General features: G+C 39.0%; 1 protein-coding gene across 1 annotated transcript; it reads left to right on the top strand.

Annotated features, from left to right (window-relative positions):
• Nucleotides 1–2,525: 2,525 nt before the first annotated feature.
• Nucleotides 2,526–39,728, top strand: GABRB3 (gamma-aminobutyric acid type A receptor subunit beta3). Its single transcript, XM_039714536.1, has 6 exons — nucleotides 2,526–2,741; nucleotides 8,316–8,398; nucleotides 9,446–9,583; nucleotides 17,996–18,148; nucleotides 23,910–24,154; nucleotides 35,767–39,728. Exons 1-6 carry the CDS (start codon nucleotides 2,536–2,538, stop codon nucleotides 36,115–36,117), a joined length of 1,176 nt encoding a protein of 391 aa, XP_039570470.1. The 5' UTR covers nucleotides 2,526–2,535; the 3' UTR covers nucleotides 36,118–39,728.
• Nucleotides 39,729–61,034: the final 21,306 nt, after the last annotated feature.

The following is a 61,034-nucleotide window of genomic DNA, read 5'->3' as shown; positions in this document are numbered from 1 at the left end:
CTTCGAGACCCTTTACTAATCCTGGAATGCATCTTTACAAATAACCAACCGACAAAGACAATTACCACCTTCCAAGAAATAATGGCACATTTAATAAAAAAGGCTAGAACTTGCCTCCGCGCCCTTGCAGGGTGTGAGTTCACATGCATATATTTGCCAATGACCACTGGGGACCTGGAACATTTGCTCCAGACCAATGAGAGTGTCCAGTATGCCTTAGATAGCTATACAGGCCAAATTTCAGTACATATCCCAAAACATAAGCTTTTTAATCGTGATGTAACATTTCATCTGACCCCAAAATTAGTCCAAAGTAGGACACCTCTCAAAGCTCTAACCATCTTTACAGATGGCTCAGGGTCATCCCGCAAGTTGGTAATGACATGGAGAGACCCTAAGACCCAAAATTGGAAATATGACATAAAAATAGTGGAGGGATCTCCACAGATTGTGGAGTTAGCAGCTGTTGTCAGAGCCTTTGAGAAATTCAAAGATGAACCTTTTAATCTAGTCACAGATTCAGCTTATGTTGCTGGCATAGCTATGAGAGCAGAACATGCTCTTCTCAAAGAGGTTTCCAATCCAAAGTTATACCAATTGATTTCCACATTAACACGCTTAATTTCCCACAGAAAACAACCTTACTATATAATGCATGTGAGGTCACACACTGACCTCCCAGGTCTCATTACAGAAGGGAACAGGAAAGCAGACACATTAGCCATGGCAATAGAGACTGCTAATGTCCCTGCCCCTCTCTTCCGTCTTTCGGACCCTGCTTATCTCCCTGTAAATCCATAGGTCACTTTCCCCTGACCCTTACTATTGGACAGTTTTCAAAACCCCTGTAGGGTATAAAAACCCCTAATTCTGCCCGGTTCGGCGGAAGAGCTGTCACTGGACCCTTCGGGAACACCCGAATAAAAGAATCCTGCGGAACCCATACAGCGCTTCTCATATCTCTCTCCCCTGCGTCTGCTGCGGCACCTAGCAAGCTAAAAGAGCTGAAATCACTAAGAGCTGACTATCACTAAGAGCTGCAAATCACTATAGCTTGCCTAGGTTGCCTGAGCCGCCCGCTGAGCTATCCTGGCCGGCCGGCATTCCCTGCTGGGCTCTTGCCCTGAGGGTAATGGCCTGACCATAGTTTTTCCTTGATATCTATAATGATTTATTTTTCTAAGCAATTAAATTTGATTTCTTTAAAGCATAGCAGCTCCCTCATTAAAGAGAATGAATCACTGAATCAAAAATGCAAAGTCTCTGAGTGTGAAAGGCAGGCTCAAGTTTCATATGATTTCAAGGAAAGACCAGAGGGCTTAAGGGAAACAGGGCAGGAGCAGTGCCTGGAATTGGATTGTGTCCACATGAAACCCATTACAAGAATGGACCATTCCCAACAGCCATGCTTGGAAATCTTGAGCATCCTTTTCCCAAACAAGCGGCAAGCCTAAGGAGTTTTGCATCACCAGCTTGTAGAACTAGATGCAAATGCAGGTATCCTGTGGCTTGCACACCTGCTGCTAAATATTTAAATGAGTTTAGAGATCACATAAATTTCTCAGTATTTTGTGAAGAATCTCATTAAGTGTTTTATTGTTTAGAGCACTTCTGTAATTTGAAAATCAGAGTTTTAATGGCCTGTACTTAAGATCTCATTTATTTTGTGTGATTTATTTTTTCAGTTTTGCTGGTACATAACTTTAAAATGTTCACAGGCATTTTTTAATGTTTTATAATACCATGAAGCTAATGAATGGGGCCTACCGGCTAAGCTTTTCAAAGCATTTCAATATAGCATTATTATAATACGAAGAAGTCAGGTTAGCAAATTCTGAAATGAAATAAAGAATTTTTGAATTGTTGTCTTAAGCTTCTCTATCCATGTTTAGGCTTTTACATTAATGATCACAGCTTGTAGTAGACACCATAAACCTTAAAACTGCCAAAATTATGAAAACCAAACATTGATATTTGTGGGACTTTAATACAATTTACTGTTATTCAAAGTATCAGTGTAGTTTGTTGATGAGAAAATATTTGTGTTACTGCAAAATGCAGCCTCACACAAATGTACATGTATAATCAACATACCTCCATCTTATTTTTCAGGCAGAAATTTTCATACTGCTTCAAAATACTTTAAATGTTTTTCCATTTATCTGTCATTTTTAAAAATGGGGAAGGTGGCAGTATTTACCCATTGTGTCATTTATCATTCCACAAATATGATAATTTTGGGCAGTTGTCAGTGGAACTACATGAAAGAAATGCAGGAGCATGACAAATGATACTGATACCTACTGAATTTCATAGGAGTTGAAAAGCCCCCTTAGTGTAGAGTGATACTTGGATGATATGAAGTATTGAGTGATACAAATATTTAATTTTTATTAAACATTTAAAAATATCAAATTTAAGTTTAATAAACAGGAGAATAAGCTATCAAAAGGGAAATTATTCTCCTAGTTACACAAAGTGTGGTTGACTGTTGTACTTCTCTTTTTTTTTCCTCACCAGGATTACACTTTGACTATGTATTTTCAACAGTACTGGAGAGATAAGAGGCTGGCTTATGCTGGCATACCTCTCAACCTCACGCTTGACAACCGAGTGGCAGATCAGCTTTGGGTGCCTGACACTTACTTCTTGAACGACAAGAAATCCTTTGTGCACGGCGTTACTGTGAAGAATCGAATGATTCGCCTCCACCCGGACGGAACGGTGCTCTACGGCCTCAGGTCTGTGCTTCCACCATGAAGGTTTCATCACTGCTGCTATGTGCTGTTAATGTTTGATTCCTGGTACAAGGTTATTACAAACATTGGCTAGCTTATTATGTAACCTTCCCTGTAACTCTAAGAGATGCCAGTAGAAAACAAATGACACACTCGATGTTTCTTAATTTTGCCAGAAGCGCCTTCAGTCAGGTTTTATCTGTTTCTGTACAGTCACCATATCTGGAAAGCCCACTGGCTGTAGGAAGCAGAAAGGCACATATTAATTGTAAACCTGAAAATCTCATTCAAAATACAGGCAGTAAGATTGAATGTGGGTGCTTATGTTGTCTCTTGATTTGTTCATAGTGTATAAAAAAAAAGCCAGAAGTAGCCCTGGCTGGGGAGAGTCAGCCACAGCTAAGATCATGACCCAGTACTTTCAGTGGTTTCTTCAAGCAGGAATCAGCACTGTAATTTCTACATTTCAAACCATAGGTACAAACTGACCTTACATTCTCTTACTTTCTACCTATTTTAGGTTTGACTTGTGTTTTCTTTCTTTTCTGCCATAACTTTTATGGTTAAAAATGCTGAAGTATCCTTCCCTTAATAAACTTAACTACACCAGCAAAAATCCTTATGGAAAACCCAGTAGTATCAAACTTATTCTTTGAACAGGTTACTTCATTTGCTCCAGTGGTTTAAAACATCAAAACAAGTCTTTGCCAGTGAAAGCTGTTTTTCCATAGTTGGAAGTTTCTTGTATATTTTAGCAGAGATAATACTCAAGATTGGTGCACATTGGTAGTGAAGGATAAAAAGTCCCTAATGTAGAAATGGATCAGAAAAGTGATGCACATGTGTTACATATCCAGTGTCAGTATTTTACCTGCTTCCCTTTTTTATCAACAATAGATCTTTTTACTTGACTTGGGTCTTGGCCCTCACCTTTTTAACTCGTCTTGCATTATAGAGAATTGTTTGAATCTTTTTAGACAAAATAGAGATAGACTTGGCCTAATATGAAACCTCAAAGAAGTTTGGAATATTTTCTCTGTAATTAATCAGTTTTAGCAAAAGGAGGCTTTTGTTTTGCAAGGTATTGAACCAGTATGGAATACTGCAGGTTTAAGATGCTTTTCTCAAGTGGTTACATGTGAGAAAAAATTATCTGAGATTTATTTGGTTTTCTTCATGTCAAGAAATATCCCCACAGCAATATAATAAAAAAGTAGAGGAGATTAGAATTATTGTGAACCTAGTAGTAGGTGGAAGTCTTTCTGTTGCACTCTAAAAACATTTGGACCCATTCAGATAAGGATTATCTGTCATAGAGTAGTGTACTTGAATAAGTTGGCTTCCTCTTCTGCAAAATACAAGTGTCCACAGCAGATGCATTTCACATAATAGGATTTGCTCAGCTGGATTTTCACCAGTGGCTCATGTATACAACACTTCTTCACTTTCCTTTTCTCTGAAAGCATGTAATATCCAGGGTGAGATATCCATGATAGGAAGTAGCTAAGTTACATTGAAGAATGTGAAGAATGACTATCTTAAATTAAATTGCAGCAAAATATAAACATTGATCAAAAGGAAGAAAATATCTGAGCCTTATCTCCACGGATTTAAAGATCTGTGCTTTGTGTTCTTCCATCACTACTCTACTTCCTCTTTTACGGTTTCAGAGTGTCCCAATGGCATTGAGCTCAAGCTGCAGTCCAGGGGCAATGTGGGTTGAGGCCAGAACTTGGAGTTTTATGTTCCAAAAAGCACAGGGTCACTCAGAATAATAGGTGAAATTTTGGAGGGTTGCAACCAATTACAGAACATCCACAGAACAAAGCAGTTCCTCAACACATATACAATTGAAAGTGATCCCAAGGCCACACTGGATGTGTGTTCTCTTCTGAACAATGTAGGATTTATCACAGTTTTGAAGGACTTGACTTTCAGTCCTCCAAGGTTCCTCTCTGCTTTAGAGAAAGCACTTTGCTACTGCAGCAGAAATCAGTGATAGTGAGGGAATGGAACAGTAGCTTTTTGAAGTTCAGCCCATTTCTGGGGAATTTTTTTCTTTGGCTGACACATTGAATTTTTTCTACCTTCTTCAGAACAATCTACAAGGAAAATGATGATAAAACAGCTTTTTTTTCATAACAGACTACGGAGGAAATAACTATTTTATATTCTGGGGATCAAAAATAGAGTCTGCTTGTGTGTTTCTCCTGCATAAACCTCTTGTTTTTAGGCAGTACAGTGTTAAACATTAGAAGTACGTGGAGCTGAAGAATATATGTATTTTATCAGAAAGCACTCACATAATTATTACCCATATTTGAAACATGCTAGATGATAGATAGATAGATAGATAGATAGATAGATAGATAGATAGATAGGGTGAAAAGGTTAGTTGTGATCAGTCAGACAAGGCAACCACGCTTACTTCTTTTTGGATGAATGTATTTCTGTGTCAAGAAAGTAAACAGTTAGGACTGTGACCTAATCACATATGAAGTATCTGTGTTGCCTAGACTGCTTCATACTGTAAAAGTTTTGGGGACATAAAACATCGTTCTCTCGGTTGTGTATGCAGCACCTCACAGCCCATCACAGATTGGGTTCCTGTACAATATAGCAGTATAATCAAAGGCAGTGAGCCCAGGAATATAGTACCAGAAAAGGATAAGAGAATCTATATCCCGAGGAAAGAAAACCAGAGTAGGAAATTATAAAAAGTTAAAAGCATTTATTTTGTGTTTTCCTTTAACCCAAATTGCATGCATGTCTGTGTCTGTGTCCCGCTTCATCTTTGTCTGGCTCGTAATCATTCCTCTGTCACTGCCATGATTATGAGCTCTTGAAACCTTGTTGTCTTGTGTCAGGCACCATCCTGTCCCATAAAAAGTAAACATGCCCTTCCTGGAGCATGCACAAGCCTGAGCCACTCATATTTGCTTTTGGTGTGCATTTGGGCAAGTTACATTTGATTGCTTGAATGTTCATTCAGGAGGGACCTCTTGAGTACTAAACTTACTTTGAAAAAATTAGATAAATTTGTTTCTGTCTATTTCTGGCTGTATCTTCTTTTCTAGTTAATTTTTCTGTAGTGTAAAAAAGTTTCTTGAGTAAGAATGTGCAATTTCTGGTACTGAAACTTGTGGTGCAAACCCACTAGAGTATGTGAACAGACCAAAATAAAAATACATTCCTTAAAAGTCATAACACAATGATTAAGTTGAATATAAATTTGCCAGCTGTATAATTTTTTACAATATTGTAAAATTAATAATTTGTGTTCTGTAAGGCTGGCATTTATAGCTAGTTATACAACATAATAGTTAAGAGTCTGCTAGCACATTCCCTTTTGTATCAACTTAGCTCATGTGGATTCTGGTGCAGGATCCCACATGAGACCTAGGTTAGTGTAGGCGAATCTTCTAAAGCATGGGAGAGAACCTTCATATCAACAATTTCCAAGCATGCCTACTTGTTTTACTTTGAACACAGTTATTATTTGACTCAGGAGCAAGATCCTTTCATTGCAGAACAGTATGGCTTTGTTAAGGTCATCATAGCTTGCTTATTAATAATCACAGATTTAAGAATAAGTTTTCTCCTCTAAGACTGTATGTTAGTCCTTGTTTTTTTTATATGCTTAGCTGGAGCTGCTCTTAGTAATTGTACTGAGGAGACATATAAAGAATCAAAGAAAGCTTTGGGTTGGGAAGGACCTTAAGATCATCCTGCCATGGGCAGGGACATCTTTGATTAGATGAGGTTGCTCAAAGCCCTGTGTAGGCTTCAACACTGACAGGGATGGTGAATCCAGAACTTCTCTGGGCAACTTGTTCCAATGCCTCACCACCCTCAAATTCAAAATTTCTTCCTAAAATCTCATCTAAATCTACCACCTTTCAGTTTAAAGCCATTCCTCCTTGTCCTACACATCCTTCTAAAAAGTCCTAGTTCAGCTCTCTTTTGGTACTGGAAAGCTGCTCTAAGATCCCCCTGGAACCTTCTCTTCTCCAGGCTAAACAACCCAGATGATTAATCATCTGCATAGTTAACAGTCCCATGTCTTACCACCCTGCCTGAGGTCCAGAAGGGCATTTGCAAATGTTGGTTGCAGAGAAGACGTTTCCCTAAACTGCTGGTTGTACACAGCTCCAGCCCACTGGAATTTGTGTTAACAGAGGAACCAGAGCAATTTCGACATGCAGCTTGGAGCAAGGCTGACCTAAGTATCCTCTTGTGATACAATACTTAGTACCAGAAATTCTGTGGGACTAGCATAAGAGTATTCAGAGGACAGTCAGATCCTATATACTAAGCATTCTTTCCTTCCTTTTCTTTGAGATTGGATAGAACATTCATAATAAAACATAGGGTTTTTTTTACTGTGAAAGATGTGAAGAAAGGCACCTAACTACTTTTTTCTCTTGAAACATTGCCCTGGAATATTAGTTTACCAGATTAGAAGACTGTATTTTGAGAAGGTTAATGGGTAGAAGAAAGAACTTCAGAGAAAATGCATGAAAAAAAAACCATTAATATTGAGGGTTCCAGCTTTTAGAGGTACATTTAAGGCATTTTCCCATCTTGTATTTATTAGCATAAATTATCACTAGAATATTATTTGTTTAGGAACAAACTGTGCAATGTCTATGTCTTGTTTATATCAAAAAGGATCAGTAAGGAATGGAGCTAGTCAGATTCAGAAGATAATTTATATGAAGCCATTATAAAAACAATGATGCATAATAATGTGCATACCCTTGTTGAAGGCTGTGATTCAGAAAAACATCAAAATATGCTGCAGATTAATTATGAGCACATGGTTATATCTGTCTAAAGTTAGAACAAATATATAAATCCATTAACTACAAAATGAACTGGCAGTGCTGTGTGAAGCTGTTAAGACAGTTGTTCTGGTTGCACATGGTTGTTGTTGACTCTCCTGATATACAAGAGGTTGATGAATAATGCTGATTCATCAATAGTGAAATGTTTTGCAAAACTGTCCGTAGGGTGCTAAATGGTTAAATAGGCAGACAAGTGAACGTGTTTTGTTATTTGAGGAGAAAACTTAAAATTCAATATGGTGCTTCACAACAAAATCCTCTTTCAATTTGAAAACCAGGAAAGTAAGATTTAAAACAAAGAATTTTGCTGGACTTAAAACTTTTTTTCAACATTTCAGGGATCTTTTTCCTAGACCTGCCACAAAACCAAGAAATCAGTTATTCATGCAGCTGCAATCATTTTGACATTTGTAGCAGACTATTTTCACTTCATGGTTTCTGTTATAAAGTCATATATTTTAATCTCAGCAAATGTTCATGTAATATTTGCATATGAGGATAGGTCCATTGAACCCCAAAGGGGCTGGTTGTATAAGGGTAATTCACACCCAGTTGTTCCACTGTAATTGCTGCTCTATTAGGCTGCTGCTCAATGTAAAAATATGGACCAGATTCTCAGTTATTGCAAACTATTCTTCACAGGGTCTTCACTTTGGAAGATAAACAATCCCATCACCCAAAACCTGTATTACTGGCTGTATGGTAAAACTCATTGATGCTTGTATTTCAGAATCACAACAACTGCAGCATGTATGATGGACTTGAGAAGATACCCATTGGATGAACAAAACTGTACTCTGGAAATAGAAAGCTGTATGTACCTAAGAAAATGCATGTGAAATCTAGTTTGGATCTAGTTGTTGGGGTTTTTTTTGTTTTATAGAACTGTGTAATATTTACACATGTGTCTATAAACACTATTTGAATCATGTAATTATCATCATTTGGATTTTTTGTTTGTCTGTTATTTGAATTATTAAAAGATATAAGGAGTCATCCATTTCTAGATAGATGAATACATCCTAGAAAAATGAGGTGAGTACAGAATGAAGTAATTTAGTATTCCTGCCTGACTTGGCAGAGGTAGTGACTGGATGCTTATCATCAACACGAGAGATGAATATTTGTATTTTTATCAGATTTATTTTCAAGAGAGCAAACACTGTGATACACTTTCCTTTCAGTATGCTTTATTATGTATGGATTATCTTGGTGAAGAACCTACCATGGGATTTCAGACTGATCCCATTTGTGATTTGAAATTGTGTTACAAAAAGAACAGCATTCTCTTTTTCACCTAGTCATGTCCTAGGATTGCAATATTTGCACTTCAGAAGTACTTGCTCCATTTCTGCTAGTGGCTGGAAAATGTGGGCCATATACAAAAAATACTAATATACATTCCATATTCAGCTTTATTCCTTCACTAGTGGAAGCTAGTGGAAATGATGCAACTCACAGTTTACTGTGAGTGGAAAAGGTCTGCCCCAGTTATGTTTCTCTGTGTTCACTGAATAATCAACCTTCTTCTGGTGGTTATCAATGTAAACATACATTTGGTTTCAGTGCTAAATGCATTTGATATCTTAAATCTTGGATAGTGTTTTCTTCTCGCTGTGACTATTAGTGAATGATACATGAGGGATAAAAAAAAAATAAAATAAAAAGAAAGCTGAGTATTTTGCCTAAAATTCCCAGGCAGACTGTAATGGTGTAGCAATTTGGGAGACCTTCCCACAGGCAAAATACCATACAGCTCTCCAGCTGTACCAATTCTTTTTGTTGTCACAAATGACAAGCTGCATGTTTGAAGCTACGTTTGAGTCTGCTGTTATTTCTGACTCTCTTGCTTTCCTGCAGATGGCTACACAACTGATGACATAGAGTTCTACTGGAGAGGTGGAGATAACGCCGTCACTGGCGTGGAGAGGATTGAACTTCCTCAGTTCTCTATCGTGGAATACAGACTGGTGTCAAAGAATGTTGTCTTTGCCACAGGCAAGTATTGCCATTTGCCCATTTAGTGTTTAATTTTCTTGTGCATGAAAATTACTGTTTTATTAATAATAGTTAACTATTATTACCAATCACAATATGTAGCCTGTGTTGCCTGTTTGGATAAAGAAATTACTTGACAAAGCCTAGAGCCCATGAAAATTCCAGACTTGCATTCAGTACTGCATTCAGCTCTGGGGCCTCCAACATGAGAAGGACATGGACCTGTTGGAACAAGTCTGGAGGAGGGCCACAAAGATGATCAGGGGGCTGGAGCACCTCTCTGATGAAAACAGGCTGAGAGAGTTTGGGTTAAGCTTGGAGAAGAGAACCTTCTAGCAACCTTCCAGCATTTAATAGGGCCAACAAGAGAGGTAGGGAGGGACTTTTTACAAAAATATTTACAAAAACTTTTCATGTGGTGATAGCACAAGGGCAAATGGTTTCATACTGACAGTATATTTAGAATAGATATAGGAAGAAATTCTTTACTGTAACAGTGGTGAGGCAGTAGGTTGCTCAGGGAAGTTGTATATGCTCCATCCCTGGAAGTGTTGAAGGCCAGGTTAGATGGGGCTTTGAGGAGCCTGGTCTAGTCAAAGGTGTCCCTGCCCATTGCAGTGGGGTTGCAACTATGTAGTCTTTAAGATCCCTTCCAATCCAAACCATTTTGTGATTCTTTGTCTTCTTGTTTATTTTTTTTGTGTATGTATGTGATACTTAACTAGACACCTAAATATTTATGGTCTAAGTATTAAGTCATTCACCTCTGAATCATGAGTTTAAATGTAACCTACAGGGTATGTAACTGATCGTAAATATGTTTTGGCATGCTAGGTCAAAAAGCCACCAATTTTATAATCACCTCCTTGCAACTTTTCAGTGCATGTTTGTTTTGTTGTTATATAGTGAAAGTAATGTCTTTTGTCTCTTGATTTGCACTGATAGATATACAACACTATCCAGTGCCTTTGTAGTCATTGTTAAAGTGTTAAAATTAAATCCCTGCTTGTTTCCTTGAAGATGGAATTAAAGTTAGTAGCAACTCACAGTACTGGATGTCTTTAGATTACAAAGTACAAGGTTGATTTACATATTTGTTGTTAGACACCAAAATAGGAATATGTGTGACAAAACCAAAGCAATACAGAAAGCCATCAGCACATGTGGGACCATTACTTGGTTCATTATTGGGGCCTTCAGATTTTCAGTGCTGTTCAGACCACAGGAGTGTGCTGTTCCATCTGTCTCAGCACACCAGAACAAATGAAGCACAGCTGAATCATGTTTGTAAGCATCACTTCACCCACTCTTTGGACACAGCATCTGTTTCAAAGTACACAGAAACACAAGTTGTATTTCAGAACAAAATGTAAATATTGCTGGGATTGAAATTAGTATGAGGGAGTGTGCCAGCTGCTGCTGTTACCAGTTACCATTGTGAATGGAAGATTTTTGATAGAGAGAATCAGTTGCTCTAATCCTATATCCTTCTGTCCTGCAGCTACTGTCACCTTTGGCAGCCAGGGTTTACCTGCCCCTCCACAGGACTGGATATGCTTTTGTAGGAAGGCTGTTTTAGACAACAATGAGAACACAGACAACTTATTTATGGAGTGACTTTTATGACAGTCCAAGGCCACTTTTTAGTTCAGTATGAAATACTTCACTAGATGCATGACTTGGTAATGTAGAGATGAGAGATTTGTAAAAATCAGGAAAACAAGAAATCCAAAGAGAGATGTGACAAATACAAGAGAGACTAAAAAACTAGGAGCACATATTTCTGTGACTGACCAAATGTTCAGAATATTAATGGTTCTTTCTTAAAAATACTAGTGAAAGGAATAAAAAAGGCTCATGCTTCATTGTTTAAGACAGCTTGGCATTAGGGAGTCACAGAGAACAGCATGTTTCTTGTGCAGCTTTCTGAAACATTTAATTTTTTTCACTGATGAGACACAATACTGAATTTACTATTGCTTTGATAAAGGACATTATAAAAATGCTTGATTCATGATGACATTTTATAACAAGACAGGAAAACATCACATTTGTTTCTCAAAACCACATGTTTAAATCTAAATCTGAAGCATTCCAGCAGATCGAATACATAAAGTCAGCAGACACTTTGCAAGTTCCTTCTCAAGAGTTTTTTACAGTCCTAGTAATTAGGGCCAGTTTCTACATTTTTTTTGGAAAACAAGTTAGGCATGTTTTTGGCTTTGAGGTTATTGAAGTCTCAGGGGGAGATATTAGTTCTTTGAGCTCAATATCTCAGGGAACATTTCAGAGATTTCAGTCCTAGTGTGCTTTGATTGAGTAAAACTAAAAGAAGACTTCAGAGTCATGCCATAAACAGCTTTTTGGATTAGTTTTTTCTCCTATCCTTCAAGAGAAACTGTGCTGTATAATCTTGTGGAACTTAGGCAAAGGAAAAAATCTGTTCCCATAGTTACTACTGAGAAGCAATGATAAGCATGGGAAAACCCCCATCAATAATCTGGGTGGAGCTGCAAGAATGCTGGAGGAACTGCATGCATGTTGAAGTATAGAATGGAAGTCAAAATTTGACTGGCCAAATTAGCAAAATGTGTCTGGAAAAAGGATAAAATTCAGTATGGACAAGTTCAAGATACTGCATCTGTGCAACTAAATATTCCTTTCAAAATTAAGGATAGAGAATGCTGGGTTGTGCCAAGGTTCTGTGTATAGAAATATAGGGGTTGTTGTTGGTCTCAAACTGAACATGAGCCAATAAGATCTTTTTGGGGAGAAAAAGAAAAGAAACAAACAAAACCACAAATCTCATCATAAAAAGAAGTCTGATTTACATTGATAATGCTTAAGCTTTGTATTTTTGGTCAAGGGTAGCACTCTTGAAGGCAGTAATGGAGCAGTAGAAGAGGGTTTATGGAAAATAAGCAAGTATAAGTGAAAAAATAGAAAATGGCATAACTGAGATTAGTGGAGAAACAAGTATGGTCATGTAGTTTAAAAGAAGAGAACACTTGATTGGGAATTAAATAAAACCTTCAGGTGTCTAGAAGTTATCTACAAAGCCATGTACAATAGTCTGTTCCCTTTATTCATGATTTTTAAATTGCTGTGAAGAAGAAATATCTGGTTTGACTATCCTTCTCACACCAACTGAAGGCCATACAGGGTGCCATAATGTGCCATAAGGTATTTAAATGCTCATGTGCCAGTAACTGAATTAAGCCCACAGTCAAATGCTATCCAGTCAGTGCCGTCAGTGAAGCCTGAAGAGCGATTCAGCTCTTGAATACTTCTGTTTTCTCAAATGAATATTTTAAGACACTCTTCAGTTGCCTAAACATAACAATCTTCTGCCTCTTGAACTGCTGTAGAAGATCCTGGTTAGCAGTTAGGCTGCTGTTCTGGCATCTTACAGCCTTGTGTTCTATGTTCACCATCTATCTACTGCTTCAGTATTGATTACTTTGGAGTTCTGTTCTGCTCTTCTTTAGCCTATCACATCTCAAATGGCTTTAGACACCTCAGTATAGACAGTTAAATCACATCCTTAGAATCAGCTGGCTCTAAGTCTAGATCTCCATGGTTTCCACTAACACCTCATGCTCCTTGCATGAGCAAATACCTGCATTCAAACACCTGAAATGTAGTGCTAATTCTGTTACCTGAATCTACCTCCTAAATGTTTGTTATCTCAAAATGCTTGGATAGTGAACAGGAATGGGGATATGTAAAACACCACCTAAAAGCTTCAAGTCACATAGCAGTCAAAGCCATATTAGCAACCTGTTGGTAAGAAGAGGGTAGTCTTAAAAGATCTGAAAATGAAATATTTGCTGTATTCTGAAAGATCAGTATGTAAAGTACACTTCCAATTAGCCAAAGAACCTTCCCAAAAGAACATAGTAAAATAAGAATTCTGTAACTGACCAACTCTGTTATCATGTTTTATACTTGGATAAAACAGCAAGAGACTAATTTAGCCTTGAAGCCAGATATTTCAGCTTGCAACTTTTAATGAAATTGGAACAGAAACAAGTAATCTCTTTTTATCAAGTGCCCAAAAATATGAAAAGGAATATTTGGGGCTCAAGTATTGATTAACTTTTTATTTTCATACTTTCATTCCCAATATTGTTAGATTGAAATACTTCTGGCAAAATTCTGTTATTCCTGTATTATTTAAATTAGCCCATATACATCAACATGTTATATGAGATGGGAGGAAGGATAACAAGGCAAAACAAGGTTAAAAGGTATAAACCAGATTTTTTTATGGAAACTTAAGTAAAATTTTCTGGCAAGTAATTTCTAAATGTACTGAGCCTTAATTGACAAATCATTATGCAATCATAATCGGACAAATAACATTGTAATTGTTGAGCTTACCCAGAAGTCAACTTATATTAAATAAGTAATCCACAGAATGGATCTTTCTAGATAAATAAATATCTGGACTTACAGTCCTTGCTCCATGAAGGTTAGGACCCATCCTTTTCAGAGAGCTTTAACCATACAGACAAAGAGGGGGAATTAACTACAGGAGATAAGGAGGAGTCCTTCTTTTAATTGTTTTTTTCCACAGATTCCTGTGGCTCGTTGGCTGGATGTGAGATACTGCAGCAGAGATGGCAAGCTGGATGCAGGGTCAATAGATAATTTTTGAAGACATAAAAGCAATTCAGTTGAAAGTAATATAAAGTCTCACAGTCTCAGGGAGAGGTATCTAAAGGAGAGCCCTGGCTATGCAGTATGATAAAAAATGATGCTAGCAGTTCATGTTTCAATTTCAACCTGACCTTAACAAAGTCTATACTCTACTATGTATGCATCATGTCATATATGTCAGCTGCAGTAAGCAGCTGCTGTAAGCAGCTGTAATGCCAGCAAAACTTTTGTTTTTATTGCCAAGGAACCTCACACCATCAAAATCTACCCTGAGGCTTGCAGGGTCTGGATTAATCTTGTTCTGATTGATGGTGAATATAATTTGAGTGTCTATATTTGAGCTAGGTGTCTGAGATAGTCAGAATAGAGTTCTTGCAGTTGATGGAGGCTGCAGACAAATCCAGTACACCTACAGGAGTCCATTTTAGGAGGTGGTGGGTAATTCTCTAGGTTTCATTTGCTGAATTGACTGGATGAACTGGAGCTTAGACGCCAGGCTCATGTGTAAGCATTTCAAGTGCATTGCTTACTCAAGTGCTATTTGAGAGGATACAAGGGAGTCTCTGCAGTAGCCACACGCTGATCAAAAAGATGTAGAGGGGAAAATCATGTCCATCAGCTGTGTGCTGATGTCTGAGAGATGTCACAGGTCATCTCAAAATGATTAGCAACTGAATCTCTGTTACAGTCAACTCCAACTCTAGGGCAGGAAGACAGAAGGCAATTACAGCCCTGGCACTAGACATGATTCTTGGGGTACTAACTTCAGAGGAAAGAACCTGGTGCGTCAAGCATGTTTAGGTTGGTGTCTCTGGCCTTGAGGACAGCTCTCGGGGGAGTCAGCCTTTAAGGCCACATCTCATTAGTTTCAGTAATGAAACTAGGGCTCGGGCTGGTTCCAGGGCAAAAGCTGTGAAGGAAGGCATGTTGTGGCAGTTTTGTGTTGCCCTTGGCATGCCCTTTGCAGCTGCAGTGTACCTGGAGCCCTGGGCTTTGTGATTTTCAAAACCCTAACCCTAACCCTAGGCAGGAAATCAGCCTAGGATTAGGGCTGGTTCCAGGGCAAAAGCTGTGAAGGAAGGCATGTTGTGGCAGTTTTGTGTTGCCCTTGGCATGCCCTTTGCAGCTGCAGTGTACCTGGAGCCCTGGGCTTTGTGATTTTCAAAACCCTAACCCTAACCCTAGGCAGGAAATCAGCCTAGGATTAGGGCTGGTTCCAGGGCAAAAGCTGTGAAGGAAGGCATGTTGTGGCAGTTTTGTGTTGCCCTTGGCATGCCCTTTGCAGCTGCAGTGTACCTGGAGCCCTGGGCTTTGTGATTTTCAAAACCCTAACCCTAACCCTAGGCAGGAAATAAACCTAGGGCTAGGGCTGGTTCCAGGGAAAAAGCTGTGAAGGAAAGCATGTTGTGGCAGTTTTGTGTTCCCCTTGGGATGCCCTTACCTAATTAGACAGACATGGTGCTGAGGTAATGGTTCATGGTCACAGGTGGAGCATTGAAGATAAATGTCTTGATAAAGCTTTCTCTGTTACATGGTTTCTCAGTGATTTTGGATTTCATTACTGAACATTACCATCGTATGGGACACATTTTTCTCTCCTCTGTTGATACACACCTCCTTCACCCACACTATTTTCTCTGCTTTATTGGTAGTGAGGTTCTCCTTTCTTCTCTGAATGTCCCTTATGCATTCAGGGTCCTTGGCTCTGGAGAAAACCAAGAATTTACTTTATTTAGTTCTACTGAACTTTCTTGAATTAATCCTTCATACTATTTAATCAAAGAATGAGTATTTCAGTTGTCACGTCTATCAATAATATTCCACAGATATCCAGACCTGGACAGGACTTTTGAAAACTTTTGTACACATTTATAGAGTATTCTTTGAGTGGGTAGTGTATTATATGAAATAATTTTTCTCAACAGAGCTTTATAAAGATTTCTGTCTGATGCTCTGCTCTTATTGCAGAAATGTGATCAGGTCTGCTGCATTTTTAATGTATTCCGTGATAGCAGAGTTTATATATTTCATTATGGTCTTCTGTTTTATTTATATAATCTGCAGCCACAAGGCCACAGAAACATTTTCATAAGAATCCAAATGAAAATGTTAAGCTTTGCAAAAAAAAAGTAGGGCTGGTTTCGATGAGAAAACTTGTCTTTTGAAATGAAACATTGTTTATCTGAAAATGAAGATGTTAAGCAAGCTGCAGTGTAGATGTTTGCTTGCTGAAAATTGTGTCTACTGCTCCAAACAGCAGAAAACCTTGGTATAATCAGGATGAAATACATCCTTCTGATTCTAGCAATATACTTCTATTGGTGAAGCTAAAAGGCATTTCATTCTGGAAAAAATGCTACTGATTGAAGTAATCACAGCACCAGATACATGTACTAGATATTTCTTTTCCCGGTGATAGTTGTTCTGAGATTGTTTGATACAACAGTTAAGGATATTTGCACAAGTTTGATATTACCTTGGTGCTCCTGCTGCCTGGAAATGGTGTGGCATTTTTCTGTCGTATGAGTCAAAGTGTAACAAACTATCAGGAATGTGATCGAGAGAAATCTTCATTTTCCATTCCTTCTTTCCCTTTCTTTCTTAGGAAATCCATTATTCATATCTATATGGACAAATGTAATTTCTTAAGCTCATATGCAAACACATGAATATAATTTAAAGGGAAGTTTGTAAGTTTTCATTTTTTCTCTAGATGTAATCTTTCATAGTTTTTACATATTTGCACTAGAATGGGCGAGAAGTGTTCTAATATCTGTTTGGGTTCTTGGTATGCGCTGAAATTTTTTTAGGGTGTTGACTAACTGGATCTTTTCAATGAGCTGTTAGAAGTATATCTAAGACTGCTAGTGTGAACACTGAAATCATAGAGCTAATGTGTGAAGGACCACCTTTTTTTATACAGCTGTACTAAGATTTACTCATCTTTGCATTTGGTGAAAAAAGTCACAATTATTTTTAACAATTTGAGATTTCTAAATATATTCATCTGAATATATATATACATATATATATGTCTATATGTCTAAAATGTATTCAGTAAGATGAACACCAATTCAGTAATATATACACCAATTTGAAATTAAGTTGGTATTGAGGATATTAATTCTTTCTCTTGTTAATTTTTAATGTTTGTAACTGTTCATGAACTATATATATGCACACAAAAATCAATTTTTTTTTGTTTAAAATATGTTTGGAAGAAAAATTTGGGCTGGTTATAATTGATGTTTAGGGGATCTAGTCTGAAGGTTTTTCCTTTAATGAAATTCATTACAATTTATTTTTGAAACCATGGCCCATGTTTCTTATAGTTCAGATGTAATTAAGAAGTTTCATATCTTGAACAGCTCCTCATTGTAAAGGAAAAAACTATGCACATTACTTATTCTCTCAATATAAATTCTATACAGAAAACTGTGTACTTGGATAAGCATCTTACCTGGACACCTAAGCAATTGTTTTTAAAAACTAACTGGTGCACACCTATCTGTTCAATAGTCTAAAGTAATTTACTGTCTCTCTTTTTCTACCCAAATACAAATTCCTTGGCTATCACTGTATTCACTGCAGGGTTTCTTTTAATACAAACGAGTAATACAGTGAAGGTGTCATCCCTACTGTTCTGCAGATCTCATGCTATGCCACAAAATGTGCAGAAACTGAAGGCAGCTATCTACAAGTGTCTTTCCTTCAGTATAAATGACACTGTTTTCCTCTCTCTTTTCTCAGGTGCCTATCCAAGACTTTCACTGAGCTTCAGGCTGAAGAGAAATATTGGCTACTTTATTCTTCAAACCTATATGCCCTCCATACTGATTACCATTTTATCATGGGTGTCATTCTGGATCAATTATGATGCATCAGCAGCAAGAGTTGCCCTTGGTATGTGCTAAAATGAGTGGGACATTAAAATGTCAGATTTAATGTAGCCTTCAGAGGTTGTTAAAAACTACGACATGATGTCAGTGTTTTGAAATTCCGAAATAATTTGCGTCAAAATCATGTCATCCAGTATTGCCTCAAAAGTGATGTTTTCCCCTTCATGCAAGAGTGTAGCTACCACTGAACCTCTGACATGAGCTGCTCATACAGGTCCCAGACTTGTTTTCACCAAAGCTAATGCTGTTGTCAGTAAGTTCATCTAGGACACAAGCTTCACAATCATACTTGAGCATGGGCTTTAGTCCAGCTCAGTGTGGGAGGACAAATGTGGCTCCAAGCCTCCTCCTGAGGTCCTGAGTGCTTTAACTGACACTGGCAGGAGTAGACTTCAAGAACCATTGCTGGTTCAGCACACATCAGCTATAGACCATACTATGCCACCTAACCCTCAGAGTACATGGTGTGTTAAGTGCATGTTCATGACAGCTTAAAGTGTCCTTTACCTCATGACAGAAAAACTTGGATTTGGCACAGGTATGTGATTCCTGCCCAAGGACTTTTCAGGTCAAGGTATCCTTTAAATAAGGGAAGGTCACTAGAAGATTGTGCAGTTGACACATCGGAGGGAAGGGATCCATCCAGAAAAGCCTTGACAAGCTTGAGAGGTGTACCTGCATGAACCACATGAAGTTCAACAAGGCCAAGTGCAAGATCTTGCATGTGGGTCAGGCAATCCCAAGCACAAGTGCAGGCTGGGTTGAGAATGGATTGAGAAACAGCCCTGAGGAGAAGAACTTGGGGTGTGTTGGTTGCCAAAGAGCTCAACATGACTCAGCAATGTGCACTTGCAGTCCAGAAAACCAACTGTGTCAGGGCTGCACCAAAACCAGTGTGGCCAGCAGGGTGAGGGAGAGGATTCTTCTCCTTGACTGCTCTCATGACACCCCAGCTGGAATGCTGGATCCAGGTTTGGGGTCTTCAACATAATAAGTCATGGACCTGTTGGAGTGAGTCCAGAGAAGGGCCACAAAGGTGATCAGGGACTCTGCCCCTGTCAAGGCAGGCAGAGAGACTTGGTTTTGTTCAGCTTAAAGAGAAGGCTCTAGGGTAACCTTACAGCACCTTCCAGTACCCAAAGGGGGCCTACAGAAGCGCTGGAAAGGGACTTCATACAAGGACATGTAGTGGCAGGACAAGGAGGAATGGCTTCAAAATGACAGAGAATAGATTTAGATTAAGAAGAGATTCTTGATTGTAATGATGGTGAGGCAGTGGAACAGATTGTCCACAGGAGTTTTGGATTCCCAATCCCTTGAAGTGTTGAAGGACAAGTTAGATGTGTCTTCAAGCAACTTGAACTGCACATGGCAGCAAATTTAGATGGTGTTTAAGGTCCCTTCCAAGCCAAACCAAACCATTCTGTGTTTCTGTCATAGTTTAGGAATAGTGTTCTCCAATTTAGTGGTCCTAAAAACCACCCTGCTGCTTGCTTCCGCCGTCCCCTTCCCCCTGCGGGTGGCTGGAGAGAATTGGAGACACAAAAGATAAAGATCCTAGGCTGAGGTAAGAACAATTTACTGGAAACAGCAATGAGACACGAAAAAGAACAGCAAACTGTACAAAAGAGAGAGTGATTCATACGCAAAAATGCTCATTGTGCAACTCGTGACTCAGTGGCGGCCACACTTGCCCCAACCTGATGGGAAACCTTCCTCCCAGAAAAGACTCCCTTCCCACAACCTCTGGCAATGAAGTGAGGTGATATAGAATAACCTTTGGGTCCTAGCCATGCCCCCTGCTGGCTACTGCAAAAATTAAGCCTGTCCTGGCCAGAACCAGGACAGATTCTATGAGAATGTCTCACAGCAAATATTTTATCATTTACAGAAGCAGGAATAGCTATACCTAACGAAGATTAAATGGATCTATAAATCCTTATAAATATTTCTGCCTCTCATCTTGTCCCAAATTCTATCTTCAACCCTGTGCTTCTCAATGACACATACCTTGTCACTTCCCCATTACCCAAAACTTGTCACCGTGTCTGTGCTATCTTCCTGCTGTATTCTCTTATTTTCTTAAAACAGGAACATACTCCCTAGTTCCCTTATTTTTCTATAATGTACCACAGCAAACCCAGACTCCAACCCGTGTCCTTGTGATTCTCTTTTTTCTTACCCCAAGTCTCTCAAGGTCCCACATACCAAGGCAGGCAGGGTAGCCACCTTTGTGCAACATATTATCCAGCATCTGAATTTGGGTAGCTGGAGATGCTGTACATTAACTGCAGTTACTGTGCAGTAATTCTGCACATACTGTGGGTTAGCTGGCATGACACAGTCTGGCATTACCACTCAGCGGCCAGGGTTTGTTTAGCAGCTTCAAGCTAAGTAGCAGCTTAATAGGAAGCGGGGCATAGAGTTCAGGCACCCCTGATGTGTTCATAAATGAGCTGCTGGATAGCAGAGATCCACCCAGGTGAACCAAGTGAAGGTACTTCAAACACAACCATCACCATGTAGATACATACTGGCCAGGACTGCAGAGAACAGATGGTTAGACAGAAGTTACCATACCCAATGACATTTCATGCCCTTTTTTTACAGGTTAATGAGATTATTCCTTGTTTAAGGAGAAAGACTGTCCCATGTCACCCATTTCTGTGTAGCACAAGTTCATCAAGTACTGTAAAACAAATATTAGAACAAAAATCAGAGAGTACAAGGCAAGCTCAGGAGACCAGATGTTCTATTTCCAGTTGGTAGAAAGTCCTTTTTTTGTCCTTTTGAGAGGACAAAAATCCATCTAGTAGTTTCTTCTCAGAAAACAATTAGTGCCTTGGTGATTATGTCTGTGGCATTGTATAATAGAGTTCAGTATCACGGGTCTAATCCTATCTTCCTTTGTATACCACCTCTTACTAGTCTTAAGCTGGTATCACAGAATCACAGAAAATGGTGAGTTGGAAGGGATCCACAAGGGATCCACAGGAGTTCAACTCCTGTCCCTGCACAGGATCATCTGCAAGAGTCACACCATGGACTCAAAAGGATTGTGCAAATGTTTCTTGAACTCTGTCAGGCTGGTGCTGTGACCACTGCCCTGGGGAGCCTGTTCCAATGCCCAACCATTATTTGGGTGAACAGTATTTTTCTAATATCCAGCCTAAACCTCTCCTGACACAACTTCAGGCCATTCCCTCAGGTCCTGTCCCTGGCCACCACAGAGAAGAGATCAGTCCCTGTCCCTCCTCTTCCCCTCATGAAGAAGCTGAAGAATGAAGAACTCATGAAGAATGAAGAATGAGTTCTCCAGGCTGAACAGACAAAGTGACTTAACTTGCTGCTCATACGGCTTCCCCTCACAACCTTTCACTTTCCTCGTTGCCCTCCATTGGACACTTTCTAATAGTTCAATATCTTTTTTATAGTGCAGTGGTCAAAATTGCTGACAATATTCAAGGTGAGGCTGCCCCAGTGCAGAGCAGAGCGGGACAGTCCCCTCCCTCGCCCAGCTGGCCATGCTGTGTCTGATGCACCCCAGGACATGGCTGGCTGTCCTGGCTGCCAGGGCACTGCTGGCTCATGTTCAAGTTGCCATCCACCAGCACCCCCAGCACTTTCTGCAGCACTGCTCTCCAACCTTTTGTTCCCCAGTCTGTCTGTAAGTCTGTCTGTACATTGAGGTTTGCCCATCCCAGGTGCAGAATCTGGCACTTCTCCTCATTGAAGTTCACATGGTTGGTGATTGCCTGCCCAGTCCTCTAATTTGTCGAGGTCTCTCTGCAGATCCTTCAGGCCTCCAGGGGAGGCAACAGCTGCTCCCTGTTCTGTAGTGTCTGTGAATTTACATGGCATCCTAATGTGAACCAGTATAAAAGCTTAAAGGCAATATAACACCTTTGGACATATATCATTGGCTCTGAAAAGCACACTACAGAGAAGGTATACCTGATTTCCTAAGTATTTGTTCGAGGAAGCATTCCTTGTGCAATTCTTGGGACACAAACTTTTACTCAACCCCTGCAAGAAGTATTCTCCGCAAGAGCCTGATTCTATTAATTTACTTCCACGTTTTGCCCCTGTGCCTGATCCCTTGTTGCACTGAACCAAATAGTTGCTTCCAGGGTGAAGCCAAGGTGCAGAGCAAAGGCCAGCTCATTCCATAGACTATGTGCTATGGACACTGCAAACAGATGGTGATAGAGTGCTGATCTTAAGAGAAATACTCAAACCTATCAATTCTACTCTCAACCTTTTGCTAGCTAGCCCTAGAAGTTCCTAAATTCAGTTCTTTGAGTGAGGAGAATAATCTCTGGAGTCCTCTCTTGTGTGAAGGACTATAATCACAAGATTATTTTATATTTTTGTCTTAGGGGAGTGTCAGCTTCTTCTCCTCCAGCTGTGCTTTAAAATAAATTACTGAGCTTCAGAAGGACATTTGGCCACAGGATTTTAGGATCTCCTAGGGAAGGTATTTCCCTTTGGTTAATGATAGCTACCTTTTTGTTCAGTGTGCCTAATCTTCCAGATCACCAGACATCTGACAGCAATACACATTTGTTTCACAGTTTAGAGGAAAAACACTGAAAACCGCATGACACTAACCCACTAAATATCCAAAATATCTGTTACACGATCTCATAGGGTGTTACTAGAGTTCCCTGGAGTGGCACTGCTTACACTGACAGCTTGGTTTTGAGTTATACTGTCTTTATTTTTGTCTCTTCAGGTAAAAGAAGCTGTGCTTTATTATATGGCAGCAATTTTATTTTATCCTTTATTTTTGTTCTGCCTGTATTTTAGTGACTACATGTAAACTGATGGTATAATTATGGAATCAAAGAAAATAGTAATGGAGGAGAACTAATAGAATGACTTGCTGACTTGCCTTGAAATGAGACTTATTCCACAAATGAGTGTTTTCATCAACCTGTGATTTGCAATTCCCATAGAATTTCCAGTGGAGATACAGATCCTGCAGTTTATAGTGAATTCAGGCAGACTGACAATAAATTTGCTTTTCTTTCCAGATTTTCAGGTGCTATGTCCAACCTTAGATAAATAGCTTGACGTAAGGTTGATATAGATATTTTGTAGATATTTTATTAGTGTCCAGTTTGTTGCTATAAAAATACTGCTCTCCCTCCTTCTTTCTTCCAAAAATTCACATCCCTGTCTGTCTCTCATTGCTCACCTCACTTGTTTCTATGTAACTGGCTTACAGCAGTAGGCTTCACCAAATTAGTCATGTCAAATTCCACTTATACATTGTCCTTTCCTGAAATAGGTATCTAAACTAGATGAGATGAACTGCTCTAGAAAGGTACCTGTCTCTCCCTATCTACCTCAGGGAGACCCTACAGGACTGACATCAACCATCTGCCTAACTCTTGGAAATTTAAAACTGGGAGAAGACTTTCATCATCTGTGTGAGCACTGTTCTTGTTGCACATCAGTTTGGTCCCCATGGAAGAGATTTTCAATACAGCTACACAGGCTTCCATGAAGTTGCATTAACTCATGGCAGTGGTGCCAGATTCCATTGTTAGCAGTTCCCCCACTCATAGGAAGGAAATTATTGTAACAGAATAATAATGCATCAAGTTTTAATTTTGCTCTTTTTTTGCAGTGATGTCACCTGCAAGACATCTTTTACAAATTTTTAAGCTTTTTCCCACTGACAAGGCATATTTGCCAAGAAGGAAAATAAAACTGAAAGCTTGGAGTTGTAAGATATGTGATCTTTTTTCTTTGTGTAGGAATTACGACTGTGCTGACTATGACAACAATCAACACTCACCTGCGAGAGACTTTGCCTAAAATTCCATATGTTAAAGCCATTGACATGTATCTCATGGGCTGCTTTGTGTTTGTCTTCTTGGCCTTACTTGAATACGCCTTTGTCAACTACATTTTCTTTGGAAAAGGCCCTCAAAGGCAGAAGAAACTTGCAGAAAAAACAACAAAGGCAAACAATGATCGCTCAAGGTTTGAAGGCAGTCGGGTAGGTTTCTTTAATTTACATATATTCTATTTTTACATTGCAAAGACTATCAGTGTGAAAGAAACCAAAAAGAAACCATTTGGTGACAACCAACCACATCTTTTTGTGGACAAACTTGGCCATTTGAATTTTCAGAAGACTATATGTAGGCATACAGATGTGAAAGTGAGTATGATCTGTATGACAAGTAAGTGTAAGAAGAAGATAGTGGGAGGGAAGCTAGCTTGAAAACAAAGGCTCAGATCTACAAAGGTGTTTATTTGTCTAAATCAAACATAATCTAACTGTGATTTTAAGTACCTATGTACATTTCCATTTCTGTATAAGTGAATTCAGGATCTGAGCTCACCTTTCCTCACTTCACTTAGAGGAGGTGTATTTACCATGGGAGAAAACAGATAAAGAAGTATTAGTTCTGCCATGCTAATTAACTGGCCAGCATAGTTCAGTGCTGTGTGTGGCGTTGTCATCTGCTGCTGTTAAAAACCAGCAGGAAAGTGTAAGTCCTAGAGAAACTTTCAGACTGATTTCTCAAGCATGGTATTGGCAAGGTCTATGCTGATTATACTCCAGCCTATTTCATTGCCTGGAGTATTACTTTATCCAGTGAATACATCCTTTTTTAATCTTTGGAAGAAAAATTCAAGGTATTCAGCAGTATCTGACATAAACAAGCCATGTCAGTTTGAATAGAACATCTTTCTTTTTTTTTACTAAAATGCCCCCAATGAGGCTTTTCCATTCAGTTCTGTTGAGTAAGACTGTTTTTTCTTCTATCAGCTGTAAATTGGAAGAATTCACAGTGACAAAACTACTACCTGTTTATCCAAACCAAAAGTAATTTCAAGCTATATTTGTTTATCCTACTGATTTTGTCTACTTTAGTAAATGTAATACAGAACTACACCTAATTATCAGCACTCCTCTATGTGAAACAATTCTGAACCAGTAAACACATTTTTTTCCACTGTATTATGAAACCAGATTCTCATCACAGTTGGCAGCTCTACTTAGAACTAATATATCAGAACAAAGGAATTCCCTTTACTGGAAAAATAAATAGTCATAATAATAAAAAAATACAGATGGGGAAATAAAAGGGTCTCTGAATTGAAAGCTGTGGAGAAGATTGTAACTGCAAGCAGGTAATGCAGATGTATGCACTAAGGTTTAATTCTCCTGCTGGAAACCATCTGGTGTATCTCATCCATTTAAATGATTTACATAATTCAATACAAGACTTGTTAATGGGTCCAATACTACCCCATGCCTGACAGTTCTTCTATCTTGAGATCAATTTATCTACATTTTCAAAATATTCATAAGTACCTTAACTAATGAAAATGTGTATTTTTATACCCAGTTCATGCCATTTTTATATCCTGAAACTGCTCATACCATATAGCAATCTTTTTTTTTCCCCCTGGCTTTTGACTTACAATCTTTTCTTTTGTTTCTGAAGCATCCCAAGCAAATACAATGAACTGTTCTGCTTTTTCTGCTGGTTTAATATCAACCGTGCATGAATGAAAAATTTCTTCACAGCAAGGGTTGTCAAACATTGGAACAGGCTGCCCAGGGAAGTGGTTGAATCACTATCCCTGGAGATATTTAAAAGATGTTCAGATGTGGCACTTGGAGACATGGTTGTAGCGCGGTGGGGGTTGGTCTCTTCCCCCACGTAGCAAGCGACAGGATGAGAGGAAGTGGCCTCAAGTTGCACTAGGGGAGGATTAGATTCTATATTAGGAAACATTTATTCACAGAAAAGGAAGTCAGGCATTGGAATCACCATCACTGGAAGACTTCAAAAGTCATGTGAATGTGGCATGTGGGGACATGCTTCATTGGTGAACATGGTGCTGGGTTAACAGATGCACTCAGTGACCTTAGGGGACTTCTTAACCTAAGAAATTCTATGATTCTGTCAAATAAGGATACAAATTCAGCGTACCAGAGTTTAAAGGAGAGTGTGTTACTTTGTCCCTTGGAGTCCCAGGTGTGTAAGGGAACTCGGTATGCATTGTAGAATCATACATACTCATATTTACTATGAATATTTGCTGTTCAAATAACACGGGATAAATAATATTGTATGGTCTCTTTCTGTGTAGAAAACATTTTGTCCCCAGGCCTCAGCTGGGGAATTCAGCAGAGCTTTTTTTCCAGTTTCTGGATTCAGGGCCTTCAGAGAAGCTGTGCCAGCATGCAACAGACACAGGCAGAAACATTAGGTAGAGCTAATTGGAAATCTTCCTTTGAAACAAAACATGGATAGGAGATTCATTGCATGTAGGATGTCAGATTTCTCATTTGAGAAACACTGGCAAGTGTGAAGCATAGGAAGTGGATCAGAACAGGCAAGAGGTCTCATGGATTTCAAGATGCATCTCAGGAAAAATACATCTAACAGATCTACTTTGGACAAAGTTTCCATGGCTTCGAGATACCACAGCCTTGAAGCAGGAAAATGTCATATCTTCTGGATCATGTCCACCATTTAACATGATATACAGATATCCATGGATGCAGCAGGACTGGAGTCTTGCAAGAGTTTTTAGCATACTTTCTATGGAAGACAGTACCTGAAAGCTCTGCAACCTTGGTTCTGACCACTTCAGGGATAGTAAAGGGTGGTTAACTTCTAATCTCTCCTTTGGTGGCTCTTGAAAATCATTGAATCTGATGGAAATAACAGTTACTTGCTTCTTGCTTTAGAGTTGGGACTCTGGTGCTGGATGATCTGGGACAGGCTCACACAGTGTACCCCACTACTGCACAAGTAAGGGAGGCTCAGAGACACATATGGAGACTATTTTGTGCAAGTTCAATGAAATTAATAGTTTTGTGGTTTTGTGGAGGCTTCTGTCTTCCATGGAATGTAATTCCATTCAGAAAGGGAAGGTTTCTAATCCTGGAAAATACTTCCAATCTTATGTGTTTTGGGGATGAGCGACATTTTTAAAGAAAGGGAGAATGCCAAAAGCAGGCAGCCCACTTTATCACCACTATTTCATGACTGTCAAATGTAAGCTGTGCTGGATAGGAGATTAAAAAATGTTCAAATATAAAACTGGAAGAAGGTGTTGTTATTAGTTTACTTCTGACTACTATTTTGGGTCGCTCTGTTGCTGTTTTGTTTTAGTAATTGAATTTTCTTGTTTATGAACCATGTGCATGAGCTCCCTGCCACTGATTAAGAATACTAGCTCAGGGCACTAGGAAAACAAAACAAAACAAATCAAAAAACCGAACTGAGCCAAATGAAAAAATAAACATTATTCAATTTATTGTCCACATCAGATGCTGTAGCTTATGGGTGTAGTGACAGAACAAATTAGTGCTGTATCAGGTCTAGTCAGAGGAGGGGCTGGTGGTGTGGTGGAAATCCCTTGTGTTGGGAGGCAGCACTAGCAGAGAAGGGGCAGCTCAATACATTGCCTGGTGCTCAGGCCCTGAGTTCAAGCTTTTGTTTTATGGTTCCAAAGATTGGCTGTGCTGCTGAGACAGTGTCTTTCTCTCAGGCAAAGGGAACAAAAGAAGGCAGTGGGAAAATGGCATGTTGTTTCCACTCAGAAGTGTATTAGCCCATGAAAACCAGTAGAACCAGCATGGATACTACTATTGTAGTCTATTTTTTACACGTCAGAGAACTGAAATCTGGAGTGCAAGCTAGCAGGCTTGGTTAAAAACACACCTCTTACAGTAGCAAAAGGGCTTTTCCTGCTTTTCCTATTGGACTGTAGAGCAAGGGAGGTTTTTAGTAAAAAAAAAATGTTCTAGACTACAAAATGCACAGATGTGGGTGTGTTGGTGTTGTATTTGATAATTGCTTTGCAAAGCAGTAACTTCATGCTCAGTAAGTCATTTTCATAATGAAAGCACTTGCATTGTCAGAATTTATGGGTTTGGAAAGCCAAAACTGGCACAGCCACCTCCATTTTGGTGCTGCTGCTCTGGATGTGCCTCTCCAGTGCCAGGCCTTTAGGTACTTCTCTCTGAGTTATTCCTGGTATGCTACCACTAAGGCTTGCTGTGTTCAGGAGGGCTCCACCAGCTGCTGCTGCTGAGCTGTCTGTTGGCTTCAGTGCTCCCATTATGGCTTGCTGTCCAGCTCTGTCCATGTGTTGAAACCAGCGAGACAACAGCTCCAGGTGTAAGGCAAAGAAGAGCTGTTGCAGATGGAATTGGCACAGCCAGTGTCCTCACGTTGCAGAGGTGACAAAGAAAAGCAGTGGGGAGAGAAACTCTGCGCTGTATTCTGCTGTGCAGCACTGCTGAAGGTGGCATGATGGCTGAAGCACGTCTGACTAAATTCAATCTCTGGAAAAGGTTTCAGAAGATTCAGAGCTGGTGATGAGATGAAACCTGAGTGATCCTTTCTGAGTGACTCATCTGTGGATCAGCGGCTGACTACAGAGGAAATTTCACACTTAGCTGTCTCTTCTTTTGACTGCTTTTGCATCACATTTTATTTCAGATAATGCACCGTAAATAGTATTCCTCACTGAATTGTTCCAGCCTTCACAGTAAACCATAGTTACTGAGACAAACACAGGATGCCGGGGGGTTTTTTTTGTGTATAACCAATTTTCATACACATACTCATTTGGGATTGAAAACTCTCTTTTGAAAGCCTTGGTGCTCTACGTCGTATATGAGGGGAAGCTCTAGGATCAAGGAAGAAATTTATATTTATTTTTCATGAAATATTACTTCTGATATGGTATTGATGCTTAAATTAAAGTCCTCTGATTGTAGAAAAACTGTCAGAAAATAATAGGTCTCTAAAAATGTTTCCTTTGAAAATTGATTGCTATTGTTATGAATCAATTCCATTTATCCTGTTTGTGTTGGCAGACTGAGGCTTCATTTGTAGCTCTCAAAGCTTTCAGTTTTGCTACATAAGTTGTTAATTTTTAAATAGGGCTCAGATAAAGCCTAATTTATGGCTAAATCAGCGTGAGAGAGCTTTAAGGCAATCCTGTTGTCACTTGTTCGCTCTTGTGGTAGAGACTACTTGTATAATCAGATGGTGAGCGTGTGTTTTGGACATTGCTCCCTCTGGGCCAATCAACACAGTTTATGTGATATATGTTTAAGTCCCCTGCTGAAAACATTGCTTTTTGGTTCAAATTGTGGCAATTTATGTTTTTAGTTTGGTGGGACCAAAAGGTCAGCCCCAGAGTACCAATCAGGACGGTAATTATCACACAAGCTCATTCAAGCTTCAAACCCCCAATGGCAGTCAGACATGTGGGAAGAGCTTCCTCTGAAACAAGAATAATGCAATAACCCTTTGTAAAAAGGCCCTTCTCATCAGGCAGTGTCTGCATGTATTTTTAGCTCTGGAGATTCCTGGCTCCAACCCCCGCTGTTGGCCAAGGCAGCAGCTTCCCACCAGGCATTGCTGAGAATAGAGGCTCAGGCCACTTACATCTACTTAGCAGTTGTGTTAATTGTAGCAACCCTTCTCATAAGTGGGATTTCATTGTGAAAATTAATATCTTGACTTCTGTGGAAGAATTATCACTCAGTTTAAATTGGGAAGTACGAGAATAGCAAAACTGGCAGTATTCTCCTGTGTATCTTCATCTTTCCTGGGTACTTTTTTCAGTGCTTTTTTTAACAGTGGGAGATTTTTATATCACCACTGTGATGAGTAGGTACCAAATTTTTAAATATATCTGTCAAGGGGGATAAGCACAGTTCTTGTGGGAAGAACACTCATCCTGTAGCTCATGGTGGGGACATTCATTGTGCACTGAGACACATGCACGTACTAGTTTTGTTTTGCAGCCACTTTGCACAAGTATGAATCGTGCAAATCCTGAGATGGTAAGAAGGATTGTATGTACAATTCATGGGACATACATGAATCTCAGAGGTTGTAATAATCCAGACAATGTGAAATAGAGGGTAAAGGAGGACTATGCATTTGTTTTCTTTTCTTCCTCCATTGAAATATATCAAGGTTAATTGTAAAACTTCATTATTACTTAATAGACAGTGAAAATAATATGGAAGCTCCTAATTAGTTTGCTTCTTTATACTTCCCCTGTTTTGCAAGGTCTTTCTATCTTCCCAGTTCTGCTGGTTATCCTGGGCTCATCTACTAAGCTGATATAACATAATTACCTCTTCCATTTTTTGATGCTTATTAATTAATATAAATATATTTAAATGGCAGTGAGAGAAGTATCAACTTTTGGACTCAGGGAGAACACTCAACACTATAATTTTTGTTTTGTCTGCAGTTTTAAGTTATTTTTAAATATCCAAGTTATAATGTGGTCAATGTACTCAGCACTTAGTACTTTAAGCACAGATAAAACTTAAGGCCTGATTGCATATTTTTCTACATCTTGGAAAGCCATTTATGCATAAGTCAAGAAGGTGAAAGAGGCAGACACTGATCTCTCTGGTGACCAGTGACAGGACTCAAGGGAACGGCCTGAAGTTGTGTCAGAAGAGGTTCAGGCTGGATATTAGAAGAAAGTTCTCTTCCTAGAGTGTGGTTGGGCACTGGAACAGCTCCCCAGGGAAGTGGTTACAATGCCAGCCTGACAGAGTTCAAGGAATGTTTGGACAACACTCAGGCACATGGTGTGACTCTTGGGGATGGTGGTGTGCAGGGTCAGGAGTCAGACCAGATGATCCTTGAGGGTCCCTTCCAACTCAGAATATTCTGTGATTCTGTATGTACTTAAATACTAATTTTGATGTAAAATAATGCAAGACTAACTACAGAGACAGAGCTTTTCATTATGTTATTTAAACCCCCTATTTGCATTTATATTGCTACACATGATGGGAAGTGTTTACGTGGTATTTGAAAATTTGGAATTGATGAACAAGTAAACATACCTATGGGGTTTGAACAAAATGCTTCCTATTTTTGAGCAAAATGCTTCCTCTGAAAGAATTATGAGGAGAAAGAGATTTCATTGTAACATACTCTTTAAAATTTATGGAATATTAAACAGAGAACTAAATGAAGTTGAAACAATTCAGACTCTACCTAATAATAAATCAAGGCTTATGGTAGTTTTCTGGCCCTAGTAAAGTGCTTTTAAAGTAGCTTTAAAGTTGAAGTTTAAAAAAAAATATTGGAGAAAGGTATTTAATAGCAGCTGTTGCATTTTGTTTTTTAAATTAAAATAGCAAACATCTAAATGAGCCTGGATCCTCGGCAGAATTAAGAAGTAGGTTTCAGATTTCCCAGATATAACAGGGCACTGAAGTTTTGGACCTGAAACATATAATCCAAGTTGAGTCCACTGGTGACATGGTGTTCCTCCAAGAGCAAGGAGCAGGTTCTTTGTGAACGTTGTCTTAATCCTCCTCTTTCTGGCTTCAGTTAGGTGAGTCACAGTCATTTATGGGTAATGACATTAGGCTGCTGGAGTATTTGAATTGTTCCCTTGTACTGTAATATGTATAGTTCAGAAATGGTGAACTTTCAAAGGTGAATCTGCTTCTCAAAATGCACTTATGTGAGATTCAGTCACTTCACTCTGGTGCAGGTGCTGTAGTTACTCAGAGGTGGGAGGGATGGAGTTTGATAAAAAATTATTCTGAAATAAGAGCACTGGTCTTGCATATTTGTATCCATGCTGATTCAGCAGAGAATTAATTAATGATTTGGTACTCAGCTGTTTTCATCTGTTTTGATGAGTTTACTGGGAAATACTCGAAGGAAACAACCAACCCTTGCTTGTGTTGGGCAGAAGATGTGAGAACCAAGCATGGTTTGGTTCTGGAAAGACCATAGTGGAGAAGTGGGAAGGAATAGCTTCAGTGGAGCCAAAGTATGGAGAAAGAAGGCTGCAAAAAGAATGGAAGCACAGGGTTGGCAGAAATGAAAAAAAGGGAAATACTTTTGTTAAAGAAGGATGGTAAGAATTGAGGGGAAATTGGCCAAATCCACAGTGTCCTCTATGATTTATAACAGCATTTGAGAGAAAAGCCTGCTATTAGCATTTTGGGGAGAATTTCCAGTGCACAGAGTAACATTTTTGAGCCAGGTGATGAATTGTATTCTAAGGCTCATACAGAGTAAAACTAAATTTTATCAAAGACATTGGCTTTGTTTGTCATACGTAGCCATGACTGCCTGTAATCCTGTCAGCTACTTTTCTTAATCTATACCTGGGGTATCATTTTACCTGGAGCCACTGAGCAACACTCGTGTTCACTCATGAAGGATTCTGCCTTCCCTGTATATCCAGGCAAGCATGAGGTGTCTTGCACAGGTTACCTTGCCATTATTGGTTTGCTTCTTTATTCATTGAGAGAGCTTGTGTACCTTTGTCAAAGTAATTTAAATCATTGCTTAAATGATTCCAAAGTCATGTTTATGTGCAAATACTTTTTTACATGCTGCATGCATTAACTATTCATATTTAAGACATCACCTTAAGATTGTCACAAAGTATTAGCATATAGTGCTCTAATGTTGTCAACAGCTTAGGTGGTTTATTCAAAACCTCTGAAGGCATCAATTTGAGAGAATAAATCTCAAGAATATCTGTGGACAATAGGCTGATTTAGCTTCTGTAGACCCCTTCTCTCCATCTGCTCCTTCCTCATATTTGACATGCAAGCCTGTTGATCCATTAGCAAAGAGATGAATTTCTAAAGTATATTTCCAAATATGTTTCATTTGACATTTTGAGAAAAATGTATACTGTCATGCAGCTTCATAGGACATACTGGTATCTTCAGACAAAGAATTTACACAAAAGTTGCAACTTCCTTGACTGCCTTTCTGGTTTGATGCAGTGACAAACCATGAAAAGTTGTCACATCAAAGGCAGAAGCTGTTAAGGTGGCACGTGAAGTGGGCAGATAAGGTGAAGAAGGCTATGCCATGCAAGGTAATAGTAGGAATAAAATTAATTCCTCTATCAGGAGAAGCCTGAATGCACAGATGTACCCTCCATAATACAGGCTTTCAACTGACAGCTCACAACAGTCAAGGTTCAGTGTAGAAGCACAAAGTACCCAGGATGGGCTGATGTCTGTGTCTCTGTAGGTGGCAGTAAGAATCAGGAGAGATCAGGAAGTCCTGAGGGAAAGAAAAGTTGACATTTGTGGTGGTGGGAGGAAAAGGAATAGAGACCTGCAAGGGGATGGCAGGGCTCTAGGCGTGAAGCCCACCAAAATGTCTCTGCTACGACACTTTTAGTAAGCTGAAGGATGTTTCTCAAAGCCTAGGAGGAGATGGGAAAGATAACATTTGATGCCATGGGGGTCTGGATGAGAGATTTAGTTTTAAGCTACACAAGGAAAAAACAGGTTGTTGTGATATTTTACACATTGCAACAAAAAAAATCCTGATCCTAATTTGGACTCTTAGTGGAAAAAAAAAAGAGAACAGAAGAAACTGAATCAGTTTTTTCAGAGACCACCATAACTAGTGATGATATCCATGACTGTATTTTACACTTGTGTTTATTCCCTGGTTACAGAGATTGCTCAACAGCATAAACTCCTTTCTACAAGCCTTGAGATCTTACTTTTGTACCCAAAGGGTTTCTCCAATGGAGAAAATAAATTCTTCTTAATCACCACTGAGGCTTCTCCATTCCATTATTTTTGTTCATGTTGTTTATTTTTATTTATAGGCACTCATGAGCATAATATGCCATTACCTACAGCAGAAGGATTTGTTAGATACTTTAGAATTCTTCTCCTACTTGGCTGTATACCATTCATAGCATTTTATGTTCTTTTTTTTTCCATTTCCATTTGCAAGCACCTTGGCAAAGCATTACTGATACACTATCATAATTGTTTTCCCTGAGAAGAGATAAGCTGAAGCATCAATAATTGATGAAAGAAATACCCATTTCACAACATTTCAATAAGAATGAAAAAAGTTAAATGCATATGGACGGATACATAGCTGTGCATACTTTTAATCCATCACACAGCTTGCAAAGGATGCGGTATCAGATGATTGTGCAAACTTCAGAAGGGTGTGACAGTAGTCTGTTTTTACAATCACTTTTAAAATGATGCTTCTAGAATGAGATGTTCAACTGCTACACAGTTCACACAGCTAGATCATGTGGCAGGTTAGAAAAATGTATTAATTGTGTGATGAATTATGGATGAATAAATTGCATATGTAAAACTGGAAATTATCATGTATTCCATGATTCACTACCTATTTCTGACATAGAGAACTAAATTCTCTTGAACGGAGTCACACATGTGCTAACTGTCTGAAAATACCCAGCACGTGGCATTTTTTTTACCTTCAGCCATCATTTTCCTTGCCCCAAAACTGGCAGAAAATTTGGAGCTGATCCCTGCATTACCTACATTGACTGCATATCTTTCAGCATGTAGGGCCTGGGGCATGGGGGTTGTGATGCCACACCAATGAAAGTATCAAATACTGATTCAGACACCATTCCTTGGAACTTCTCCTCAGTGCCACTCATGGGAACTCCTAAGGTCTCTGGACTGATGGAGCCATACACAATTCTGTGCTGCTCTTCTTTTGCCACTCAGGAGGACTGGAGAGTCTGGGTCAGATTTTAGGTCTCTAGATGATCAGGACTTTTTTCTTTATTACTGAAAATGGCATTACACTGCTCTGTACTTGGAAATATATATGGGGTTTTTATGATTTTTATATGGAGCTCTCTGTGATATGGCTGGCCAGGGACCTGTTTTTTTGTCTATCAGGGTGATGCCTAGTCCTTGACTGTGTATGGGTTACTGCTAACACAAACATTGACCTTGCTCTAGTTGTAGTTGCTATTAAATTAAGCAAAGTATTATTAACACTAAAGCAAAATATCTACACAGAAATCTCTGTCAAGTTTCTCTTAATAAGACTTTGATTTGCTAGCATGATAAATATACTTTGTGCTAAACACTGGTCACTGCCTCTGGAATAGGGCGGTGAAAGGGAAGAGTCCCTCCTATTTCCTCAATTCACCCACTTTTTTTCTATGCCTTAACTTCATTAGTTTTTAAGATCAATCACTCATACAGAAAATACCTGCAGCTGAAAATTGCCATGATTGGAAAACCATGCAAATGACTTTGGAAAGAAAACTTCAGAAGATAAGTTGTAATTAAGCTTTGTGATTGTAAAATACAGAGTTCAGCACATAAGAACTGTTCTTGTGATTTTAGCAAACTTCACAGGCACTTTTTAAATTCTTATTTTAGATCACAGTAAGGAAAATAAAAATATAGCCAGTTAAATTTAATTTCCTACTGTAGCAGAGGATCCATCCCTTACTCTCTTGCTCCATTGCCAGCAATGCAGAGGTTTCACTGAACTACACCATCGTCTAAAATGTGGCTGGTTCAGAGGGAGAAGAAAATGGTGGAGTTTGCCTAGTATCGTTGTGTACTGGATGTTTGGTAGTATGATGATAACAAAGTATGATGTAAAAGTATTGAAGTACTTGCCTAATTTTAGGCAGCTGAATAGTGCCATTTCTTTTTTAAGATTATCACATGCTTAAAACTAATTACATTGTTTTTCTAGATATGTATGGGTTTGGTGATTTACATACACCCACATTCTGCTCATCGATGTCAAGTCTTTTGAAAGAATTTATGTTTCTGTTTTTTCTCCCCAGGTGGACACCCATGGAAACATTCTGCTAACATCGCTTGAAATTCACAATGAGGTGGCAAGCAACGAGGTCACCACCAGCGTTACAGAAGCCCGAAATTCAACTATATCCTTTGACAACTCAGGAATCCAGTACAGAAAGCAAAGCTCACATCGTGAAAGCCTTGGAAGGCGTTCCTCAGAAAGAACAGGCTCCCATAGCAAGAGGGGCCATTTACGAAGAAGGTCTTCGCAACTGAAAATAAAAATCCCCGATCTAACAGATGTGAATGCCATCGACAGATGGTCAAGAATGGTGTTTCCATTCACATTTTCTCTTTTCAATTTAATTTACTGGCTATACTATGTTAACTGAGTGACTTAGTTTTTTTAAAGGACTTCAACTATAACAAGTGAAGTACTACTTGCCTGCAGAGTTTATATATATATTTATATATATATATTTATATATAAAAAAATATATATATGAACTTTTACTATGTAGACCATACTCATGTATGTGTGAATACATGTAGCAAAGAACTGTGTGTACTTTAAAGCACATACTGCAAAGCAAAAATATGTATGCACACACACATGAACACATTCACTCTGAGGTTATGGACACTTTAACATAGAATGCACTTCACAGGAACTTTTTAAATTGAAAGGCAGGTGTCATCAAAGAAGCAAGCCTTGAGAAAGTAAGTGTTGTATATTATCAATACAAAATTTTGATTGTCATAGAAATTTTTGAACAGCTGTAATCATGTATAAAGTCAGTATTTAGTAACATCCTTTGTAAATGCTGCCGTACACACTAATCATAAAGCAGTAAAGTTACACTGGTAAGTTTAAAATAAGTTATTTATATTGCAAATCCATCAACTACCATTTCATCAAGCCAAATGTATTTTTCTTTGCTAAATTTTTTTGGGTTTATGTATGTCATAATACATATTTTCCCAGTCCAGGACGGACATAGTTTTTAATGATCTCTTGCTTTCTCTTCTGCAGTAAGCAAACTGATCATGGGAGTGTTGTAGGTCTTTGGAGACATATACAGGTTTATAATATTTCAAACAAGCATTTTAATGTCCATCAACAGTGACATGAATCTTTTGTAAGTACTGTAAATGTACAGCACATTTTCCTTCCCTTGGACTGATTCCAGCTGCCATGTCATTTTGAAAAAGAACAGCACATTTCTAGTATAATTTAGCTGAGAATTCAACTACTGTCAATGTGCTCTACATCTGCTGTAGATTTAAAGATTGTTATTCCAGTGAAAGCATAGAAGATGTCTCAGGTTATTTGTTACTTCAACATGAAATCACCTAGCTGTAGCCTTTTTTAAACATGCATTCATATTATTTAACATTCTTATAACATTGTATGTTAATGTAAAATATATTTGCATAATATGCATATAAGTATATTTTCTCAATATTTTTCTTTCCTGTGCTTGCTATCGTGACCGCATGTTATGTCATATTTTTGTTGCTGTGATGTTATAACTTTTTATTTTCTAGAGCTGAGCAAATAGAGCACTTCTGATACTTTGATTCAGTAACGGAGCATTTTCATATTTTATTTATATACTGAAAGTATACGCCTACACTTACCAAGGTAGTGTGCTGCATTCACAGATCACAAGAGTATGTTTTGTTTCAGCATTAACTGTATTCTAACATGCCCTTCATGAAAATGTGACCACTTTAGTTTTGATCCCAGTTCGCTCCCTCACTGGGATTCCAACTTTTTTCAGTCTAGTAAATTGTAGTCATTGAGGTATGCCAATTTCAGATCTGTAAACCTAATTTCTTATTTAGCAGAACTAAATCTTTCTAAAGAAAAGAAGATATATTTTTTGTACGCAGTGTTTCTATCATGTACATTCTCAAATAACAACAAATACAGTAGCATAAATAGATCTAAAAAAATAGAATTCAGGCTTAGCCCTGACACTTCTCTGCATGCGAAATTCCTGTGGACATCAATGGGATTTTTTGACAGAGAGCTTTGAATGCTAGCTGGAGACTTCTATGGGCAAAAATATGTGTGGATATGCATTTAGCAAAACCATCAAATATGAATGAAGCTGAAAAGGCCGCCCTGGCTCTGTAGCGACCACCCCCTCTTCTCGCTAGGAATTGATTTGCCTGTGAGTAGAGCACCGATATTTGGGTTGCTGCCGTGTATGGCCCATTGCTGTTCCCACCCCTATTTGCAGCTGAATTGTGAAACTGCTCTGGACTGAAATTCCAGTGTCAATGAGCCTGGTGTGCAAAGATGTTTCAGTTCCATCCTCAAGGCTGCTCCTTGAGCATGGTGGGCTGGGCCAGTTGCCTTGCAGCGTGGCTGCAGTGCAATCCCCAGCTGGGAATGTTCATGGGAGCCCTGGCTGCTGCCGTGGGCAGGATCGGTGCTGCAGTCCCGCTGCATCCTTGGCAATGGTGCAAAGTGGCTGAAGCTGCAGTTTTTAAGCACTGTATCTGCAGACAACTACACAGCATGAAGAGCCTCAAAGGAACCTGTATACCTGGAGCAGAAAACCTTGGTGTTTTAAAGCTCCTCAGTATTAAGTCCCATTGGTAAAACGCAATGTATTGTGAGCGCTCAAACATCTCTCCAAACTGTGAAGGGATTATAGAGCACATTCTCACCTTTTTAATCAAAGTAACTAACAATTAAACCCCTTCCAAAATACATATTAGATAGAATTGTTGAAAACCTCTCCTAAGTTTTTATCTTAATTGCAAAATATGTTTAAATAAAACTATCTGATTTTAATAAAAATTATTAGTGGTAGGCTTTGCTTTAGAAAAATTTCCCTACTGAAGTTATCCCCAAGCAAGTCTTCCTGTAAGTGCCCTATAAGAACCACCCTAAGAAATCGGATTTGAGAATGGTTCTGCCCCTCATGACCACAGCACTTCCTTTTCTTCAAGCCTCACCTCCTAGAAATCACATGGCCAGGCAGAAACCTTCAATAAGAAGTGACTTTTTAGTTGTGATAGAAATGTATATTCCAAATCCCACTGAAATCAGTTCTTCAGTGGCTTCAACCAGAATTTCCAAGAAGGCAGAAAATGTCTCTCTGTACAGAGCAAAGAGGCAGTGTGGATTTTTCGGGGCCCTGCATGTGCAAGAGGGCTGAGTCTCTGAGGACTCTGTCCCTCTCTTAACCTGTGCACTACTGGAGGGCAGCACATTACTGCAGCCCCCTTCAGGGAACTGTACTCCCCATCTTGCCTGTCCTTGCAAAAAGTAGGCTTTTTTTCAGCTTTTTCAAAAGATTTCACATTCATTGGTTTAGTCACAAACAGCTTTAACCTTGAACAGATCCAAGTCTTGGTTTGACTTGAAAAAAGCCAGGAAAAAATCTCACTTAAGGTTAGCACTTCATCTTACACACACATTTTTTGTGCCTTTTTTGCCAATTCCGTTCCTACAGTCCCAGCATGACTTCTTACACACAAAAACACACACGTACAACCACGTGATAAGAACAGGGTTTGCCTTGACCTCCCATTTTCTGGCTCTTGACCCTGTGCACTAGCTGCAGTGTATTATTTTAACCATAGTTTGCTTTAAGACTAAAAACGGTAATTTCAATTAAACCACACCAGAGTATTGTATTTCATAGCTAATTAACTCCTTTGTAACTCAACACTACTATAAATAACATTTATACATAATTTGTTTGTAAAAGGCATTAAAAAAAAAAGAAAACTGGAACTATTTTCTGTTATAGCCAAAAGGGTCAATAAACAGTAGAAATATAATGGTGGTTTAACTCCAAGTTGATTTCATCCCATTGTAAAGATAAACTAAAACCCAGTCCTTTTTGCTTAAGGCACAGCTATGTATTTTTGGTATTCTTCTGCAGTGGAAAAAAAGAAAAGTAAAATGGAATGATGAAGAGATGCTTTATGAAAATATTGATAAATGAATATTAATTTATTAAAAAGGATTTAAAAATTATTTGACTGGGTTTTTTTCTGGGAATGGAGGGAATGTGATGACTGTTTAACCAAATTTAATCTTAAATAGCATGTAATGATTACTCTTACACATTTTACAGAAAAAGACCAAATATGGAAGCATTTTCTAAACAACACACAAATAGAAGAAGAGATTCTGGAGCACTGAACAACTATATTTCCTAGTGCTTTATATACTAAATAAAGGAAGAAGGAAAAACTACATCCATTGACTTAGCAAGATTCTTAATAGCAAACCAATCTGTCTTCAAGCTGTGGCATTGCCAGTTAAGAGCAAAAAGTTTGTTCTGTGCTTTGTATGAAAAAGCCTGCTTCTACCCAGGACACAAAAGAGGTTTTTAATATCAAAACAAGACAATGTTTACTTATATGTTTCAGTAATCAAGTACTGTGTTCATTAAACATTTTATTGCTAAACAAGTTATTTTAGAAGATTCAGGATACAGAGAATTTTGTGAAATGGGATTTTAAAGACACTATATTATTGCTACAACCCCTTCCCCAAAGCCAAAAAATACTTTGAAAATTTGGAAAGCAGGAACAAGCTGTCATATGCTTGCATAATTCTCATAGTAGCTAATGAATATATATGAATGAATACATATATATGACATATATGTAACAATTTTAAAAGCAGATAAAATATTCAGCACCACAGTTGTAATGGCCTTTTAAATCAACAGAAAGGCTCCCTCTTATTTCAGCATGTTTCTGCTCACTTTTAGCAATGCTTCCCAGGTTGTAAGTAACATCTATGATCTATTTTTTCTAGTCCAGCCTGCATTGTAGAGGAGGAGAGATTAACCTTGTAGCAAGTTTAGTTTTGTGATTGGGAATATTTGCTAAGAGTTGCATTTCTTTGTGTATTTTGGAGATGATGTATGGATAGATACTATTTAATTGCTTAAGTACTACTCATTGTATCAAAGAGTTCAGGTTCTAGTAGAAATGATGGGTCCTTTTCTCCAAATAATTACAGTCCTGTTAGTATCAAGACTATTTCCACAGATGTTGATTTTATAGACGCAACTGTCACAGCAGCAACTGCCACCTGCTATAAGAGGTACAGCAGTAGCTGAAAAAAAAACAACAGGAATCTCAAGGTTTCTCTGAATTGGTTACAACTGTCACAACAGCAACTGCCACCTGCTAAAAGAGGTACAGCAGTAGCTGAAAAAAAACAACAGGAATCTCAAGGTTTCTCTGAATTGGTTTTGAACAAAGAAATCTCTCATAAGTGCCTTCAAACTCCTGCAAATACAGGGTCAGATCTTTACAAAAATTATTTCAGATCGTGGGTGTTTAATTTATGTGGTCCTTATAGCTTGTGAGAGCTGATTTGTGGACTCTGATGTACATGTTCAGAAAATCAAATCTTTTGACAGTTTTCCCAACATACAGCATCACTTGTACTTGAAAACTAAAGGTATGCAGACGTAATAGTACAAAAATAAAAAACAACTGCCCCGAAAATCAGCCTAAGTTTAAATCACTAATTAACTGAACTTAAGGTAATGCTTAAGCAAGCACAATGTTTGTTTGGACAATGTCCCTTAGCTTTGCAGCATTCACTGTGGTATATCTTTGTCTCAGCACTGCAGCCTAATTTAGGTTAGCAAGTTTTCTTCTCCCCAGTTACAAGAGAAAACACAGAAAGTGGCCCTGCACTGGCACAGCTCCAGCAAGGCAAAGGGAGGCAAAAAACTCTCTGGGTTTTCCCTACACCGAAAGACTCTGACCCTGTCTGAATCCCTCCTTGGAGGCACTGATCATTCCTTTAACTCCAGAGGGAGCCTTAGGCTAACTCTGAATTATCCCCCAGTTCACCACCAGCAGCTGAGGTCAGCAGTTTCAGCTGTTATTGCTCCTGCTGCAAAAACCTGGAGATAAAGTAGCTGTTAGCCCAGCTGTCAGAAGGTACACTGCCAAACAGCAAGTGGACTCAGGGCTGAGATACATGATGGTAATCTTTAGGTTATTCATTCTAATATTGTATTTAAATATATTTCAGTTATGTTCTAGCCTTCAAGGGTTAGCACACTTGTCTCCAGATGCGAGTGCTTTTTATATGGATGTATATGGGACAGAGCATGGGGAGTTTTTCTAAACACTTTAAATCTGCCCAGCAGTGCTCTCCTGGGCATTTCCTCCATCCCTCATGCACATCACAGGTCAGAGTTTGCATTTTCCCTGCACTAGGTTAACCACCCCTCTGCTGAGAGCCCAGACCTGCAGGCTTGTGCTGCCAAGTGCTGACTTGCTCCGCTGTACCATTCAATCCTCTGCTTGTTAGAAAGTCTCTCACAGATCAGATGCTATAATTAGTCTAACAACGAGCTGCTGCTTCACACCTTCTCCTAAAATGCCAGCACTGCCACTAGGGACCCTGTTTTCCCAACCTTTGAAAAATACTAGAAAAAGAGGAATTTGCAGGCTGTCAGACAATTAAGACCCTCTCTCCGTTCACCCAGGCTCACATTTTCCTTCAAGTTATACATTTAATCTACAGGGACAGAAGTCATTTGGTACAAAATTTCCTGCCCAGGGCTACTCTTAAGAGTTTGCAGTCCAAAACACAAGTAATGTAGGTAAATGCTGAAGTATTTTAAATTTCTAGCAATAATCTGTACATCTTTTTTCCATTGGAGATATTTAATGTGAAAGGCACAAACTGCAGGAGCAGGAACCACCACAGTGAATTTCCCTGTGCAAGCTGGCCGAGAGCAAGGCTGGAGTCAAGGCACGTGTGCTCCTCTTGCTTTCAAAGGTCTTTCTTCTTGGCTGAGCAGCTGTAGAGTTTTGATGGAAATTCCAGCTCAGCTGAGAATGATCCTGGAACATGACCCAGAGCATTCTTTGGGCAAGTGCTTTAGGCATCTGCCTCTGATGTGAAGAGCTGACAAAGGCACTACACCTAACTGCATCTTAGATTGAGGGGAATCTCCTGTCATGAAAAGGCTTTGGGTGCCAGGCATGTCTCTGTGAGTGCCTTCAAGGCATGGATTCTCCCTACACTCTCTATTTCTTGCCATTCTCCTGGACAGTTGCACACTGGACGTGCTGCTTTGCCCTGCAGAGCTGTATGATTCTCCTGCCACAGAAGAGGACACGTGGACTGAATTCACTCCATCTCACATGGCACATTTATCTGAGGTATTCAGTTAGTCCTTCCATTTTTGTAGACCCTATTTTTAACAAATGAAGTTACATACTATCATCCTGACTATTTAAAGCACACATTTGGAGTTCCAAGTCAACATTTTTAGCTTCATTTCTTCGACTAGCTGCAAAACCATCTCCAAAGAGAGATTTGAGCAGAGGAAACTTGTGCACAGAAGTGCTTTTGCATGCTGCTCTGCAGCTGGAGTTGCTGTGCTTGAATTTTGTGTGAGACAGGGAGAATGAGAGAGAAATAATTCCAGGGAAATGGAAATAATTCCTACACTTGCCTGTATTTGTAATGTTTTGGATGAAACGGTTTCAGTGCAGATGACAGAAGACATCCTGTGATGTGAGTGATCCCATATCTTGACCAACAGTTGTCACCTCGCTTTGGTATCAGTTAGAGCTGAGTGTGGGTTCACAGCTTTGGCTGAAAACTCAGAACCACACTGGCTATTGGAAAATTATTTCTGATTGTTTGGGGATAAGAAAACTGTGACATGACTTCATTTGCAAATGGGAACAATTTCAATTCATGTTTTCACATGAACTTAATGGGCCTGACTCGGTTGTATTCTAAGCTGGAGGCTACTGAATCATTAATTAATTTTTGAATTACTATTTCATTTTCAATTTTTTTAATGTGTAGCACAGAGGGATTTTGTTGGTTTCTCTAAAAATACAATGCCCATTTGCTGCAGGAAAGTAATTAATCAGTGTAATAAATGCATACACAACTGCACATAGTGCAATATATTAGAAGTGAAACACTCTAAAGGATACCCATTACCTGCAACCACTGTTGGGCATTATTTAAAATACTACTGACAGTTCTATTCGACGAATATGCTTATTTTATAACAACAATGATTGGGTATTCTATATGGGAAGTAAATATAACATGCTTCCGTGTATCTCATTTGCTTTGACAAGGTAGTTTTTGGTGAAGCCAGTGCTGGAACAATTTGCTAATGACCTCACTGATGTTACATTTCTCTTGATCATGATTTCTTGCAGACCTGTAACATCCTGAATGCAGATGACAGTTTTGACATTCACAAAGATGTAGGTTTAATTATCATCTTGATTACTCGAGCTGGAAAGCCAGATGCCTAAATATCAAGAAAGGTCGAGTAGAACAAATCCTGATAGTTGGTATCTTTCAGTTTTGGAAAGGTTGCTTGGATTGAAAGGTGACTTAGAGAACAACAACAAGTAATTCCTTTGCATAACTCTCTTCCTGCACAAAGGAACAGTTGTTTAACAATGTTTAAACAAGGATTTGATTCTAAAAAAGAGGAAATTTGAGCTGAAATACCAAAGACATGTAAATCACCTCAAATAAAAGAAAACAGAAAGGAGACACCAATATATTTAAAACCTGATAGTTTTTAGTTTTACCCCATGACAGGTAACACTTTATTGTTGAGAGGCTCACATAAAGCACAGCAAGCCACCTCTTTAATAGCAGAGAATTTGTCAATATCCGTTGCCTTTATGAGCATGATTTATAAATCTATTTTCTAAAGCAATTTGACGGTTGTAAAATCACACCATTATTTAGTACACAGCTCCTCATGGATTCTGGTTTATCAAGTGTTAGGTAAAGAGGGGAAAAAGCATCTGCTAATCACTCATTAGCTAGAATAGATTCAAGCAAATTACTGCTATTATGGGTTCTGATCCAAAGCCCATTATAGTTGAAAGAAAAACTCTCAGAGGTTTCAATAGGCTTTTCATACCACCTGAAATTAATACTAACCAGACTGCTGAAAAATTTACATCTTAATTGACTACATGAAGATCAAGATAGCTCTCAGAGGTTTCAACAGGCTTTTCATACCACCTGAAATTAATATTAATATAGACTGCTGAAAAATTTACATCTTAATTGACTACATGAAGATCAAGATATAAAAATTTCCAGACTACAAGATGACTATAAGAAAGATCAAAATACAGTAGTGGACTGAATTGCAAGGAATTGCAATAGACACAATGGATAGGATTTTTTGTGATTTTAGTTTAATCAACTACGTTGTTGATGTTGAGGTGAAAAACAACCAGGTTGAGTTTTTGTTTGTCCATTGTTGTCCACAAAACCCAGGCTTTCCCCTTAGCAGCAAAATGCTAAACTAAATGAAAAAACCCTCCAAACCATCACCAAAAAATAGAAGCAGACCACATCTGGCAGGTCTAGAAAATTCTCCCCATCTCCAGATGGCTGGCATCCTACTGCAACAGATAGGTAGTTTAATTATTCTTTATTAATAAAAATGTTGATATAATATTTAAGGTATTATTGATGTTTAATCAGACATATTACATGCTTTGTTGGAAAGGAAATGTTTATCAAGACCTAACAGTGTTGAACCATGTTGAATTTATGGGAGAGTTCTAATTTGGGAAGTGAAGAACTTTTGGCCAGAAACTTTCCTATGTACAAAACTAAAAACATTGCCTGGCTCTTGTGCTGCTTCCTGGCCACTGTCACCAGTCCAGAAGTCTCAGAGCGAGTTACTACAGGTTTAAAGAACAGAGAAATCATAACAACCAAAATGAAGGAGAGCCTCCAAGGAAGGGCTACCTTCATGCTGCCAATAATTTAGCAACCTTGGAAGAATTTCTGTCTAGTATTTATTTAGGTGCCATTTATTTGGAGTTCAGTACTGGCAGGCATATCAAAGGATTTTGAAAAGTATATCTAGTAGCTTCATCTGTAATAAGAAAATGTGTTGGTAACTTCTGAAGCACTGTCTTCACAGATATGCATTCTTTTCCATTGTAAAGTGATTGTAAAATATAAAGGAAAGAGCTACAGGGGACTGGCTGGGTGAGGGTGAAGCCAACTGTGGAAATTTTCAGTACACTCAGTCTTATTGATAATTGCTAACTAACAAAAAGGCTGCAGCAAATCATCCCTTCATTTCCATTTTCATTGGCTTTTCCCAAAGACCTGAACATTAGGAGCATCCTGCCTTGCCAAGGCCAGGCAGTCCTGTCAATGATTCTTTTCCATGCAGCAATCAGGCTCTAGTTTTAAATCCCAGATGTTGCCCCAGTGGCACCAATTGAGAGATCAGTGCACACCCTTGCTGTTCAGATGGGTAGAAAGCTCTCCAGAATGAAAGTATTTATGGCTGATTTTCCCCCTTTTGCTCTTTTGCCAAAATTGCCCTCTAGCTCAAATATCCCTTCTCCATCTAGCATTTATTCTTGATATATTTCTAGAGAGAAATCACATCCTTCTCCCCCTTCCTTTTGCTAAGCTGAAACGAGTTCAGTTATTTTAAGTCACATTGTGTGCTTTTCTCCCCTGACCACCATCTTAGTCTTTCACCTCTTGCAGAAAAAAAAAAACAAAACCCTCTTTATGGATCATAAATGACAAAATTATTATATACTGTTCCTACTGTTTTTATTCCTCCTTATCATGTCATCTCTTATGTCATTTCAACACACTCTCCCAATAACAATCATCAGTCTCTTCCTCTGCCCAGTCCTTAGCTCAACATTTACTCTTATTCATCTTTTGTGTCTGCAATTCAGTTTTCCCTGCTGTGTCCACTTGCTCTCTGATGTAGGCAATGGATATTTTCCAAGATGCAGGAGGTCTTGGGGCCCAGACTTCTTAACACACCTCTGTTACAGCATCAGCATTAATGCTGGCAGGAAGAGATTTTAAATGCTGGATTATTTTGGGGTTTAAAACTGAAGTCATTGTCCATACGTGAAGCCAGGTGCTCAGGGCAGGGCTGTGTCAAACCTCATCACCTCCTTTTGCCAACTCAGCTAGGTATAAAAAATGCTCACAAATGTCACCCTTAATGAACACCAGGGAAAGCCATTGGCAATGGCAACAACCAGCCAAAGTGCAGAGCAGTGCACTGCACACCTGGCTGCCCAGTGTGTGGCATGCTCCACTTCCTGGGAGTGGCTCCAGGGGAGCTGATGGATGGCCATCCTTAGAAACCTTCATCTCCCCTTCTTCTGAATAGTGGTGGAGCTGATGGGATGCCTTATCACCCTGTGTGCCAGGAAAAGCCTCTCTGTGGCTCTGGGGATGCTCTGCAGCTCATCCTAAAAACCTGAGAAGATGCTCTGTAAAGGGTCATGTGCAATACCAAGAGCAATTTGTAGAATTAAATACATATCTTGTTTGGATGCCAGTTCTTTTTGGTTTACCATTCATACTGTATCAAGCATGAAAACAACCTTGAAGAGGCAATTGTTGAGTGCTATGCTAAAATTCGTTCTCATCAGAGCTGCACTGAAGGACAAGAGGATTATTTACATGGGTTTTTTTTTTCACAGAACAGAGTACTTGTCACAGCTGCCGTTGTGGGCTTTTTTTAATCTAATTGCAGACTTGAAATGCAAATGACTGTAAAATTTCACAGACTTATTTTCAAAATATAGATTTAAACATACTACTTTTTGTTGCCTGTGAGTAACAGTTTTTTGTTGTTGTCTGGGGATATTTATTTTGAAACTTCCCAGGCAGTCAAAATGCCAAGCTTACACTATAGAGATGTATCCTTGTAGTGTCAAATACATGCATCACATGCATGTAACATTAGGAACATGTTTTGTATGTACTGAACAACAAGTACATTACAGACAAGCATGCTCTCTGCAACTTTAATTCCCATTACTGTGTATTAATCAATGCTGTATATTGCAAGTCCTTATCTGCATTGATTTTTTCCTGCAGTATTTACACACCAGGGTGGACCAAAATTTCCACAATTGTCTGGCTAAAAAGTCAGAATATTTGAAGCTGGCAGGGGGATGCTTGGGTGCTCAAAATCCTCAATCAGAAGTAAGCAAATGTAGATTTTCCCTCAGGAGCAGTGTTCTGTGATGGTGGGGTCAGGTGTGGTGAGCAGTTTGGACCAGGCAGCTGCTCCATGGATCCTGCAGCTGCTGGCTTGGATGCAGTGATGCTGGTGGTTCCTACCTTTCTATTTTTAAGGATCTAGGCCTTTAATATTTGTACTAGAATGTAGTTGTGTACTCACTAAAAAAAACAGGATGAATCCCAGTTTTTGGAACAAATTGCTTTCACTGAGAACAAAAGCAAGTGGTTATTAACATGACATGCCAATAGGAGCCTTGCCAATGTTGACTTAGGCCTCTAGGCAATAATGCAGTGCAAATAGCATTAAATTGCAACTAAAATTTTGAAACTGATGAACAGAAGAGTTTCAGAGCAGGTGTGTAGCAACCAGAAAAGTAACTAATAGAAGAGGAAGACTTAAGACCTCTAATAACACACAAGTCTGGGCTTCTCTGAAAAAATATCCCAAAAATTAAGCTGGCATGTCAAGACTGAGCCCTGGGGAACCGCACTAGTGACCTGCCACCAGCTGGATGTAACTCCATTTACCAACACTCTCTGAGCCCAGCCATCCAGCCAGATTTTTACTCTATAAAGTGCGCATCTCTCCAAGCCATCCACTCTAGGGTACCTGAGGGACTAACTCATTTTCAGAGATAGCTGCTTTGAAATTTCTCCAAAAATCAATTTATTGATGTCTGTCTCAGGTTGGGATAGCCAATAACAGGCACCTAAAATTTCTTGCTACCTTAGCTACAATCATCAAAGGAAAATCAGAAATCATTTAATGACAAATGTAAACTCAAGGTGGATCAAGCTACAATCCTGCTACAGGCAAGTTATCATGGATAACTCAAAATTTCTGTTCCTCTTGATGTTGGGAGCTGTAGAGATTTTTATGGGGGTTTTGCTCAGTAGATCCTTTAATGTACATCAGTGCTTAGTCAGTGGAGATAGGTAATTCCAAAGATATGTTTAGGAGCCTTAAGGATTTAGCAGAAATCTGGTATCTGATGTTTATACAGGCATCACATACAGGGAGGAACACTCAAAGGGTATTCCTGAGAGACACCTGCACTGAGCTGCCTGTAATTATTTCACCAACTGGAAACAGCATGAGCTTAACTGAAAGCAGAAAAACTGTGATTCCACAGCTCTTCATGGAGTGTAGCAAATCCTTCTGAGGCAGAGCTTATGCGCTCGACGTGGCTTCCTTATAGCTCCAAGATGAGAATTTCTAGTGACGTACATCTCTGGGCTGTGCCAGCACACAGCTTGGGTCAGCCCTAGTTCAGACACAGCTCCACAAGGCTCCATTGCATCATGTAAACTCACCCTTTGTGTCCCTCCTGTTACTCTCTGAATGGTGTAAATGTACAGCATAATCAGTTGCATGAAGGCAGAAGTATAAATAACAATAAAAGATTAGGAGAACATTGCAATTAATCACAAGAATGCAGGCTCAGTGAACTTTTGTTGCCATTTTTAATGAACAATACATTATAATTAGAGACACCCAAGGGGAATTGTAAGCACTTGCCAGTGCAGAGATGTCAACTACAATAGTACCTTGTCGAGAGCTTGTTCTCACCATTTCTTAGGCTGTTTGAGATTTCTTCATGAATGATGTGCTGTGTCTCAGTATTGGCTAGAAAACATGGAAGAAAAGAAAGTGAAAAAAGAAAGGAAGACAATTAGATCCAAACTCTTCTTCTATATTTCTTTAGAACTTCATGTTGCTCCATAGGGTCTTCAAGAACTGTGAAAGTAGTGTAGAAGGAATCTCTCTGTGACCTGCAAACTACAGCTGTGTCATTTGAGGGATATCAAACAAAACACCAGCAAGAGAAATTTATTTCCTTTTAAAATTACTAATCTGATACAGACATTCCAAAGTCAACAGTAGGGGATATCAGAATGCACAATTATGGACACCCAGCTTGGACAAAAAGCAGTTTTGGCACAATTCATCTCTGTGTGATGGAGTCTGATACACAAAACATAAGACATTAGTTATGTCAACTGTGATGATTCCTTGTGTGATTAATTTATGTGACCCATATACAAGGTTAACAGGTTTTCCCACAGATGTTTCCTGTTTTCATTAATTTGATAAGCCACCCATTCTGTATACCATCCATCAATGTATAGCTTTCAGACTATTTATTCTTCTGTGAATAATTTTCCCCAATAATTTGCTTGTCTGTGGACTATCCACCAAATGGTATTTTACTTCAGATATAGATATCTTAAGACATAGCAACTTGCTGCTATTTTTCCAAATGTGATTTAGGATGAATTTAATATATTTTTGTTCACACACAGATTTTTCCTTTAGAGTTCCCAGATTTCTCAGGGTTCGTAGATTTACAGAGCTTTAGGAACTTTGGCACAGTCAAAATAGGTTCACACAGGAAAAGTCCTCTTTAATTAATTTGATATCCTTCTTTGATAAGGTCACCTGTCTTGTGGAAGAAGGAAAGGCAATGAATGCAGGTTTTTTTGGATTTTAGTAAGGCTTTTGATTTTGTTCCTCACAGCATTTCTCTGGACACGACAAATGTGCTTTAGCTTTTGGTCAGCCCTCAAGCAGTCAGGAAGTTGGAATAAATCATTGTTGTCCCTTCTTACAGAAATAATGTATTCTAACAATATATATGCTATTATGTTACATTTCTATAGTATTTATATACTATATATTTATATATTATGTATTTGTATACCAAGCACATAAAGTAAAAATACAGTTGTATATCTATTATTTCACAAATTTATATATGTACCCTTCTAATTTCTTATTACTAAACTGTAGATCATTAGAGCAACGTTATCAAAATTGTTTCCCTAGATTCATGTGTTTGTTTTCAAGCTACAACACCTTGGATGGCATTTCTAGCAGACTTTCAATAATATTTAAAAAACACCCTGACATTTTGAAGAGCAGGGATGCAAAGCTACCTCCGGAGTTTCCATGAGATAGCTGGTGATTTGATTTGTTTAGTCACACAATATCTATAAGTCTCATTCATATACACAAGTGTTCAGAGGAAGGAGAAAATTGCTGAGATCCCGAAGTAAGAGCCTGACAGCATGCTTAAGTGCTTTTCTCCCCTTGGAGATTACAACTTGCATGAAATGTGACACGAAATACTCTAATCTAGGAGAGAAATTCAAGAAGGCTGGAGAATAAAAAACCGACACTTTCAAGGACCTTCTTGAATATTTATCTTGTTTGGGATGTATCTGAGATCATCCTTAGGGTCAAAGACTCCTAAGCATCTAATTCAAAAAGTAAAGCATGGTTAAGGGCTTTTTTTCTCAGAGGTTCTCTTTCTTCAATTATGTATCTGAGAAGAGCCATCAGGAATCACCCAAGGCATTTTGTAAGCAGATGTTAGGAATAGGAATAACATAGTGGTGAGATTTTGTTTGGGATTGAAAGGCAAATAAAGATCATAATTGCACACAGCACTGCTTGAGAAGAATGATAGAGATGACCACCTACCATTAATCACCTTCTCTGAATTTTAAGAACTTCAGGCACATTCATTTTCAATTTTATGAACAGGCTAAACTGTTTTTAAGTGGTAGGGTTACCAAGCTACTACCTTTACCATAAATACTCCAACTTGCAATTAGAAAGAAAACAAATCCAAAAGAGAGAAAGGAGGAAAATGGGACATGCTATAAAAAGAAAAGTTGGATATCAGTAGTCCTTTGGTAACAGGCAGTCATCATGACACAGTGTTGAGAGGCATTGCCAGGCTATACTGACCTCAAGAAAGATTTTGGAGTTGGCTTCCAGTGCAGATACAGGTCATGCTAATGGAACAGCTCCAGTAGCAGGATTGAATGGATTGTGAAAACCAGGATTTTCTGTAGAAAAAGAATTATGTTGCTTAATATTGCTGCCACCATTCCACTTTCAGATAAATTTTGGACCTCCTAAATACCTACTTTTATATCAAAGGGAAGAGAAAACATTCAATACCATTGAGGCAAATTGGCATTTTTTGTGATTTCCAGTGAACACTTTTTTTTTACTAAGGTATCGAACAGAATTTTCCCTCTGTGTAGGTCTCTTTCCCTTTTGCACACATGCATTTATATAACCTGACCATTATAAACATCCCAACAAATGGAAGATCCAAACAATACCATGGGAATGGTACGAATCTGTGCCCCCCTCAGCTGAAGTAAGTATTGCTGCTGCTATTGTTGCCTTCTGTCTCCAAAGTGCTCTTCATCTGTGGTGGCCCTCGGGAGGAAACATGCAAATATATACAGACCCTTAGGACCAAGACAAAAATGACCATATGGCTACATTTTGTAACTAGATACTGAAATTGCTGGTTCAGAAATTCACTAGCTTCCAGAGTTCCTGCATGGTTGCAGAGCAGTGTGTGACAGCATTAGGAAGCAATGTCCAAAGCTTTTACACTGAGAAAATACTGTACCCATGTCAGCACAGCCCTACTGACTTCATTACACTCATTGTTGATTTAGCTCAAAGGAAAGTTAGACTTATTGGGGCAAGAATTTGGTAGTAAAAAATGAAAACAGCAAACAAAAAAAAAAGCCAAAAAACAGATGACAAATCACAGAGGAGAACAAAATGTTCATGATGTAAGAGAAACATCTGTTGTCCAGGTTATCCTTAAAGTACAAATGGTCTGAACTTCCTCTTCATCTGAATTTGAAAAATTACATTTAAAAAAATTGTCCAATGCAAATATAGCACTGTGAAAGAATTGTGCCCTTTTCTAACACTTTTAAAACTCTCCAATTATGTTATGCCTTTGTTACACTGTTCAAAAGAAAGCAATGATTCCTTTTTTGGGATCAGAGTGGTCAGACTAAGCATTTGATGCCCCCATTCACCATGACATCGAAGGAAACTCTAGACTGAAGTTGGGGTCATGTGGAAGCTGGGCCATTGATGATGCAAGTGTCAATGCAGAGCACTTGTGCTTTCAGTCATTTGCCTCCCTGGAATAAATAATTTCATTTCAGAGCAAAATCTGTGCCCAAATGAGTGGCTACACAAGACATCCCTCACAAGGATCTTCTGCTCTCTGAGGAGTAGGGCTTTGCAATGGTGGATACCAACCGCTTCCACCTTTTATTTTCATCCTACTCCTGTTATTGCCAAGGAGGAAGGTTATTTATTTATTATTACTTTTATGCTCTTCAACAGTCTGAAGAATAAATACTTGACTGCAACAGGTTAACCAAGGTTTGTAAAACCTAATGTGCCCCTTCTCAGTTCATGTGTACTGTCTCAGCAAAGCATCTCAGAGTCTAAGTCAGGGGGAAGGAATCACTTTTCTGCCCTCACTGACTCACAAAGGAGCTTAGGTGAACATCTTAGAGGACATCACTAATTTATAGCTGGAAAGGTTACCACCTCACCTTCCTCACATCCCAGTGCTTGGCACAGATTGGGAAAATGGCTGGTAAACAGCCTGGCTCTGCCTCATCTAGAGCCACAAGAATCTTACTGTAAATAAATTCCCAGAAGTCTACTAAAACCAGATTTCTACTTAAATCATAGAATCAGCAGGTAATACATTTTCTCTGAGATCAGAAGTGAGGCTGAACATGTGCTTGTGTACTTCTCATCTAACTCAGCTGGAAGAAATACACAGGCTGCCCCTGGAACTCAAGATAATTTCTAACCAAAGCACTTGTCAAGATACTCTCCCCTCTGATATGTGCTACTCTCCTTGGAAGAACAAGGGGAGTGTTCAACCAGGGACTCTATATTGAGACTCTGTTAAGGTTCTCATGTTCTTTTCCTAGACACTGTACCTAATCTTCAGAGGTAGACTTCCTCTCAAAGAACAATTTAAAGCAACTTAGTGACTTTCCTCCTTTCTTTTTACCCTCTAGACATTCCTTACCTACTCTGTTTTCTTCATAGAAATCTAGGTTCAGACTACCCAATGGTAGCTATTTATGTATCTGAAGGTCACTTCAGGAACCCACTGATTAAAGATGATCTATAAGTTTCATAAATACACTCCAGTCCCATCTGTACCTAGAGAATATTTGTGCCTGCAGTTATAGACAGAAATCTATTCATTATTTATCTCGTAAGTTGTGAGGCCATAAAGGCTAAAATATCTCTTACTGCAGAGGACACAAAAGCTTTTCTTGAATAAAAGCAATTGCAAGATTTTACTGTGTGCAATATTAAAAATATAAAGAAGCCATCTGTTTTCCTTTCATGGGGAATGATTTTGTGTGTGCTATGCAGTCATTAATGATGCATACTGGAAGAGTTTTCTATATTTATTTGAACTGAAGCTAGCACTGCACCTAATGGAACACCAATTATGGTTCCTAGAAGTCAAAATGCTGTGGAAATAGATAAATGAGTTACCTAGCAATAAAACAACAACAACAACAACAAAAAAAACATTACCACATTCATGCACTCACAGTACAGAGAAACACAGACAGCAGGATGCAAAAGCCATATTTTTTGAGAAAATCTTCTATGGCCTCTCTCTTTGTATGTCTGTTTTTAGCATATGTACACAGATGCCATTCACATATATTCTATGCAAACAAGTAAGCAGAGTTCCATTTATAGTTTACTTGAGGAAGTTGATTAAACAATGTGTTGTTACACCTATCTACATGAGCTTGATTACATACTAGCAAAACTCTGTATATAGATAGGCTTTGTAGAGGTTGAATTCAAACATGTGAAAGACTGACCTATAAACATGCAGCCAAAGCAAGATCTATAAACTGTTTAAAGGGCATTAGTGCTCCAAAGTTATACAGTAAAAATAGATGGCATTATGCATTTCAGTACATACTGCCTCTCATTAACTCCAGCACTGGCTTACACAGAACTTGTGAAGCTAAAATAACACTACTATCATTGCCAAAAAAAAGCACTCGTGAGTTGGGAAAACTCAAATTTTGCTTGCATAATCAAATGTAACACCTCTCCTCTACTGTGTATGCCACATGAGAGCATCGTTACATGTTCTGACACTACTTTTCAGTGTGACACTGGCAGAATTTAGTACATATGTCATCAAAGACTGATTCATACCTGATTCTGACACTGCTTATCTTTGAAATTAGTACATCTGCAAACAGCATTATTTAAATTCTCTTTTACAGTAGTTTCACATGAAGACTTCATAGCTTAAAAAAGAATAACAAAAACACCCAGAACACAAACAAACAAAACCAAACCACAAACAAAAGAGAAACTCAAAGCTCCTTTATTCACTATCCATCCTTTTTGACACAGGTTTGTGACCCCTCAGCAACAGAGGTGCCCTGTCCCAACCTGGTGTGGCCCACCACCAGACCCAGTAAGTCACACTCTCTGCTGAAACATTCATTTCAGAGCTGAATGTTACAACTGAATAAGACCAACACTAATTCTCCATCTCCTCCCATGTGTCAGCCTAAAATCTAAAACTATCAAGTATGTTTTTGCCTCAAGTACGCTCTCTACACACTGACCTCTTCATCTTTACCTCCTCATCTTTACCTCCTCTTCTTCATCCCTGTCTCCTATTCCCCATTCTTACAGACAGCACAGTTCATTCAGCAACCAAATTGCTGACCTGGTCTCCATTTTTGTGAGCTCCACATCCCCCTTCCCACCTCCTTACCCTAAGAAACACTGTCTCTTGCTTTGTGCAGTCAACCTTCTCTGCCCCAGACCTTCTTCCCAGTTGTGGGAACTCCTAGGCTCTCAACCAAGATTCTTATCAGTCTTAACATTCCTGACCAACTTTAACTGAGTTAATACATGCACCTGGAGGGCTCTAAGGCTTGTGCACTCTGGAGAAAGTTGAAGAAAACCAGAGTGTAAAATTTTGCTTCATAAACAAGCTTAAAAATCCTGTGATAAATTCATAAGAGTTCCATGAGAGCATGGAATACCATACATTGCTGAAGGCCCTTGAAAGTTACTGATAATAGTAAAAACAGACCAAAGTGCAGAGTATTGTGAGCTAGCAAATACACTCCCTCTACATCAGAGGAAATAACTCACCTTGCAGAAGGGATAGCAGAATCTTCCCCCAAACCTCACTTGCCCCTTGGACTGAGTTCTGGAGACCATCTAACCATTCAGCTGAGGCAAAGAAGAAAGGAATTGATTTAAGAAGAAGGAGGAGAGGATCTGCAATAACTCTGGAGGACTCAGAATGATGTGAGGAAGGGCTTGCATTTGATTTCTTATTTCTAGTGGCATTTGCAAAGCCTAAGCCGTCTGTTGCATCACCAGCAGTTATTCATCCCAATGATGAAGACCTGGGCTCTTGTTACTTTGAAGCAGATGAAGTCTTAAAATATGGAGCTATAGATCCTTAACCTGTTGCTTATTTATTCATTACTTCCTGAGGAAGAAAAGGGTTTTCAGGTTAATTTATTATAGTGGTGAAATAAAACAAACAAACAAACAAAAAAAGGATTATAATAATAGGGAACAATTTCCCTTCAGTTCAGAAGGAGCTGTGGACTAAATGGAACATGTTTCTGAAATTCCCCTTCTTATTTCCTTAAAAAATCTGTTCTGATGCCCTAATGATGTACACCTGTTGAATTACTGCTTTGTCACTGATGGTGTTGAGAGCAGGAATTTGAAACAGGAGAACAGGGGAACAGGAATTTGAAATAAGAGAAGGCAAAGAGTCACTAAGTGAGGCTGACACCAGAAGAAGCTCAGAGAAGAGCTGAGCCATAAGATCACAACTCTTGGTCCTAACTGATAAGCCATAAAGCCCAGAAATGAGCCTAGTTTCTTTTGTTTGCCTCAAAATTTCGGAAGCATGACAAAAATCATCTTTCAGACATAAGGAGAGACAGGTTTCAAATTTCAGGGCAGACAGGGTATGCTATACTAATTACAGACTCCATGAATGGGACGAGTCCTGAGACTGAATAGAGAGATGCAGCAAGGCAGGTGGTATCCTTCACCACTGATAGCTGAGATGGAAGCTATCCTTAGGTTTTTTACCTCTTTAACCTGTAACAGTTGGAGGTCAGCTCTTTTTCTTGCATACTCCTTCAGGTTTTTCCAAGAAAAATACAATCACCTCCTTAAACTTAAACCGGAGGAATAAACCTTGACTGAATATATATCCAAATGTAGTCATTTTGTCTAGTTGTTTCTTGTGAATGGTGCAACACTGAACTTCACGCTCATGTCAGCTCTCCAAAGTGGCTGTGTCCCACTGTCCAGTGCCATCATTTATTTGAGAGTATCCAGACATACTGCACTTCTTATTATCAAAAATACCAGAGCAAGGATGCCTTGAAGGTCACATTAAATCTGAACAAATAATGCTGGAGTCTGTCACGCTATGGCCCAAGCAGGAGTAGTGTGGTAAAGGCAGAACAGTTTGGAGGACCTCGTGGGGAAGACATAGAGGAGAAACCTGGACACCTGTGTGTGTGTGTCACTCTGTCTGTGATGTGCAATACTTTGGGACTTAGTTTTGTCTTTTTCTCAAATATTTGAATTCTCCTCTTACATTACAAAGCTCTTTTCTTTTCTTTTCTTTTCTTTTCTTTTCTTTTCTTTTCTTCTTTTCTTTTTCTTATTTTTGGGGTTTTTTTGTCACTCTTCTATTTTTTTGCTTCTTTTCTCATGTCATTGAGTCCATGGTAGTCATGAACTTCAGCTAGGAGTCACAACAAGAGTAGCCTTCAACTTCTGTAACTCTGATGTATGGCTTTTCAGGGAGATTCAATTTAAGATTTTTCAAGGACTTTGAAGAAATCCTATAGATGTAGCAGAAGTTTAATGCATCTCCTTATTATTCTCTCTGCTCCTAACTTGTGGTTGTTGGAAGAGTATATTTAAATATTTTCTTCTTTCATGCCACATCTTTCAGTGTGCTTCTACGTTAATTCAAAATGCTTTCTGTTAATATGAAATATTTCCATTTTTCAGCTTGTGGTGTACCTCATCTGGTGAAATCTTATCAGCATAACTGTAGATGAGTTTCCACTGAATGCCCAGAAACGGATGGCCAATCTAAAGTATCAGACTCCATCTTCAGCATAAAACACCTGACAGTCCTGGGACCCAGACAATATAATGTGGTCTTATCTGAAATCTGATTAATAAGCTTGATGTCTCTATGAGCTGGAGGCTTGCACTTAACAATGACTGGGAGAGGCAGCTAGAAGTGAAGCGAGGCAAAGCATGGTCTGACCCTGAAGGGCAATATTAAGTATTTTGGTTTGCTTCCATGAACATCAGAGTGACAGGATGAAATATTTTAATTAACCTAGCTTTTGGCTTTGCAAGCTTGGTCCAAACTTTTTCCATCTTTTAGAAACAGACTTGCTCTTCATCCAGGCTCTTCCACTAGATGTCCCTCCCATGGCCTTTCCCAGGCTGAAGTAACTTTAACAAAGGTACAAAAATCTACCTTGGCAAACAACTTGCACTGCTAAAAATAATCTCCCCTATGCACTTAGCAGACAGGCAAAGACTATATAGAATGTGTGCATATTGATCCTATCATTCACATGCCAGAAGTAATTGCTCCCTCTGAGCATGTTTATAGATCTATACTAACTCCTGGTTTCCTCACAGCATGTCAGGACTGAACAAAGTCTTCCATAAATCCATGTTTCTGGAGCACATGGAGAACCCTAAAAATTCCTGTGGCAGGTCTGGCAGAAGCTGATCACATGGGACAAACTCTTGGGATAATCAGTGTTGACACAAAGCTTCAGAGGCAGCTGGAGGTGCAGGAGTGACCCTGTGCATACATTTCTCTGGGCTCTCACAGGACTGCTAAGCACAGCAGTTTGTTTCAACCAAGTTTTCATGTTCTGAACTTTTTTCTTCAGGGAACTGTGAGCCTAACCTCTTCCCTCAGCTATGATCCAGGTTCAACTACAGCTTCTGTGCAGTTTAGAAACACTTGGAAATCTAGAAACTGAGGTTTTTTTTCAGATTTTAATGAACTTCAGTCTCATCCTGGCCAACTTATGTGGAAGGCAAAAGGTCACCCCAGGACTCCTGGTCTCTCCATTCCCCACACTGGACAGAAACACATTTTTCTGATGTGTCTCACTGCGGCTGACAAGATCAGTTCATGGCCTGTTGCAATTTGCCAGTAATGTTGTAGTGCATAAGGAGCCATCTGCTCTCATCAGTGCAGTGCGAGGTTTCCCAGTGAGTATAGCTCTCAAATCTCCTCCATCCCTTCTCCAAAGTCTCCACAAGTCAGAGCTACCCAAGCCTATTCCTGGTGGAAATGTGCAGCAATTAGTATCAAAGCCCAGCTCATTCTGCCTATGTCTGCAGAGTTAGAGAAAAGCTGGGAAAAGGCTGACTTCTGGTGTTATAGCCAAATGAGAGGTTTATAGCACCCTTACAGGAAATTTGTGTTAAAGACAGACAGTCTGAGGACATCAGAACAGAGTAAGGGAATGAGCCAATAGTTAAACAAAAATATTTAGAAAATATTATTTTAAATTGATTTTTGCCCCCTGGTTCAAGCACCTGTGACCAAAATAATCATGTTCTCCCGCTTTGGCAAAACACCTAGTTCTCTTGGGTAATGCAAGACTCTTCTCCTCCCTCCCCGCAAATGCCTAAAGACAGAATTACAAAGCCTCTTTTGAATTAACTGAAAACTTGTCCATTGGCATGTTTGTTCTAAGCTCCTGAATCAGCCTTTCTCATGCGACGTGGTACCTGACACTCTGATGTGACAGGCAGAAGTAAGACAGCACCAGGACAGCTGCCAAAATAGCTGCCTACAGCTGTGTGGCCACTGAGGATGCACATTGTTTAATCAGCAATCACAATGCAGGAGTACCTTGAACATTTGAAATCTTCACAGGTGTCTCTTTACTACCAGAAATGCTTGTATGCCATGATCTAACTTCAAGTCTCAAGTGAGCTCCTGGTGGAGTTTTGGCTGCAGCTTATAAGGTAAGAATAAAGAACTGGCTTGGTTTTGAAATATAAAACATTTACTGCTGAATTCATTGCTGCTATGGCTGACTGAGAGCACTGATAAGTGGGGAACCACAGGACGTGAGGAGGTGACAGGTGACACCTTGGCTCAGTAGCAGCCCATTCACTTTCCTGGAAGGGACTTCTGGTCCCCTGGTTCTTCCCTGTCTGGTTGGATCCTCTGGTCCAACCCTCCTGCCAAAGCAGGACCGCATAGAGCAGGTTACACAGGAAGACATCCACGTGGGACTTTCTGCCCTTGCTTTTAAATTGTATGTAGGAAAGCCACAGAATCAGGAAGACACAAATAAAAATCAAGAGAGAGCAAGAGACCCAGGTTCAAGAGCAGGTAACTCAAGAAATTACCTGTGGCCAGGTCTGTTGAAGAACTAATTAACCTTAAGCAATTCTAGTCAAAGTGTGTGAACAGGGAGGGGCTTGCAATTTAGTCTGTGCCTGAGGCTCTGTGAATGTAAAATAAATGTAACTGAAAAGGTCAAAGTATTAACTGGCATTTACATGTGAGAGATTTAGAGGTGTTTCCAGCATTGCTGTTTCAAGAGCCAAAGAGATCATTTGTCTAAAAACAAAAACTTGCCGACCCCAAACCTAGCAAACTTTGCCCTTATCTAAAAGATCAGTGATAAAAAATTCTTCCCTCAAAAATGCAGAATTAGTGTGATTAATTAGCATCAAAATACTTGTTAAGCACCTTGCAGTAAGGGAGGGTTTTTTGCTAAAATTTTGTATGAAAAATTATATCAAATTAATTATTGCCAAATATAGAAGAAAGACAAAAGAACTTCTATCTATGTATTAAATTATCATTCTCTGTTTGCTTGGGGGTTTGGAATGCTAACAGTATGGTAAGGATGAAAGTGGCTCTTCTGACAGAAGGCTTAAAGGGACAGACAGATGAGAAAATGCAGGAAGAGAGGCTGAAGCACGCAGTAGTTCAGGCATGCCTGTCATCACTGAGGATGCTCAGGTACCCCCAGTTTCAATCACAGAACAGATCCTAACATAGCAAGGATGTCCATACCATGTGAGGTACGTGGTCAAGAGACAAACTGATGAGAGTGTGTGTGTGTGCCAAGTACATGCCTGTGCTTTGAAGAGATGTTGTGGAAGCAGGTGCTATGAAAAATACACTGAGGCTGACACTGAGCAGCCGTTTTGCTGAAAACTTAGATTGATGTGCTTCCAGTGAAGAACAGGAAAAGACCCTTCCTGCACATGGTATGAAGACCCGTATTTGTGCATCCCAGCCTAAGGAGGGGTTGCTGAGTTGTGAAATGTGCTTTTAACCAGTTTTGGCT

This window comes from Passer montanus, unplaced genomic scaffold (genome assembly GCF_014805655.1).
Source record: "Passer montanus isolate IOZ18808 unplaced genomic scaffold, ASM1480565v1 scaffold3, whole genome shotgun sequence".
NCBI classification, from domain to species: Eukaryota; Metazoa; Chordata; class Aves; order Passeriformes; family Passeridae; genus Passer; species Passer montanus.
The sequence above is the reverse complement of the archived record's forward strand: the minus strand, read 5'-3'. Positions and strand labels throughout refer to the sequence as shown.

Bases quoted from the DNA above. Each gene is read 5' to 3' on its own strand.
- GABRB3 (XM_039714536.1), top strand. From the start codon at position 2,536: ATGTATTTTCAACAGTACTGGAGAGATAAGAGGCTGGCTTATGCTGGC. The intron at 9,584-17,995 runs GCAAGTATTGCC...CTCTTTTCTCAG, and splicing joins GAATGTTGTCTTTGCCACAG to GTGCCTATCCAAGACTTTCA. The intron at 18,149-23,909 runs GTATGTGCTAAA...TTCTTTGTGTAG, and splicing joins AGCAGCAAGAGTTGCCCTTG to GAATTACGACTGTGCTGACT.